At 54.0% G+C, this 60,948-nt stretch overlaps 2 protein-coding genes across 3 annotated transcripts; both read left to right on the top strand.

Moving 5' to 3' along the window:
- Positions 1 to 496: 496 nt before the first annotated feature.
- JUP (junction plakoglobin) lies at positions 497 to 27,656 on the top strand. Of its 2 annotated transcripts, none has more exons than XM_082604944.1 (15): positions 497 to 637; positions 11,664 to 11,879; positions 15,029 to 15,285; positions 15,524 to 15,762; positions 16,868 to 17,069; positions 17,866 to 18,010; positions 18,136 to 18,239; positions 19,967 to 20,305; positions 22,161 to 22,316; positions 22,531 to 22,650; positions 25,140 to 25,290; positions 25,400 to 25,521; positions 26,072 to 26,111; positions 26,375 to 26,540; positions 26,869 to 27,656. In XM_082604944.1, exons 2-14 carry the CDS (start codon positions 11,672 to 11,674, stop codon positions 26,524 to 26,526), a joined length of 2,235 nt encoding a protein of 744 aa, XP_082461070.1. In that variant the 5' UTR covers positions 497 to 637; positions 11,664 to 11,671; the 3' UTR covers positions 26,527 to 26,540; positions 26,869 to 27,656. The 2 variants fall into 2 exon arrangements, with proteins under 2 accessions (XP_082461070.1, XP_082461071.1); XM_082604945.1 differs by having other exon boundaries at positions 498 to 637; positions 11,667 to 11,879.
- A 14,079-nt stretch (positions 27,657 to 41,735) lies between these two features.
- On the top strand, positions 41,736 to 49,629 carry HAP1 (huntingtin associated protein 1; the record flags this gene model as incomplete). Its single annotated transcript, XM_082604375.1, is given in 15 exon segments — positions 41,736 to 42,207; positions 43,241 to 43,320; positions 43,711 to 43,827; positions 43,947 to 44,101; positions 44,459 to 44,555; positions 44,616 to 44,682; positions 45,998 to 46,128; positions 46,509 to 46,554; positions 46,557 to 46,573; positions 46,819 to 47,040; positions 47,163 to 47,237; positions 47,474 to 47,507; positions 47,510 to 47,543; positions 47,807 to 47,842; positions 48,950 to 49,629. Coding segments are annotated over 15 exon segments (2,022 nt in total). The 3' UTR covers positions 49,389 to 49,629.
- Positions 49,630 to 60,948: the final 11,319 nt, after the last annotated feature.

The raw sequence follows: 60,948 nt of genomic DNA, 5'->3' as shown, positions 1-60,948 counted from the left end.
GGCAAGGGTGAATAAGCCCAAAGAAGCATCATGCCTGACGCTCAGTTGGCTGGCCAGTGAAGGCATCTGTCCTTTCCCATAGCCCCTCCTGACTCACCTGTTGGACAGGTAGGGGGAAGGGGAGAGTAATCATTCTTACCTGCTCGGAGGTAGGGTGGGACAAGACACACCCCATCCCTTCCATTGGTTCTTTCCTTAGTCTTACTGACAGTTCCTTGCCCAATCAGGAGGAAGTAACCCTCAATCTGCCAATAGGTGAGGAGTTAGGATGGAACCTCAAGTTGGAAAACGTCCCTAGGGCCGAGTGGCAGTCCCTGGGGCCAATGGCCAGCGGATAAACAGAGGAGGCCGTGAAAGGGGACTGGGCGCGAGGCTCCGCCTCTCCATAGGACAGTCAGGCCAGGCAGCCAGTAAGCCCACATCAGCGGGTGGGCGTCTCCCTCAGGGGCGGAGCTTCGAGGGGCGAGAGGCGTGGCTTGGCTGTCAGGTCCTTTCGCCTTTTGTTCGGTTACTGAGTTGCTGCCTTGGCCAGAGTCCGGAGCAGCCACCGCCCGAGTGCGCTGAGCTCAGTTCGCAGCCCGCGCCGGCTCCTATCCCGCCCCGACCCCTACCCAGCCCGGCCAGGCTCCAAACGCAGGTGAGGACGATCGGGGCAGGTATCGCTGGGGCGAGGGAAGCGGGGCGAGCGGACGAGAGGCCGATCCCCGCCGTCCCCGGGCAGGTGAGGGCGGGAGCCAGGGAGAGCCACCCTGCACCGGCGGCAGGGGGCGCGCTGGGGTCCTGGGCGCGGTGACTAAGTGGGCGCGAGGTTCACGCGGAGCGCGACTGGGGGCTCCGAGAGCCGGTGTCTGAGAAGGGTGGGGAGGGATCAGGGCAGGTGCCTCCGGGTCGCGCCTCCCCCGGGACCCGCGGAGCTCGCTGGGCGCCGCGTCCCTGACTTTGGCCCTGCCTCTTGCGGGGGAGACTTTAACCTGCTCGGCCTGCGTCCCAGCGCTCACTCTGTAATCAGAAATTTACTGTTTGCGAAACTTGCTGCCGCTGGTCTCTTTGGGGCCACCGTCACCCCACCCCACGCGTTATCCTCGCTTTCCCTCCCTCTCTACTCCCCCAGGCCTGGGTGGGGCCCTATTGTCTACGCCCGGCTTGCCCAACTGTGAGGGCTGAGCGCACATTTTCCTAGGGACGCGGGCCCCACCTGCCGAGCAGGTGAGCACACGGAGTCCCGAGGCCCTGCCTTCCAGCTCTGCGAGCCTGGTCGGGACTGTACCTGCGGCGCCTCTCTCCGCTCCGTTCGGGTGGGTGCCGGGCTCTGGCTCCGCCAGCGGAGGCGGGATGGGATGGCAGGGGGATTGGTGCTGGGCCCGGCTCTGCGCTCAGCTGGTGTCTGGCACCCGAGGCTCAAGATAGGGGTCTGGGCGGAGGGGTCGTGCACGGGTGGAGAATTCACCGGCCCAGTTTCCAGTAGCTGCGGCTTCCAGAGTGTTGATATGGGAACAGGACTACCCTTCCTTTCTATCCTCTTCTTGGCGGAAAAATCACCCAGAACAAACTTTCCAGGAAGGAGTATTCACGGCAGCTTTCTCTGGGGGTTTTCCTGCCTCCTTGCCCGGGGCTTCCCGCAGGCTTTAGGGGTCCTTCTCGGAGCAAAGCCCCCTCCCCCAGCCGGCCAGGCTGAACCTGGGCAGTGCCTGCGCTGTGACCCCGTCCTCCCAGCCCCCACCTCCATCCTGTTTGCTGGGCCCCTTGGGGCCTGAGGGGGGGCCGGGGTGGGGGGCCGGGCCAAAGGGGAAGCAGCTTCTTCCTTGTCTTCCTGTCTCCGGGGACCACCACACCCCCTCGCAGGAGGCCTGCCCTACAGGCTCTCTCCCGAGCTCTGCCCCCCTCCCCAGGAATGGGGGTGGGGCAGGACCGGGCCAAACTGACTGAGGGTGGGGGGAGCGATTGTTCTGGGGTTTTTTTGCCCTCTATCCCATCCCCCACGTTATTTAGCTGGCTGGGGATTGAGTCCGAAGAGCGCGGAGCAATGGGGCTGGATTTCCATTTGATTTCTGGATTTTGAAGGTGCATTCCTTCTGGAGGCTTTTGAAGTCCTTTTCCCACCCATCCCCATTCCGGAGAGACTTCGATGGGGAAGGTGGGACTGGAGGAAGGCTTCAGTGCGGAAGGTTTCAGGCAGAGCTGCGTTAGCGGCTGCCCTCCCTATTCCCCCCAACAATTTCCTGAGAGCCCCTTCCCTGGCCTCCTTGGGGAACAGAAAGGGGGAATGTAACAGCCAGGTTCTCCATTCCTGAGATGAAGGGAAGATGGGGGGGATCAGGGTTGCTTGCCCTGACTCACTTGGGAAGACCCTTACCGCTCTACAACTCTACCGTGGGGGGTAGATGGGAGAGTGAGGGCGGAGGTCAGACCCACCCCATGGAGTGCCCTGGGTCAGGGGGAGCCTGGGTCGGGGGAGCTTGGGTCAGGGGGAGTCCCATGCCTCTTCTGCTCCAGTGGGTGTCACAAGGGCAAGGAGTTTGGGCAAAATAACCTGTTTTCCCTTTTCTCTGTGCCAAAGTGGAGGAGGGGAAGGCATTGTTAGTTACACTGGTTAAATGATTAGGTTAGCTAATCTGGTTCGTGGCTTCGATGAAAAGATAATACTGAGGAAGTATTGTTAGGAGGTGCAAACTGGCCACTTACTGGACTGGAGGGAGAGGGGGAAAAAAGTAGGATCCAAGTGGTCATTTCTTGCTAAATCAAGCTTCAGCTTGGGTGACATGAGCCCTCTCCATGCCTCCACCTGGTCCCACCCCACCCCAGTTACAACCCCATTTCCTCTAGAATCTCTGTTTGGGCTGCCAGGGATGAGGCTTTGAGAGTGCATTGCACGGGAAGGAAGGGGTGCTGACTGGGCAGGTACAGGTGACGGGGGTCTCTCCCCGGCCTGGGAGGGCTTGGGGAAAAGAGCCACCTTAGAATGGGGATGGGGCAGTTGACTTCTCTACAGAAGGGCTATTGTTTGGACACATGTTATAGTGGGGCAGTTCTGAGCATAGGGATTTAGGCTTGGACTGAGCTAGGTTTGATTCCCAGCTCTGTCGCTCGTTACCTGCGCGGACTTGGTCAATTCACTTCACCTCTCTGAGCTTCAGTGACCTCCTGGGCAAAATGGAAATAATAGTACCAACTACCGAATAAGTACTTGATAAATGGTCACTTAAAAGGTAAGAGACTACTTACAGATTCCAAGCACTTTCATTAACTGTTCTCACTTAATCCTTATGGCCATCCCTCTAGGCAAGTATCATTACCCCATTCTACAGGTGAGGAAATGGAAAGGAAACTCGGGGAGTTCAGTAACTTGCCCAAGGTTGCACAGTGAGACCCAAGCAGGGCCAAGGCTGGCATTTGGGTCCTTTGGCGCCAAGCCCAGGTCCCATCTTGCTGTATCACCCCACCATGGCTCTGGGAAGAATTTTTCTGCCATCCCTTTTTTGAGAGTCTCTGCTTAGGCGTTTGGGGAGAAGAGAATTCCAAAGGGCCCAGGGTGGTGTGTGTGTTTGGGGAAGGCGGGGGCAGGTTTCCCAGGTAGGGGTGACTCACGTCCCAGCCTCCTGCCCTCTGAAATCCCTGCCCCTCCCATGGCTTGGTTTTTGGTTCCTGGTGGAGGGGGCTGTCTCCCCAAGGCCAGGGGCTGTGGCGGATGTGTGGAGGAGGTTTTGGCAGGGAGAGGAGGGAAGGGGTCAGAGCTGTTGCCGCCTCCTGGCTTGAGCTGGGCCGAGCCATGGACTGTTCTGGGCTTCTCCCTGTATAGGAAGTGGGAGTTGTCTGCTTTGCTGGGGGCTGGAGCTGGGCCAAGATAAAGGGGGGCCTGTCCCCTGGGGAGTGGAGAGAAACGAGTCAGATTTAGGACCGGACCAGTGTCCTGCTGGACTCTACCAGTCAGCACTACCAGGCTGCTCTTGGGCGGGGAGCTGGCTGTCCTCTGGAGCTGGGAGCCCTGGGGGCTGGGAGTAGGTTTTCTGCTGCTGAGGAGGCCTTTCCGGTGATTGAGGTGGGGTCAGCAGGGCCTGGGTCCTGGAGGGAGGGGCTGGTGTCACTGTCCTCAGACCTGCCTGGTTCTGGCACGTCTGCCTACTGGGCACCTGACACCGGAATGGGCCTGGGAAATGGGGCCTCTATCTGTGTCAGTACAGCCTGGGTACTGAGCCTATCAACACGGGGCTTCCAGATTCCTTGAGGTCAGGAGGGGACCCTAGGCATGGGGAGTTATTGATCCTGGAGAAGAGAAGGCCGAGGGGACTTGATGTGACAAAGAAAGAAAGAGAATGAACTCAGTCCCGGGTGATTGCTGTGAAGAGGGTGACAGGCTTGCAGTTTTCCAACAGCCCTGAGGACACAAGAGCAATTGGGACTCTTATGGAAGGAATGGAGGCTAGACGGGAGGAAAGACTTCCTGCCTGTTAGAGATGAGATCTTGAGTTGATGACTAAGAGGGAGATCCTGGTGGAGGCTCAGGGTTGACCCTTCTCTGAAGAGGATGAAACAGGGTCCCATCCGTGTGAGCTGGGGGAGAGCCAGCCTGCCCCAGGAGAGAGGGCAGGTAGGAATCACTACCCTTTGGGGCGAGTCTGAGGTCTGTTGGGGTCCCTGGGGAAACTCTTAGTCTTGTGTCTTTTGGGAGGAGAGACCTGGCCATGTGAGGGGCAGGTAGCCATGAGCCGCTGGCCCAGTGACCCCTATGAAGAGAAGGAGCAGTGTGACTGGGGCGAGTCATCAGGGTTTGTGTCTCTGCAAGCGACACCATGAAGCCTGCCTCCTGGGACATGGTTGAATCTGGTGGAGGTCTGGGGGGCGTGGACTGTCCTGATTTCCAGCAGCTTCCTTGGCTAGGCTGAAGAGAAAACTCACTGACCACTCCCCCTTTGCTCAGGCTCCTGGCCCCTCAGGCTTTGGGGGCCCTCAGGGCCGGAAGCTCAGCTTTCTATGACCTGCAGAGTGTGGGTTAACAGGTCGACTGTCTTTCCTCACTGTGGAGACAGAGGATTCTTGTCTCTGGATTCTTGTCTCTGGTGAGTGGCAGGGACAGGGGAGAATTGGGACGGGGCTGGGCAATCGATACACTGCTTATTTGGGGGTGAGTGGAGGTTGCACTCACTACGCGACTCCCCTCCCACTTGATTGAAAATGTAATATCTGATCATTTTACAAAACAGTTGGAAAGTTTAGGAAAGTTTCCAAGAGAAGAAAAAAGTCACCCGTAATCCTGTTGAGGCATCTAACCATGAACATTTCTTTCCCTTCTCTTTTCTTAGTGTCCTCTTATTTCTCAGCCTCACTCTTGGATGATCTTATGCTCTGTATACAATAACAAATTTTAACCAAATCTTTATCCGAACCCTAGTTTTCTCCAGCAAATGCTGAACAGGGAAGTAAGAGTTGGGTCTTCCCTGCTTTTCCAGGAGAGGGCCAGGCAGCGATCCTTGCAGAATGAAACCCTGGGGAATCTCACCCTGAGGAGTGGACATGAGCTGGGGTCGGACTCCCCAAGCCCCCCTGGGTGGGGGTGGTCAGGTGGGGACAGTAGGCACTTGGGTATTGAGATATGTCACCGACCCAAGTGAGTCCTTAGCTGTTGTTTCCTGAGGCTGGTAAAGGTTTTTCCATTCCCAGGAGTCCCGGTTTAGGGTCATCTGCCGGTTTGGGATTTTTGCCCACCCAGGGTCCCCAGCAGGGAATGGCGCTGCAGCTGGAGCCCTCTCCAGGGGAGCCCGGAGGTTCTCAGGGTCCAGCCACCTGGCCAGGCATTTCCCTCTCCTCCAAGTCCCCTTCATTTTCCCACCCTGGTTTGTTTGCTTTGGGCAGGAGCCCAGAAGGAAGAAAATAAACAGCAGCTGGGTCGGCCTGACCTGAACCTCCACCCGCAGCCAGTGCTGGGCCACAGCTCAGGCTGTCCTCCAGCCTGGAAGTGAGGGGTTTCCTCTGGAAGCTCAGGATGGGCTTCTGTATCTTCTCCCATCCCCAGGACCCTGGCCACACATGGTACCCGCTTCAGTCCCTGCCCGTTTGGAATGACCAGTCTGATGGGGGAGACCACAGTCTCTGCCAAGGAACATCTAGTCTGCGGGTGGCGGACGTTTCTCCTGGAGCCACCCGTCTGAGGGGAGAGGCCTAGATGGGAAGCCCCAGCCTGATGGGGGAGACAGGGCTCTCAAAGGATGCAGTCCTGTCTGTCTCTGTACTTTTCTAGAGTCTGTTTCCGTCTGTGCTTGGGACCGCTCGCCAAATCTCTGCTGGAGCCAGAGACAGAGTGGGGAAGGGTGGTGGCTGGTGACACTGCGGAGCCCAGCCTCTCCCCTGGGGCTGCTATGTGGGGAATGTCCAGGCCTGACTGGCCTGCCGGCCCCCAGCTGCAGAAGGCAGCACGTGTGACCGGGGAGAGAGGCAGCGCCATGTCTCCACCTGGCCTCCCCTCCCAGGACCTGGCATAACGCGTCCTCCCCGGCCACACCTGCCCCGACCCCAGGGGCTCTGGCCTAGGGCCAGGAGGCAGCTCCCCTCCTAGCCTTCATCTGAGGTGTCAGGGAAAGGAAGTCTGGGTCTTGCCCTGAGTACTGGGTCCCACAAAGCAGGCTGGCTACCGGCTACCTTGCTAGGCCCATCTCTGCTGGCTTCCTCCTCTGCCGGCTTCCTCCTCTGCCATTTCTGTGCTTCCCTAGTAGAAGGACGCTTGCCTGGGCCTTTCCTACCAACAGAGGCCTTGCACAGTCATGGCTGTGTACCATCCACACAACACACAGCTGTCTGAAGAAAGGAGTGTCTTGATTGTCTCTACTTTACAGAGGAGGAATAAGGCTTCAGGAAGTTGCGTGATCTGCCCAAGGGCACACGGCCAGTGAGTGCGGGGGGCTGGATGGAGCCTTCCCCTGACCCCCATGCCCTCCCACCCTGCCCATGGCCCCCTTCGTCTGTCATTGTCTGAGCCTGTGATCCATGTCTGCACAGGGTGCTGGCCACTGGCCCAAGGAACTTCTGGAGGGCCCTGACTGCTCTAATGCAATGTTTCTGAGCCGGTTCCCAGCTCACCTCTCAGGCAGCCCATTCCTGTCCTGGTCTCCTGGTGTCTTACTGACACTTGGCTTCCTGCAGCCCAGCCCAGCCCATCACTGCGGCAGGTGCTGGCAGGGGGAAGAAGCCTGATGTAGCTCTGGTGGGGGTTCTTTTCATTTATTTTTAATTTTTAATTATTTTTGGCCGTGACGCATGGCATGCAGGATCTTAGTTCCCCGACCAGGGATCGAACCCGTGCCCTCTGCAGTGGAAGCATGGAGTCCTAACCACTGGACTGCCTGGGAATTCCTGGGAGTTCTTTTTTTTTTTTTTGCGGTACGCGGGCCTCTCACTGCTGTGGCCTCTCCCGTCGCGGAGCACAGGCTCCGGACGCGCAGGCTCAGCGGCCATGGCTCACGGGCCCAGCCGCTCCGCGGCACGTGGGATCCTCCCGGACCGGGGCACAAACTTGTGTCCCCTGCATCGGCAGGCAGACTCTCAACCACTGCGCCACCAGGGAAGCCCCCTGGGAGTCCTTTTTAATGTCAGAGCTGGGCCACACTCTGCCAGGACAGTCTTAGATTTAGGGTGCCTGCTGCCAGACCCCTGGGTCGGCCACGTGGAGGAGGAAGCAGGAGCGACAGGCAAGGTGGGCCCCAAAGCAGCCCCCTTGCTTGCCTGCAGACTCCGGGCCAGTGTGGACCAGTGGGGGAAGGATCCTTCGCACACCCTCTTCAGGGCCCCTGTCTTCTCTCTTCCTGTCCCTTGCGAGGTCCCCCACCCCACCCAGTGATCTCTGAGCTGGCTTCTTCCTCCTGCAATAGAGACTGCTTGCTAAACAAAGTGCCCCCATTCAACTCAGGGCCCCGCCCTGTGTCTGGCTCTGCCCGGCTCCCGCCAGGGTGCAGGGGCAGGGCCCGTGACTGTCTCGCCTCCTTCCACCCTGACTCTGTCCAGGGGCATTGTGGCAGGTCTCACTCCAGGTCCAGGGCGGAGAGGGACAAGACTAAACCGGGTGCGGCCTCCTCCACCCTGCAAACTGCAAAAACAGCACTTTTGTTTCTTGTGAAAGAATTCCCCTGGGGCTTCCCTGGTGGCGCAGTGGTTAAGAATCCGCCTGCCAGTGCAGGGGACACAGGTTCGAGCCCTGGTCCGGGAAGATCCCACATGCCACGGAGCAACTAAGCCCATGTGCCACAACTACTGAAGCCTGTGCGCCTAGAGCCCGTGCTCTGCGACAAAGAGTAGCCCCGGCTTGCCGCAACTAGAGAAAGCCCGCGTGCGTCAACAAAGACCCAACACATCCAAAAACAAATAAATAAATAAATTTATTAAAAAAGAATTCCCCTGGTTCTCCTGGGGAGTAGGTGGGGAGAAAGGCGGGGCTGCTTGACAGCCCTGCCTGAGGTCTGACTTATATCTTGCCTGTGGCGGGAGTAGCTTCCCACCAGCATCCTTTCTTCAGGAAGAGTTCTGGTGCATGTCCTCTCTGGACTGCTTTCTACCTCTGACCCTGCCCACCCTCAGCCTTTTCTGGTCTGTCATGGGAATTCTGACTCTTTATTCCTAGAATCTTAGATATCAACTTTCCTCTGAGATCACCTGGGCTACGCTTTCTGAAGGTGAAGCACAGAGAGGGAAAGCTGTTGCCCAAGGACACCCAGCAAGTTTTGCAGCAGAGGTGGGACTAGAACCTGGGACTCCTGATTGCCGAGCAGCAGGTGCTTGGCTCCACCTGTGCCCCTCCTGCCCCCTGCCCCTCACTCTCTTCTGCAGCAGGGTGTCTGGCATTCTCTCCTTGGTGGGCTGGAGGCTGGTTGGCAGTGAGGCAGATCTGGATTTGAGCAGAGCGCCACTGTTTTTCAGCCGGGAGCTTGTTTCCTCACCTAGAAACTGGGAATAATAAAATGCCGGCCAGGGTTGCTTCTAGGGAAGCATGAGATTCATTTGCTAGTTAAGGCTCTCCCCCCGCCCCCCCTCCCCCGCCTCCCCTCCGCCATGGATCCTTTGACCTCTGAGGGCTCTGTCTTACCCTGGGCAGCTGTCCAGCCCTCAACTTCTCTTGGCTCCAGGCCTGGGCTGGCGGGGGTGGTGAGGGGCCTGCTGAGGAAACGCCCCTCCTACTGCCAGCCTTGACCTCGGTGGTCCCTTTGGATATGGGGCTGGTGAGGGGATTGTCCCTGAGGTTCCGGCCAAGGCCCGTATCCCTCTCACTTGGCTCAGAAGCATCAGGGTAGGCGGTGATCTCTACCGGGGAGCAGCTTTTTCTGGCTCGGGTGGGGTGTTTTTACTGATAGGGCTGGAGATGTCCAGTTTGTCCTAAGCGAATCTGACTGAGGCTCGGCATCCAGGTGTCGGCTCAGCCCTCTGCCCGGCAAAGTGGCCTTTACAGGGTTAATGCAACTGTATTTACTGACACAGTTTCATCTTCCTTCTCCAGTGCTTGGATGTCCAAGGCCTCCTGCCTGAATTTTCTCCCTGGGGCTTCTGCGACAGGCTTTCTCCTCCCAAACTCTCCTGTATTCTCTGTGTCTGTCTGTCCAGGGAAGGCAAGAGTGCCGGGCAGTGTGTGGTTAGGGCGGGGCCGGGGGGAAGGGCGCCCTCTGAAATAGCCACACTTGGCCGGTGCCTGGAAAGCAGCTGGGCACATCTGGAGGCACCGAGCCTGCTTCTGTGTATCAGCCTGAAACTCTGAGTCACTCGGGGTTTGGGAGGAAGAGAAGGAGTCTGCGGGGAGCTGGTCTGGCTCCTGCCTCTGCCGGTTCCAGGTGTGCTCACGGCAGGGGAGGAGCTGGGGTCGCCATAAAAGGCGGGGAGACATGAGGGATCTTTGTCATCCTCCCGGAGGGTGGCACTGGGGCCATCCCAGAAGACACATCATCCTTGGTGATCTTTGTTCCCGGGGTGGGACCAGGCTCACCAGCCACTCCAGCCTCGTCCTTAACTGGTCTCCCAACACAATGGGACAGTGGGTTTGAGGTGCTGGGTGCTGCTGCCCAGCCTCACGGGTGGACCAGCCTGGGGTCTCCTTGCCATCTGAGGCCACAGACTCGGGTGTCACTCACACCTGGGCCTGGGCCTGGCTCTGTCATGTCTCTGCTATGCCTCCTTACTGGGCGGAGCCTCAGTTTCCCCATATGTAAATGCGCGAGCAGAGCATGTGCTTCAAAGCCCACTGGTGAGGACGGTGACCTTTTTTTTTTTTTTAAATTTATTTATTTTATTTGTTTTTAAAATTTTTGGCTGTGTTGGGTCTTCGTTGCTGCGCACAGGCTTTCTCTAGTTCCGGTGAGCGGGGGCTACTCTTTGTTGTGGTGCGTGGGCTTCTCATTGCGGTGGCATCTCTTGTTGTGGAGCACGAGCTCTAGGCACGCGGGCTTCAGTAGTTGCGGCACGCGGGCTCAGTAGTTGTGGCTCGCGGGCTCTAGAGCACAGGCTCAGTAGTTGTGGCACACGGCCTTCGTTGCTCCGCGGCCTGTGGGATCTTCCCAGACCAGGGCTCGAACCCATGGCCCCTGCGTTGGCAGGTGGATTCTTAACCACTGCGCCACCAGGGAAGCCTTCTTGAAGGACACCAGGAAGGCCCTCACTGTGGCACAGCCTCCCTTGCCCGTCCTCCCAGCTGCTGGACTCTGGAGGTCAGCACCAAGACGGGAGCCGGACAGACCAAGTGGGAGTCACCACCTCCCTGGTACAGAGTCAGGCCCAGCTATTCATGGGCCTCAAGTGGCCCCAAGTCTCTGAATAGCAGTGACCACCCCAAGGTCTGCCCCACCCCGAGGGAGAAGCAGTACTGATATCTGGCCATGGTCACCAACATTGAACACCTACTGTGTGCCAGGCACCAGGCTGGGTCCTTTACGAATCTGGTCCTCACAACAGCCTACGAGGGAGGTGGTGCTACCCCATTTTACAGATGAGGACTGAGGCTCAGCAGAGCAGTGAGATGCCGAGTAGTATGTGGCTGAGATTTGAACCGGTTGGTGGGATTCAGAATTCTGGGAAAGGCTTCTAGAAGCTGGAGTGCTGGAGAGATGGGGTTCTTAGGGCCTGAGCCTCTGGGGTCACGCGTGATCCTGCCCCATCTGCAGGAAAGTGAGATCTTGGAGTCTCTGAGGCTTCCCAGAGAAACCTGTCTGGCTGCTTCCCTGCCCCACCCGGTTTCCTGCCCAGTGCCTGGGGTGTAGCTGCCTCACCTCTACAGTGCTTCCCAGGGGGCCCCAGTGGATGGGAGTGGGTCTGCGGGACCCTAGAAGCTGTTGAAGGTCCTGAATGCCTTCTCCTGCTCTGGGGGTTTGGGGCTGGGACAACAAGGTGAGTGAGCTGAGGGCTGGGTTGGGGCATCTGGCTCTTTATGCCCCTCCCGCTATTGGGTTCACCCACCCTGGGCTGGAGGTCAGAGATGCAAGCCCAGGACTCACAGACAGGTGTCCCATCCTGGCAGTCTCTCCCTGGGCTTGGTCTCTCCTGTCTCCCACCCTCCTCCACAGCCTGCTGACGGGCTTGCAGCTGTGGTGCGGGTTAGGGGTGATGGGCAGGGCCTGGGGAGAGGCTGAAGGTGGGGTCTGGGCCTGGTGATGAGATGTCTCACTGTGGCCAGCTAATTTCCTGCCCCTCCTTTGTGTCCCCAGCAGCCACCATGGATGTGATGAACCTGATCGAACAGCCCATCAAGGTGACCGAGTGGCAACAGACGTACACCTACGACTCGGGCATCCACTCGGGGGTCAATACCTGCGTGCCCTCGGTCAGCAGCAAAGGTGTCATGGAGGAGGACGAGGCCTGTGAGCGCCAGTACATGCTCAAGAAGACCACCACCTACACCCAGGCGGTGCCCCAGAGCCAAGGTTGGGATCCCTGGGGACTCTTCCATGGGAATATTCCAGCCGAAAACCAGGCTGGGCTTTGGAGGGAGGTCAGGGTCAGAGGAGGCAGACTTTAGGGGGCTCCCGGTCTGAGGAGGGAGGCACAGCTACTGTTGTTGTTTTTTTTTTTTAATATATAAATTTATTTATTTATCTATTTATTTTTTGCTGCATTGGGTCTTCGTTGCTGCGCGCGGGCTTTCTCTAGTTGTGGTGCTCGGGCTTCTCATTGCGGTGGCTTCTCTTGTTGCGGAGCACGGGCTCTAGGCATGCAGGCTTCAGTAGTTGTGGCACGTGGGCTCAGTAGTTGTGGCACGTGGGCTCTAGAGCACAGGCTCAGTAGTTGTGGCGCACGGGCTTAGTTGCTCCGACGCATGTGGGATCTTCCCAGACTAAGGCTCGAACTCGTGTTCCCTGCACTGGCAGGTGGATTCTCAACCACTGCGCCACCAGGGAAGCGCCACAGCTCCTGTTCTTAGACTCACCAGTCTGAGGGAGGAGGCACGGCAACTTCAGAGCGCCCCCATCTGGGAGGGAGGCAGATTCCTCTTCCGTGAACCTGTAGTACGGAGCGGAAGCATAGACCCTGCCCACCAGTCTGAAAGAAGAGGCACAGTCTTTGCCTTCCATGAACTTACAGTGTGATGAGGAGGCATCATTGCTGCCTTCAGGGAATTCAGGGACTGTAGGGAAGACACAGTCCTCTTGCTCCAGGAGCCTCAAATATGCCGGGGAGCCAGAGCCCAGTTCTGGGGCTTAGTCAGGGGTGGGGATCTCCGCCAGCCCAGGGTGCCCTGCCTCTGGGGGAGAGGAGTATCCAGTCCTGTCTGTAGTCCACAGATGCCTCCAGGGCCCTGAGTGTTGCAGCCCAGAGAGCTACGGGAGCTGGGGAGGGTGCAGGGTAGGCTCTGGCAGCCTGGGCCATGGCAGAGCTCAGCCTCTGCACCCTGGGTAGCTTCTCCCACACAGCAGGCAGAGGCCTCTCAGCTTGGCAGGGCCAGGCATTGTGTAGCCCAAGTACAGCATCCGGGTGGGAAAGTCATGTGGATGGTCCCTCCTTCCCGACTGATTGGAGGGTGGAACCTCTGCCTCCCTCTCTTCGGGGCTTTGGGACACTTGCCAGGGCAGGGCCGCCTGGGAAGCCGGGGCACCTGTTTGTGGGACTCCCAGACCCGCCAGGGGGTGGAGGCTGGACTCTGAGCTGAGAGCCCCCCTCTTGCTTGCTGAAACCCACAGTCTGGACTTTCCCTCTGATCTGCTCTATTCTACTGGGTGGCCCTCTGGGCCTCTATTTGCCTGCCCATATAATGGGAGAGTTGTCTCCTTTGGGGAGGATGAGGGTATAATTAGAACCGTGAGATTTCAGGGTTGAAAAGAGACCGAGGTTGTCTCATCCTACCCCTACCTGGTGGTTAAGGGAGGGGCATAGAGTCGGGGTTGGATTCTGGAGTCAGGCTGTCTGAGTTCAGATCCCAGCTTGGGTTCTTATAACCTCTCTGTGTCTCAGTTTTCCCATCTATAAAGTGGAGATAATAATAGTCCTTACGTTCTAGGATTGTTGTAAGATTAAATGAGAAAAGTATAAGGAAAGCACTTAATTCACTGCTAAGCACATAATAAGTACGGGCACACCTCGTCTTATTGCACTTCCCTTTAGTACACTTCGCAGATCCTGCATTTTTGACAAATTGAAGGTTTGTGGTAACTCTGCATGGAGCAAGTCTATCGGTGCCATTTCTGCAACAGCATTTGCTCACTTCATGTCTCTGTGTCACATTTTAGTAATTCTTGCAATATTTCAAACATTTTCATGATTATTCTGTTTGTCATAGTGATCTATGATCAGTGATCTTTGATATTACTACTGTGACTTGCTGAAGACTCAGATGACGGTTAGCATTTTTTGGCAGTATTTTAAAATTGAGATATGTACATTTTTTAGACATAATGCTATTGCACACTTAATATACTACATACAGTGTAAACATAACTTTTATATGCACTGGGAAACCAAAAAATTCATGACTCACTTTATTGCAATATTCACTTCATTGCAGTGGTCTGGAAATGAAACCGCAGTATCTCCAAGGTGTGCCTGTACTCAAAAAATGTTAGCTATTCCTTTTAATAATAATAATCTCTGAACTTTTTTTAGCAATATGTACCAGGCACATGTATCCTTTCTTCTTCTTTTTTTTAAAAATTAATTAATTTATTTATTTTTGGCTGTCTTGGGTCTTCGTTTCTGTGCGAAGGCTTTCTCTAGTTGCAGCGAGTGGGGTCCACTCTTCATCGAGGTGCACGGGCCTCTCACTGTCGCGGCCTCTCTTGTTGAGGAGCACAAGCTCCAGACGCGCAGGCTCAGTAGTTGTGGCTCACGGGCCCAGTTGCTCCGCGGCATGTGGGATCTTCCCAGACCAGGGCTCGAACCCGAGTCCCCTGCATCAACAGGCAGACTCTCAACAACTGCGCCACCAGGGAAGCCCCCTGCCATCCTTTCTTTTAAGAGCAATTCACAACTTTTAAAAAAAGATTTATTTATTATTTTATTTATTTTTAGCTGCATTGGGTCTTAGTTGCGGCACGTTGGCTCTCCATTGTGGTGCGCGGGCTTCTCTCTAGCTGTGGCGTGTGGATCTTCTATTTTCTAGTTGTGGTGCGCAGGCTCCAGGACGTGTGGGCTCTGTGGTGGCGTGTGGGTTCCAGAGCGCGAGGGCTCTGTGGTTTGTGGCACCTGGGCTCTAGTTGAGGTGTGTGAGCTCAGTAGTTGTGGCACGTGGGCTTCATTGCCCCATGGCATGTGAGATCTTAGTTCCCTGACCAGGGATCAAACCCACGTTCCCTGCATTGTAAGGAGGATTCTTTACCACTGGACCACCAGGGAAGTCCCAATTCACAACTATTATCTCATTTAATTCTCGTAAGAATTCCCTACGACGGACAGAACAGGTGGTGCCCCATTTTATAGATGATGTAACTGAGGCGATGATGCCCTGCTCAAGGTCACTGGTTAAAGGTAGAACTATGAGTGGTGGTCTGGGAGGCAGTCCAGAGGACCCAGATGGGATGCCTGCTCCCCATTGTCCCCCTGCCTGCATCCTGCAGCTCAGTCCCTGCCTGTTGGCCCCCAGGTGACATGGATTACCAGATGTCCACAACAGCTAGAGCCAAGCGGGTGCGGGAGGCCATGTGTCTTGGTGTGACAGGAGAGGACAGCTCCCTGCTGGCCACCCAGGTGGAGGGACAGACCACCAACCTGCAGCGGCTGGCCGAGCCATCCCAGCTCCTGAAGTCGGCCATTGTGCATCTCATTAACTACCAGGACGACGCCGAGCTGGCCACCCGGGCCCTTCCTGAGCTCACCAAACTGCTCAACGATGAGGACCCGGTCTGTGAGGGGTCTGGCCGGGGTGGAGGCAGGGCAGGGAGGGGAGAGGTCAAGTGTCTGCAGGAGACGGCCTTACCTGGGGTGGAGGGAGGTCATTGACCCAAAGCCCCATCGGTGGGAAGAGTCTGACCCGGCTCTGTCTGAGCTTTGTGGAGGGGTCTCCTGGCCCTTCCTTCTCACAGTGCCAACCAACCTGGCCCATCTGCTCAGATCCTCCCATCCTCCCCCTTCCCCCCAGGTGGTGGTGACCAAGGCGGCCATGATCGTGAACCAGCTGTCGAAGAAGGAGGCGTCTCGGCGGGCACTGATGGGCTCACCCCAGCTGGTAGCAGCCGTCGTGCGCGCCATGCAGAACACCAGCGACCTGGATACAGCCCGCTGTACCACCAGCATCCTTCACAACCTCTCCCACCACCGCGAGGGGCTGCTTGCCATCTTCAAGTCGGGGGGCATCCCTGCCCTGGTCCGCATGCTCAGGTACCGACCCCTACTCACTGTGGGAGCCTGGGGCTTCCCCTCCCTTGGACTCCCCACCCTGCCCACGTCCCTGGGCTTCCGTACATTTATTGAGCACCTACTATGTGCCAGGTGCAGAACCACACCCAGTCTTGGTGCTCAGCTTCTCACAGCCTAGCAGGGGAGACAGGCATGTAACTCGCAGGTTAGTTATCAGGATACAGTATAGATGAGGGCAAAGGTGTGTCCAAGATTGGTCAGCGGAGCTCCAAGAAGCTGTTCACTCTAATGGCAGGGGGTTGACGGATGAGTGGAGTTTGGCTGGTGTAGATGAAGGGAAGAGTATTACAGACAGAGGGAACAGCATGTGCAAAGTCCCTTGCCACCTTTATCTTTCCCAGCCTTGCAGTGTTGATTGGCCTTTTTCCTTACATCATATTAGGCTGCGAGTTACCTGAGGGTGGAGATACTGACCTTATTCCCCTCTGAGTCCCTTGCAGGGCCTCTCTAGTACGAGGCCTTCCACATGGCAGTTACTCAGTAAGGACAGGTGTTGAGGGGACCAACCGTACGTTTAGCACCCAGCCGGGAGCACAGAGCAGGAAGAGTCCTGGTCCCAGTGGAGAGAGGAGAGGTGCTGTGTGCTTTGTGCCTAAAAACGGGGCTGGGGGGGGCTTCCCTGGTGGCGCAGTGGTTGAGAGTCCACCTGCCAATGCAGGGGACACGGGTTCGTGCCCCGGTCTGGGAAGATCCCACATGCCATGGAGCGGCTGGGCCCGTGAGCCATGGCCGCTGAGCCTGCGCATCCGGAGCCTGTGCTCCGCAATGGGAGAGGCCACAACAGTGAGAGGCCCTCATACCGCAAAAAAAAACCCCAAAAAACAAAAAAATAAACATGGGGCTGGGGGACTGCCCTGGTGGTCCAGTGGTTAAGACTCCACGCTTCCACTGCAGGGGGCATGGGTTTGATCCCTGGTCAGGGAACCAAGATCCCACATGCCACATGGTGTGGCCAAAAAAAAAAAGTGGGGCTGGACCCAAGGGACAGCATTGGGGTGTCAGTACTGGGAGGTGGCCCACGTTCACCTGGGACCTGACTCACGTGAGCCCCCTGCCCCTCCCCCAGCTCCCCCGTGGAGTCGGTCCTTTTCTACGCCATCACCACGCTGCACAATCTGCTGCTGTACCAGGAGGGCGCCAAGATGGCGGTGCGCCTGGCAGACGGGCTGCAGAAGATGGTGCCCCTGCTCAACAAGAACAACCCCAAGTTCCTGGCCATCACCACCGACTGCCTGCAGCTCCTGGCCTACGGCAACCAGGAGAGCAAGGTGGGCCACACCCCGCCCCCAACCAAGACCTGCAGCCCTCATGGCACCACCCTCCGTCCAGTGGCAGCTTCAGGACGCTGCCTTGTTACCCTTTTTAGGTTAAATACATATGTGTATACAGATGTACATGTTTCACCATATGACTGGATATTTTGAGGACAAGGGAAAGAAAAAATTCATTATCCTCATACAACCATGTGCTTCTCCGGTGCTTTCCTGTGGGCATATTTGTACACAGTTGTAGTTATAGCAATTTACAACTTTGCGTCTGTTTTCTGCATGATATTAATTTTTTTTTTTTTTTTGCTAGACTGTCCTCAAAACCACCCTCTATAACAGCAAATAGCATTTCATTTAAGTGGAGGCCCCAGACTTTATTCTGAGGGAGGGCATCTAGGTTGCGCCCGATTTTCCACCTTTATGAACGAACGATGCTGTAATGAACATATTCAAGTACACAGCCTTTCCCAGAGAGTGGGAGAAGTTTTTCATCAGTGGGGTTGAGGATTTTTAATATCTCTAAGCTTTTACTCAGAGCTCCAGGTACTTTCCAAAAGGACTGCGTTATTTGCAATGCCATCAGTGGCAATGTATGTCAGTAGTTTCACCTCATCCTTTCCAGCATTGTGTATTACCTTTTCTTTTTTCAACATTTTGGCTTATTTAATAGTCACAAAAGCTATTCAGGTTTTAGAGGAAGCACAGTAATAACAGCTCTGTCACCACCCCCCTTCCTTCTTTGTTCCCTGTCATAGTCCCTATCTGTCTCACACTCATTTCCCCTCTCCTTCCACAGCTCATCATCCTGGCCAATGGAGGACCCCAGGCTCTTGTGCATATCATGCGCAACTACAGTTACGAGAAGCTGCTCTGGACCACCAGCCGTGTGCTCAAGGTGCTGTCCGTGTGTCCCAGCAATAAGCCCGCTATTGTGGAGGCTGGTGAGTACTGTGGCCGGTGAGGGTGGCCCATGTGGCCGGGCAGGCGCGGGTGGGGCCCTGACCAGTGACCAGGCTCGGTCAGCCGTGCTCCCCTGTGGCTGACGTGCCCCCATCTCCCACCCCAGGTGGGATGCAGGCCCTGGGCAGACACCTGACGAGCAACAGCCCCCGCCTCGTGCAGAACTGCCTCTGGACCCTGCGCAACCTCTCGGACGTGGCCACCAAGCAGGTGAGGGAGGTCGTGGAGCCCGGGTCTGCCTCTTCAGCCACCTCGTCCTTCCATCTTACCGTGTCCAGCCTCCTGCCTGGGAGTCTGACCTTAGGAGCTGGGGAGGCCTGAGGCCTCTGTATCTTGTTCCACTGTGGCTGGGGATGGAAGTGCCCTGTAGCCCCTCATCCCTTTAGGCTCAAGGCTCTAATCCCTGTTAGGGATTCAGAAAGGGGACTAGATGAAGGAGGCTGATGTTTCTTGGCTGGGGTTCAGGTGGTGTCAGAGGAACAGTTCTGACCTAGACCCTGGGCAGGGAGCAGTAGTGTGCAGGAGACGGCTTGGGGGCCCCTGGTGCCTAAAAAGAGCTTAAGGAAAAATGCAGTTTCAGGACAAGTCTTCTGGTCCCTCCTTCCAACCTGACTGTCATTGCTAAGAATTGCATCAATCGGCTGCTTGTTGAGCACCTGCCATGTGCTGGGCTCCACTAGACACTGGGGACATTGGCTCCTTTACCCCTTGCAGTACTTGGAGGTAGAGTGTGGGGCCCATCATTAGATGAAGAAACAGAGGCTCAGGTGGTACAGATACACAGTGGAATATTACTCAGCCATTAAAAAGAATGAAATAATGCCATTGGCAGTAACACAAATGGACCTGGAGATTATCATACTAAGTGAAGTAAGTCATTCAGAGAAAGACAAATATCATACGATGTCGCTTATATGCGGAATCTAAAAAAAAATGATACAGATGAACTTACTTATAAAACAGAAACAGACTCACAGACTTAAAGAACAAACTTATGGTTACCGGGGGGAAGGGTGGGGGGAAGGACAAACTGGGAGTTTGGTATTACCGTGTACACACTGCTATATTTAAAACAGATAGTCACCAGGGCCTGCTGTATAGCACAGGGAACTCTACTCAGTACTCTGTAATAACCAAATGGGAAAAGAATCTGAAAAAGAATAGATACATGTATATGTATAAGTGACTTTGCTGTACACCTGAAACTAACACAACACTGTAAATCAACTATACTCCAATATAAAATAAAAAATTTAAAGAAAAAGGAAGTTTTCACAGAAAAATAGAAAAAAAAAAGAAACAGAAGCTCAGGGAGTTAAGGAATGGCCCTTGGTCACAGCTAGCAGACAGCAGAGCTGGGATTTGAACTCAGGACTGTCTGTCCCCAGATCCTGGGGTCTTCCTGTTCTATCACAGGGCCCACATGGCTCCCCTTGGGAGAATGAGGCTCCTGGGTTAGGGATGTTTCCTGAAAGCAGATTTGGCCTGAGGACCACTGAATGGGCAGCAGCTAAGGCCCAGAGAGGGGAGAAGCGTGTAAAAGTGGGTCAGCTGGGCCGTGGAAGCATGGACCTCCTTATCAATTTCCTTCTGGCCTAGGGGCCTCCCTCGGCCTGAGTAGAGCTCTGTTGGGTCTGAGGACAGGAGGGGGTGGAGGAAAGAGCGTGGAGCTTGGAGACAGGCCTGAGTTCAGATCCGACTCACTAGCTGTGGGTCTGTGGGCAAGGCCCTCAACCTCTCTGGGCCTCAGCTGCCCCACGACCACCTTCTCACGGGTGTTGGCAGGATCACGGGGATGAACACACACAGGCAGGGCCCATCGAGTATGAGCTGAGTGGGCTGGAGACCTCCGTAGGCCATCCGTTCTCCCGGGTACCCTTGGGAAGACCCTGCGTTTGGGAATCTCCCTCACTCTGCACTGACTTCCCCGACCCCAGGAGGGCCTGGAGGGCGTGCTGAAGATTCTGGTGAACCAGCTGAGCATGGACGATGTCAATGTCCTCACCTGTGCCACGGGCACTCTGTCCAACCTGACCTGCAACAACAGCAAGAACAAGTCGCTGGTGACGCAGAACAGCGGCGTGGAGGCGCTCATCCACGCCATCCTGTGTGCGGGTGACAAGGATGACATCACAGAGCCCGCCATCTGTGCCCTGCGCCACCTCACCAGCCGCCACCCTGAGGCCGAGATGGCTCAGAACTCCGTGCGCCTCAACTACGGCATCCCGGCCATCGTCAAGCTGCTCAACCAGCCCAACCAGTGGCCGCTCGTCAAGGTACCGCCCACTGCGTGATGGGGAGGAGGGGAGGAGCTCTGAAGACAGGATTAGGCGTTGTATGGGTTCAGGCAAAGCTGCGGTAACAAAGAGGCCTAAAATACAGCGGCTCCGATAAGACGAAAGTTCACTCCTCTCTCAGTGTTCCGGTTTAGACCTCCACAGTGGCCCTGCTCCTGAGACCCAGACTCCTTCTATCTCATAGCTCAGCCATCTCCTAGAATAGAGCTTCAAAGTTTAACATGCACAGGACCACCCTGGGCAGTCTCATTCAACTGCGGGCTCTGATTCGGTGGGCCTGGGGTGGGCCTGAGAGTCTGCATTTCTAACAAGCCCCCAGGTGATATTGGTGGTCCATGGAGCACATTCCTTATGCCAGAGGGTCTGGTCATGAGGGTTGTCCTCACACAAACAGTTGGACTACACCATCCCCATAGGTGCCTTTTAACCCTGGAGAAGTAGGGAGGGCTAGCAGCGACCAGAAAGTGGGACACATCACTTCAGCCCATACTCTGGAACTTGGTCATTTGGCCACATCTGGATGCAAGGATGTTAGCACTGTGTTATGTGTCCTGCTCAAACTCAGGAGGGTTGCGAAAAAGACAAAGGGTAGAGAGGATTCCGGGGACACTTGGTGTCTGCTACTGGGAACCAGGGTGGAGCCTTCTTCTCAGGAGGCTGCCTGGGTAGAGCAGAAATGTGTATCAGTTCCCTGTCACAGGCAGGGGAGGTGAGGGTGAGCCAGGGCAGAGCTACCGGTGTGTGTGACACCTGGTGCCAGAGAGTGAGGAAGCTGCCATAGACTGGGGTCTTGTCAAAGGGCACAGGAGCCAGCTGGCAGGGGCTCCTATTGACTACATTTTCAACAATATAACAGTCCAGATAAGAATGACTCTAAGTGATTATATATTTTGTATTTTAAAGAAAGGGCAGGGCTTCCCTGGTGGCGCAGTGGTTGGGAGTCCGCCTGCCGATGCAGGGGACGCGGGTTCGTGCCCCGGTCTGGGAAGATCCCACATGCCACGGAGCGGCTGAGCCCGTGAGCCATGGCCGCTGAGCCTGCGCGTCCGGAGCCCACAGCGGGAGAGGCCACAGCAGTGAGAGGCCCGCGTACTGCAAAAAAAATAAAATAAAAATAAATAAATAAATAAATAAAGGGCAGCACACGGTCCCTCCCCTCCTTGGTCTTGGTCTGCAGCACAAGCTCGAGGTGGGCAGAGGGTTTGCACCCTGACCCAGCAGCTAAGTTGACAAGTGACCTTGGCAGGTCATCCACCCTGTCCTCATCTCCCCCATGATTTTCATCCCTGCCCTCCTGGTTTCTGGTTTTGAGGATCAAATAAGATGATAAATTGCTCCCCAAGGAGCCCTGGGAGGCCAGAATGGCTCCTGGGAGTTGGAGGACCCTGGGGCAGAGACCTCTTCCCAGAGCCGCCTGCTGGGGATTGATTACAGTGTGAGCGTCGCCAAAGCAGGAGGCTTCGGGGTCAACCCTAGTGAGGACTCCCTCTCCCTGATAATCAGGGTCTTGGGAACTATCAGAAAAGCAAGACTATGTTGTCTGTGAGTGGGAGGTAAGAGAGAGGGGACATGGGGCAGTGTCAGGGCCTGGGGGCTGATGGAATATTCTGGAATGGGGTATCATTTTAGCAGGGGCTCTAAGAGTTAGACATGAGGACCCACAGATCGTATGGAATAAGGGGCATGGACTGGGGATGATCTCATTCTCTGGAGATCTTCCAGCATGTCTGTGGCTGGCCTCGGGGACAGAAGAGATGAGAGGGGAAGGAGGAGATGATGCTGGAGAAGTGATGCCCAAGAAATGGCCCTTGATGAGTGTCCCTTTTCTTGCCAGGCGACCATCGGCCTGATCAGGAATCTGGCCCTGTGCCCAGCCAACCATGCCCCACTGCAGGAGGCAGCGGTCATTCCCCGCCTCGTCCAGCTGCTGGTCAAGGCCCACCAGGATGCCCAGCGCCACATGGCTGCAGGCACACAGCAGCCCTGCACGGTAAGTGAGCTGCAGGGGCCTGTGACCCTCTACCCGGGGAGTCAGAGTGTCCCCTGTGTGAACGTGTGCGCATGCGAGTGTGTAAATAGGGAGGCAAGTTGCAATTGATGCCAACTCCAAGGACCAGTGAGGTTTGCCAGTGTCATGGGGGGGGGGTGTGTGACCACTCCCAAGGGCTACCTGTTGCTATGCTCCAACGGCTCCTCTTGTACAGGATGGCGTGAGGATGGAGGAGATCGTGGAAGGCTGCACCGGAGCCCTGCACATCCTCGCCCGGGATCCCATGAACCGCATGGAGATCTTCCGACTCAACACCATCCCCCTGTTTGTGCAGGTGAGTCTGGGGCAGGTGGGCAGGAGAGGTTCCCCCAACCCCTGCTTCTCCCCATGCTGAAAGGGGAAGGTTGACAGCCATGGGTTTGAGGGGGTCTGAGCCAGGCATCAAGAGGTCTTTGGAGGAGTTTGGAGAAAAGTGGCCACACCAGGAGTGACCACTCAGCAAATGCCAGCAAATGGAAACAAAAGCTATGTTTTAATGTCCGAAAAAACCTAAAAGCATTGAAAAGTAAACAGCAAACTGGGAAGATATTTGCAAGCATCACAACAGACAAGAGTTTAATATCTTTCATATAAAAAGAGCTCGTTAATACTAGACCCCAGTGCTAGACCCCAGTAGTTATATAAGAAGAGGCTCATGCAATTCCCAGGTGGCTCATAAACAAACAATGCTCGGGACTTCCGTGGTGGTCCAATGGCTAAGACTCCGCACTCCAAATGCAGGGGGCCCGGGTTCAATCCCACATGCCGCAACTCAGAGTTCACATGCCACAACTAAAGACCCTGCATACCGCAACTAAGACCCGGCGCAGCCAAATAAATAAATAAATATTAAAAAAAAAAAAAAAAAAAAGCAATGCTCAGCCCCAGGAGTTTAAAGAAATGAAGCTTACCCTGCAGTGAGAGCCCATTTTCCATTATCAAATTGGCAAAGAAAAAAATGGGAGTGCTTGGGTTTCCCTGGTGGCGCAGTGGTTGAAGAGTCCGTCTGCCGATGCAGGGGACACGGGTTCGTGCCCCGGTCCGGGAAGATCCCACATGCCGCGGAGCGGCTGGGCCCGTGAGCCATGGCCACTGAGCCTGCGCTTCCGGAGCCTGTGCTCCGCAACGGGAGAGGCCACAGCAGTGAGAGGCCCGCATACCGCAAAAAAAAAAAAAAAAAAAAAAAGGAAGTGCTTTGTGCTGATGAAGATGTGATAAAATGGGCAGTCTTATACCCTGCTGGTGGGAAGATAAGGTGGTAAAACCTTTCCAGAAAGCAGTTTTGAAATATGTATAGACAGCCAAGTAGTACAGGTTTGGGACTCTGCCTTTGTGAAATAGCATAATGTAATTGAAAACATGGCAGAGATGTATGCACAGAGCTGACAATTGCAATGTTACTACTAACAATTGAAAATTAACCGACTGTCCAATGATAAGAGAATGGTTAAAAAAGGAATGGTGCATTATATCATGTGGTCATAGACAATGGTGTTGAAGAAGAACCTTTAGTTTTTGAAATTTTTTTCCTTTAATTATTAATGTTCAGAGTAAGGAATTGGTGCCGGTAGCTACCTTCACTTGCGATTGATGAGGTTTTTTACTTTTTGTTGTTGTTTTGCTTTGTAGCATTCTCTTTCTCTCTCTCTCTTTGTTTTTTAATTTAATTTAATTTTTTATACAGCAGGTTCTTTTCTTTTTTAAATTAATTTATGTATTATTTTTGACTGAGTTGGGTCTTTGTTGCCGCGCACAGGCTTTCTCTAGTTGCGGTGAGCGGGGGCTGCTCTTCGTTGTGGTGCGCATGCTTCTCATTGAGGTGGCTTCTCTTGTTGCGGAGCGCGGGCTCTAGGTGCGCGGGCTTCAGTAGTTGTGGCTGGCGGGCTCTAGAGTGCAGGCTCAGTAGTTTTGGCCATGGGCTTAGTTGCTCCGCGACATGTAGGATCTTCCCGGCCCAGGGCTCGAACCCGTGTCCCCTGCATTGGCAGGCGGATTCTTAACTACTGGCACTGCCAGGGAAACCCCTATACAGCAGGTTCTTATTAGTTATCTACTTTATACACATCAGTGTACACATATCAATCCCAATCTCCCAGTTCATCCCGCCACCACCACCCCCACTCCCCCTGCTTTCCCCCCTTGGTGTCCTTACTTTTATTCTCTATATCTGTGTCTCTGTTTCTGCCTTGCAAACTGATTCATCTGTACCATTTTTCTAGATTCCACAAATATTAATAGTTAATATACGATAATTTGTTTTTCTCTTTCTGACTTACTTCACTCCGTTTGACAGTCTCTAGGTCCATCCAAGTCTCTATCTCTTTCTCTCTTGAGTATCAATATGTACGCATAGATTTTTTTTTTTTTCGGCTGCTCTGTGCTGCTTGTGATTTGTTCTCTGACCAGGGATTGAACTCACACCCTCGGCAGTGAAAGTGCAGAGTCCTAACCACTGGACCGCCAGGGAATTCCCATGAACTCATAGATTTTTAAAGAAAAGTTATTGAATAATGTGGGAAAATGCTTTATGCTACAATGTTTGATAAAAAAACAGGAATCAAATATATGTATATGACTATGATAAAAATCCAATGGAAAGAAGCTGTGTCTGGGTGGGGGATTGTGTCCAGTGTACTTTTCCATTTCTTTATACTTTTCTTAGACTTTTCACGCCTTCTACTATGGGCTTGGGTTAAATCCAAAAAAGGGAGGCAGAGATGGGCAGGGCGGTGAGGTGCCTCATGCCTGCCTGCCTCACGTCCGCCCCACGCCCCCTCTCCCCAGCTCCTGTACTCCTCAGTGGAGAACATCCAGCGTGTGGCCGCCGGGGTGCTGTGCGAGCTGGCCCAGGACAAGGAGGCGGCCGACGCCATTGATGCTGAGGGGGCCTCAGCCCCACTCATGGAGCTACTGCACTCCCGCAATGAGGGCACCGGTGAGGGGCTGGGCTGGGGGCGAGGGGGGCGAGGGGGGAAGCTGGGCCTTGTTCCCCCAGCCTGGGTAGAGGCAGGCCCCTGACTTGGCCTGTCCTTTTCTCTGCTCAGCCACCTACGCTGCTGCTGTCTTGTTCCGCATCTCCGAGGACAAGAACCCAGATTACCGAAAGCGTGTGTCTGTGGAGCTCACCAACTCCCTCTTCAAGCACGACCCTGCAGCCTGGGAGGCTGTGAGTACCCCGGCTTGGGCTGCAGCGTCTGGTTGTGCAAGTTGCGCACTGCACGAGGATTGCACTTTTAGGGAGGCCTCTACCATCCTGTCAGCTTCATAGATTTTTATTCTATAATCGGATCATTTATGACCATCCCCAGCAGATGGAAGTAGTAGGTTGAACCATCTACTGTTTTTGACCTACAAAATGGCAATTTTATTTCGTCCAAACGAATACGAAGTGTTGGGGCAGGGGTGCCTTTCTCTAACTTGCACTAAGGTGCTGTACAGGCTGGAGGCTGCCCTGATCCTGGGTGGGGCAGCTCCTGGCACCCATTCTCTAGTCCCCTCCCCTCCCCTCCCCTCCCCCCTCTAGTTCTGCGGGTGCCTCCAAGCATGAATGGTGGGACCCTCCACCCTGGGGAGGTGCCTGAGGAGAGGAGCTCCTCAGAGCGCTGTGTAACCCTATCTCATCCTCCGCTCCGTCAAGGGGTCTTTGCCCCCAGCCTGGAGCCTGCGTTTTTCCACCCTTCCCCTCCCCCAATGTTTCTCTTTGTCTCCATCCTCAGGCCCAGAGCATGATCCCCCTTAATGAACCCTACGCAGATGGTAAGTGTGTGCACAGCCCAGGGCAGAGGGGGTGCTTGTGTGGGTGTGAGCAAGGGGGCAACTTTGTGACCCCAGGGCCAAAGGACCAGTGACAGCCACTGTCGTGTCCACATGCACTCCTGTCTGGGTCCCTGGTGTGAGAGTCTGGGGAAGGGGGCGGACCCCCTGGGGGTGGGCAGAGATAGAAGGTGCGGCTGAGGGCTGTCCAGACCCCCCCGCAGGGTAACCTGAGACCCTGGATGGAGCTCCCTTCTCCTCCCCAGACATGGATGCCACCTACCGCCCCATGTACTCGAGCGACGTGCCCCTGGACCCCCTGGAGATGCACATGGACATGGATGGGGACTATCCCATTGACAACTACAGCGACGGCCTCAGGCCCCCCTACCCCACTGCGGACCACATGCTGGCCTAGCTGCCTGGACCCTAGTATGGCGAACCCTCCCCGCCCTGCTTTGCCGCTCTCCTTTCCCCCTGTGGGCTGCTGGGGCTCGGGCTTCCCCTTCCCTTCAGAACCTCCTTCTCATGGAGGCCCTCTCAGGTTTCCCCTGAAACTCTGGCTCCTTTCTGGGGGGAACAAGTGTGGGGCCTCTTGGTGCTGGGCTCCCCCAGGGAAGGTGTGCCTCGCCTGCCTCATCCTGTCATCTTCGCTCGAGGCGAGGTGTCCCGCCCCTTCTACCATGGTGGCCGGGTTACGCACGAGCTCCTACGGGCCACGGGGCCGGCCTGACCCCTCTGTGTCTACCCCTCCCTCCAGGTGCGGTTCCCCATCTGAGAGGCTCTCCTCACAGGCGTTGGGGCGAGATAGCCAAGTGCCTGAGCCTGGGCAGGAGGGCTGCAACTTCCTGCTGAACCCCGCGCCTTCAGAGGTCCTCTGTAGGGTCTTTCTCGGGATGGCGATCTGCTCTTGCTTTTCTGTTCTGGGCTGTGGGTCCAGGGCCCGACACCCCCTCCCACCCCCAAGGCCCTGGCACTAAAGCTTTAGACTTGAGGCCCCCACTTTGTCCCCGCCTCCTCCTGGGCTGCCCGTCTCCATAGGGCTGTGGTTCCTTCTCCGGCTGGCTCCGATTTGGTCACTGAACTCCAGCAACTGTACTGAGCCTCGGGGGTCTCCAGGCCCCAGGTTCAAGGCCCAAAGGCCCAGAATCCAAAGCTTATCTTGAAAAGTTCAGGGATCGTCTGACCAGGGGGATGGGGCGGAGATGCGGAGAGTGCCTCCCCTGCTCCAGGACACGGCCTGCTCCCTCCCCAGGATGCGCAGTTGGCTTTGGCCCCTCCCAGGGTTAGCAGCTCCCTTGCACCTGTCCCGCCCACACAACTGCCCTAGCTGACCCCCTGAGAAGTGCTCTTGGCTGACCCCTCTGGTGTGCGGTGAGGGGCTTTCTCTTCCCCTTCCTGTTTCAGACTCCCCCCACCACCTCCTGCACACGGGTGTGGGGGGCTGGGGAAGGTCCCAGTAGAAAATTTTATTATTATCGCTTTATGTTTTTGGTTATTGGTTTTTTTGTATAAACCAAAGCAAAGAAAATAAAACTAAGGCACAGATCTGGTGGAGGCTGTTTGGGGGAGAGGGGTTGGGGGACGGGGCTCCCTTAGCAGCCTGATGCCTCCTCGGCTGGATCCCGAGCGTCCACGGCCGCCTTGTGTGTGGAGAAGGCAAGGGGGGGGGTGGGCGGGGGGAGAAAGGGGACTTCCAGGAGCTGGAGTTGATTTAATTTAATACACACAACTTGGAACCTTAGGAGGCTAGGAGGGGTGAAGAGATGACTGGGGCTGAGTCCCCCCTTTTGGGCACACCAGGCCGTATTTATCTCTTCAGTGGGCAACCTCCTGGCCGGCCTCTCAACTTCCAGCCTGCTCCGCCCCCGTCCAGCCTTAATGAACATTGGCCCATCTCTCCAGGGCAGAACACTCCCCCACTCCGTGGCCTGTGGCTTGGAGTCCAGGCCCCTTATTGGTCGGTCTGTGGTGGGCCCGCCCCTGCCCCTGCACCCCTCCCCTCCATCCTGTCAGCCAACATCCTCCACACTGTTTCTTGCCTCCTGATCTTTGTCCATGCTGTTCCCTCTGCTCTCATTTCACCCATCACGGTGCCACTGTCAGCTTATGTGACGGTCCCACACCCATGTCCCCAAATTCTCCTTCCTGGGGAGGGCTGAGTATAACACACATGCCAAGCCTGGAACATGTGGCTCCTGTGGGCCTGCTCTCACCAGATCCGTTGCCTCATCTCTATACCTGCCTGGAGCTCGGGCAGTGGAGGGAGGTCATGGCCTTGTTCTTGGAGGAGCAGTGGCCCAGGTCTGGTGTTGGGGGCAGGGCAGGGAGCCCAGTTAGGCGGCAGCTGAAGGGTGCAGGGGAGAGGTGATGAGATGCTGAGCCGAGCTCTGCTGAGAGGGGCCGTGGAATGGGAGGGCAGAACAGAATTTTCAGAGATCATGAGAAGGTCTGTTTTTTTTTTCTGGCTGTGCCTCGCGGCTTGTGGGAACTTCGTTCCCCTACCAGGGATTGAACCCGGGCCCTTGGCAGTGAAAGTGCAGAGTCGTAACCACTGGACTGCCAGTGAACTCCCACGAGAAGATCTTTTAACAATGCGCTTTCTGTACTCTGTGTTCAGGGCCTGCCTTAGTCTGCTCGGGTTGCTATAACAAAATACCATAGACTGGTAGCTTAAACCCCGTTTACTTCTCTCAGTTCTGGAGGCAGGAAGTCCAAGATCAAGGTGCCAGTAGATTCCATGTCTGGTGAGAGCCCACTTCTTGGCTTGCAGACAACAAGCTGTGTGCTCACATGACCTTTCTTTGGTGCTGGCTGAGAGAGAGAGAGATTTCTCTCCCTCTTCTTATAAGGGCATTTCTCTCCCTCTTCTTATAAGGGCACAAATCCCATCATGAGAGCCCCACCCTTGTGACCTCATCTAAACCACATTATCTCCCAAAGGCCCTATCTCCAAATACCATCACACTGGGGGCTAGAACTTCAACATAAGAATTCAGAGGGACACAGACATGCAGCCCATAAGAGAGCCCTGATAGGAAACACTCAATGTGGGTAATTTGAGAATTTGCTAAAGGGACAGTTTGACAAAGGTGTGGGCAGGTATAGGAAGCAGGAAGGGAGAGGGTAGTACCCTGGACTAATTATGGTGGCCTGACCTTCTCTACCCTCAGGCTAGAAGGGAAGGAGTGCTTCTTGGGGCCAGGACCCTGTGGATGAGGTTCCTGACAAGGGAAGGCTGTGACCTCACTCCTTCCTACTGGCGCTCCCTATTGGCCAAACCCAAGCAGAAACCAGAGAGCCCATCAATGTGGTCTATCCATGTTGTATCCTGCTGCCCAGAGCAGAGTGGGGAGTAGATCTGGGGAAGCCAGTGGAATATACCTCTCTCCCACCCCCCATCTTTCCAAAAGAGGATTGGAGACGGCTGACAAGAAAGGATTGCTCTTTCGAGTCTCAAAACAGGCAATGAGGACCAGGGAAAGCAAGGGGCAGCAAAGCACCCATGTTAAGGGTTCATACTAGCCATGATTGAGCTTCCTCATTAGACGCTGATGAGCTTCCTGGCAGCCTGGTCAAAAGGGGAAACAATGCAAGTTAAACTCAATGGAGTGAGTTGACTGCTTCTTCAGTTTTCACGCAGGAGCTGTCTGAGCCCCACAACCTTGAGAAAGTCAGTTCACTTCTCTGAACTTCAATATCCTCCTCTGTAAAAAGGGGGTAATGCCTGCTCCGCCTACCGAACATGAGGATGAAATGAGAAAGCACAACGACTTCAGCAAGAAGAAGGGGAAAGGGCGAGAGGCTTTTTTTCTAGAGAGACATTGCCTTTTCATTTTCCAGAAGGGACATCCACTCCAAGGACGTATCTGGACAAGGGCTGGACACTGTCACATGGCCATCCCTTGCTGCAAGGGAATCTGGGAAACAATATTTCAGCTGCACATGTTACCTCCTTGATAAAAATCAGGTTTCTGAGAGTAAGAAAGAGAGGGGACATAGAGGACCAGGGGTAGACCACCAGCCATGTCTACTGCGACTGGGAATGAGTTCTGGGACCAACTGCTGCCTTTTTAGGTAGGTTTGTTGGGGAAGCCAGCAGAAGAGCTGAGTGGGTGTCAGCAAAAGAACTGACAGAGTAGCAGACCAGAAGGGAAATGCAGGCTTAGGTGAGGTGGGCAGACCTGATTGAGCCACATCCAAGGAATAGCAACCTGGCCCTGTCCGTCTAGAGGGTCTGGAGGAAGGTCTCTGCCACCCACATGATCAACATCTCCACCTTGGTATCAACAGTACCAATGCAGACAGACACCCACCTATGACAAGGGAGGGTCACTTGCTAGATGGCCGAACCAAGCCCCCACCTGCCCAGAAATGACGATGGGCCAGAATGAGGGGCAGAATCCAACAAGGTGGGATTAATATCAAGTTACTAAAATACGTCTTTAAAGGACTTCCCTGGCGGTCTGGTTAAGCTTCCGCGCTTCCAGTGCAGGGGCCATGGGTTTGATCCCCGGTCGGGGAACTAAGATCCCACAGGCTGCATGGCGCAGCCAAAAAAAAAAAAAGGTTCTCATCTGTGGACTTAAAATGGCTCTTAAAATAACGTCTGTCAATTAAAAAATAAGTTATTAAAAATAAGTTATTAAAGGGAGTCTTACACTAAACATTTAAAAAACATTTCTGCATGACCTCATCTCCAAAGTATATAAGTTGGCTTAAAAGCTACAATCAATAAGATAAAATAACTAGGTAGGAAATAATTAGATGGAATCCTAAATCCTATACTTTAATCTAAAAGCAGCTATGCACATATAGGAAATATGGGGAAATTCAGCTACACCCAGAACGCGTGGGAAAGATTAGCTGCCCCGCGGCATGTGGGATCTTAGTTCCCCAAGGGAGGAACTGTCTCTGGAGGAACGCAGTAGCCCTGCGTTGGCTAGATTTGTGGATCATTCATTCATTCATTCATTCATTCATCAACTGCTTCCTAAGGGCCTGCTGTTTGCCAGGCTTTGTTCAAGGCACCGTGGGTAGAGAAGTCCATGTTCTTGCTTTCCAGGGGGAAGGTGGATGGACAGTAAACCAAGACCAGCAGGACACCATGGAAGGGAGCATGTGCTTAGGAGTCTGGGTGGGTCCAGGAAGTCCGAGAGGGAGTGGGGGACAATTGAGCCTCATTGTGAATAAGGAGGAGGTATTTGCTGGGCATCACTGGGAGGCACCGGCATTCCTGGCAGTGGGAACAGCAAAGACATGGACATGGGGATCTGGGTGGGGAGTTCAAGAAATAACAGTGGGGTTTCCCTGGTGGCGCAGTGGTTGAGAGTCTGCCTGCCGATCCAGGGCACACGGGTTCGTGCCCCGGTCCGGGAAGATCCCATATGCCGCGGAGTGGCTGGGCCCGTGAGCCATGGCCGCTGAGCCTGCGCGTCCAGAGCCTGTGCTCCACAACGGGAGAGGCCACAACAGTGAGAGGCCCGCGTACCGCAAAAAAAAAAAAAAAAAAAAAAAAAAAAGAGAAGAAATAACAGTGGGTTGGTGTGCCCGGCCCATAAGAGGAGGGGGGCGGTACAGTGAGAAACAGGCTGAAAAATGGGGCAAAAGTCAGATGGCAGAAGGCCTTGTGCATCTGGCCAAAGCGTGTGAACTTGATCCTGGATAAGATGGGGTGTGTGTGTGGGAAAAACCACTGAGGTTTTAACCAGAAGGCAGCAGTGACCCCACGTGGAGGGTGAGGTTCTGTCTTGAGGTCATTCCTGGAGGGCCGGTCGTAGTAACCGTCAGTGATCATAGCCATCATCACCCATTTACCTTCTTCTTAGTACCGGACCCTATGCTAAGTGATTTCCTCACAACTTTGAGGGTGAGGATAATTTCCTCTCATTTCACTTTTGAGGCTAAAGACGTTCCAGTGACCTGCCTATAACTCTATAGTTTTAACTAATATTAACAACAGCAGTTATGAGCCCTCAGGTGCAAAGTACTTTACTGAATAATCTCAGTCCCCACGTCCCTGTGAGGTGTATACAATGAAGGTAAATTATACAAGGTGCAGCCCCCGAGACTCAGAGAGGTTAGGAAACGTGCCGAAGGCAGAACAGCTGTGTGAGCACCAGGGCTGAGGTCTGAATCCAGGCCACCTGACTCTTTTTCTTTCTTTAATTTTGTTCTATTTCTTTCCCTTTTCTTAAATATATATTTATTTATTTTTGGGCTGTGTCGGGTCTTCGTTGCGGCATACAGGATCTTTCTTTGTGGTGCGCGGGCTTCTCTAGTTGTGGTGCGCAGGCTTAGTTGCCCCGCGGCATGTGGGATCTTAGTTCCCCAAGGAAGGAACTGGCATCCCCTGCATTGCAAGATGGATCCTCAACCATTGGATCACCAGGGAAGTCCCCAGGACACCTGACTCTTAATCCCAAGGCACTTTACCCACACCCTGTCCCCAAGGTTGGGACCCTGAGCCTAGGTCTGCGTTGATGCCATGGCCCCACTGGCAACCCCTGGCTGGCCTGGGGCACCCCCATGAGATCAGGAGGAAGGGGGTTCATGCCCGACCAAAGGATGCGGGGCCTGGAGAAGAGCGCACTGGCAAAAGACCTGTCAGATGTGCCAGAGCCCTGGGGGTGGGGGGGGCAGCCTCATTCTGGGGATCCCCAGAGGGCATAAGTGGAACAAGAAGTGGGATTGCGTGTGGGAGTGGGATTACAAAGAAGAAGATCTTTGCTCTAAGCAGAAGTCTTGAGGAAGACTTTTCGAGAATGAGGGCTCTCTGGAAGTGCACAGACTACTTTACTGAGCGCCGCATTACTGGAGATATCCAGGCAAAGGCTGGAGGATGACCTGGTGGGGCGGTGATGGGAGGGGTCCTGCAGCAACTGACAAAGGTCTCCACGGAAGGGCGGGAGTGGCAATGGGGTTGCCTGATAAGGGGACCTCAGGGCATGTTCCTCCACCCGGAATCCTCACTCCTTGGTCAGAGGTGCTAAGCCCCCCTCCTCTGGGGCCAGAACACAGCCCTCTCTCTCCTCCCCACCCCAGCAGCACTGCCCCTCCCCTCTCCCTCCTTCCCTGCCCTCCAACCCCACGAATTCCCCTGGAAGGGCTCAGAGCCTGGACACAGACCCAAGGATCAGAGGGGGCCAGAAGTCAAGGAACGAAGGGCTCTTTCGTATCCTCCCTGAGGCTGAGGGGAGCTCAGAGAGGCCCGAGAGCAGCAGAACATCCTCCCAGGCTCGCCAGCATTGCCTGCCCGGCAGGCTAGACCCGGCTGACAGCACTGCCCTCCTCACAGTGGGTGCTGTGGCTCCCCTCACTCCTCTCCCAGCTGTTCCCCACAGAGCCTCCCAGGGCAGGGCCGGACCTGTGACCTGGCAGCTCCATATCCCACTTAGACCCACAGCTCTGGTCCCTGGATGAAGTGAGTGGGGGCCAGGCTGAGGGGCTCTAAGTGAGAGTTCGGGGGAGGTGACTGAGCTGGGGGTCCCCCACTGAGGGTCTGTGGCTCCCATCCTTGAAGTCCCTCGCTCCCAACAGGCGCTGCCTAGGAGGTTTCCCAGTGGGACTCACCTCTGCTGGGGATTGGGGAGCACTGGTCTGGGAGTCCAGAGTCCTGGGCTCTCACCTTGCCTGGGCAAGTCAGCCCTCTCTGAAGCCTTTGGGGGTCACTGCCCCCGCCAAAAGACAGACTCGCCCAGAGAATCCATCGTGTGTTCATTGAACAAATACAGAGTACCTACTCTAATTAGAGTCCTGAGGATACAGAAGTGAGCAAAACAGACACTGCCCTCATTGTTTCTATTTTAATTAATTAAGTAATTAATTTAGGCTGTTCCACGTGGCATGCAGGATCTTAGTTCCCTGACCAGGGATCGAAGCTGTGCCCCCTGCATTGGAAGCAAGAAGTCCTAACCACTGGACCGCCAGGGAAGTCCCTCATTGTTTTTATTTTATTATTATTTTTCAGTAGACAGCAAACATGGTCTCCTGTACCCTGAGCTGTATTCTCCGCTTCACTCATTCTTTTTTTTTTGCGGTACGCGGGCCTCTCACTGTTGTGGCCTCTCCCGCTGCGGAGCACAGGCTCCGGACGCGCAGGCTCAGCGGCCATGGCTCACGGGCCCAGCCGCTCCGCGGCATGTGGGATCTTCCCGACCGGGGCACGAACCCATGTCCCCTGCATCGGCAGGCGGACTCTCAAACCACTGCGCCACCAGGGAAGCCCCCCTTTTTTTTTAAACATCTTTACTGGAGTATAACTGTCTTACAATGGTGTGTTAGTTTCTGTAACAAAGTGAATCAGTTCCTCATTGTTTTTAAAATAATCAGCTCATGGATAACAATCTTACAGGTGAACAGTGAGAGGCAGGAGGGGATGCCAGGAGAGGGCAGGTCAAGGAGACACCCTGGTCTCGGAGCAGGGAGGGCTTCTCAGAGGAGGAGGGCAACCTCAGAAGGACAGATGAGCAGGAGTGAGCCTGCAGGCTGTATGGGTGGCAGGGGTTCTACGGAACAAGAGCCCTGTGGGAGAGAGCTTGGTGGGGATTGGAGACGAGGAAGTGGCACTCTGCCCAAGGTCCTGGCCATCCTCCCTGGAGCCACTGCGTCCCACCCCGACCATCGCCCCAGGTACTTCCCTCTGTCCTCTCTCCTTGCTTCTCTGTCTTCACTGCCCTGGCCAACAGCGGGGCCTAGAAACCAGAAGACAGTGGGCTGAGGTGCTCAGGCCCCCAGTGCATCCCCACGTCCTCACCCCGGCTCAGGGGAGGGCTTGGAAGGCTCAGTGCCCCAGGAGTCTGGCTGGGATCCTGGGAAGAGGAGTAAGGGAAAGGGGGCACTGAGGGGTGGAGGGACCCGGGGGATCAGGGGTTACACTGTCGTGGCCATTGCCTGGTTCTGCTGGGGAAGTGGGACCAGGGGAGGGAGGAGGGCTCCCCTGAGGCCTGCGGGAGACGAGCAGCAGTGGGGGTGGGGGTGAGAGGTCTGTGCTGTCCCACGTCCAGGGCACCCCTCCGTCCTGCCCCCCAGTCTGATGCAGAAGGTAGGCCTGGTGCCTGGCCCTGCCCAGGTCCCTGCATTCAACCTCAGGGGCTCTTTTCACGGGGGACTGTGTCCAAGGTGGCTTTTTTCAGGTTCTGGCCAGGGGAGGTGGCCTGAGCTGGGTGTGTGTTGCCCGAGGCTGGGGATCAGAGTGTCTGTGCCCCAAGTTCATGGCTGCGGTGAGGAGTATGCCTGGCAGACCTGGGCAGCAAGTGGCAGAAACCCAACAGCCAGACCGAAATGCTTATTGCGGAGGGACTGGGGGTCTGAGACCTGGTTTTTCCATCTGAAAAATGGAGTCACCATCGCTGCACTGCCTCTTCTGTGGGGTGATGACCCTGCACTCGAGGGAGGTGGGGTGGGGTGTGGTGTGGGTGGGGGCATGTGGACTGGCACTGCCCTCTGGTGGCTATAGTGAGAGTTGCCAGGCACTAGTGCCTGGTCCTAGAGGGTGTTGTTACCTGGGAGCCTGATGGGTTCCCTTCAACTCTGTCTTCTCCATCCCACTTCCTTCTTCTTTACCCCACACTTCCCAGGGGTCTCAGGGCTACTTTCTCAAGGACTGGGATAATTCAGTTCAGCAAACATCTATTCAGCAAAAATTGAATGGGCCCCTATTCTATGTCCTGTTCTGTGCTTGGTGTTGGAGCTACAGAGATGTCTCAGTAAGACTGTCCAGGAAGCTAGTGGCTAGTGGGGGAGCCACTCGACAGAGCTGCAGAGCTGCAGCCTCATGAAGTCCGGGCTGTGCTGATGCCCGGTCATGGCCACCTCCTGGTATTCTCCAACCTCCCTGTCTGCAGCAAGCCCTTGGAGTTGGGTTGTGTCTTCTTTTTTTTTTTTTTTTTTGCTGTATGCGGGCCTCTCACTGTTGTGGCCTCTCCCGTTGCAGAGCACAGGCTCCGGACTCACAGGCTCAGCGGCCATGGCTCACGGGCCCAGCCGCTCCACGGCATGTGGGATCCTCCCGGACCGGGGCACGAACCCATGTCCCCTGCATCGGCAGGCGGACTCTCAACCACTGCGCCACCAGGGAAGCCCTGGGTTGTGTCTTCTTAAAACTTCTTGTTGACAGACAGAGAAAGACAGATATCAAATGATATCACTTATATGCACAGCCTTATATGTAAATAAGTCCACAAATGGACTTATTTACAAAACGGAAACAGACTCACAGACATAAAAACAAACTTATGGTTACCAAAGGAAGGGCGGAGGGATAAATTAGGAGTTTGGGATTAGCAGATACCAACTACTATATATAAAACAGATAAACAACAAGGTCCTACTGTATAGCACAGGGAAATATATTCAATATCTTGTAATAACATAATGAAAAAGAATATATATATGTATAACTGAACCACTTTACTGTACACCAGAATCTAACGCAACATTTTAAATCAACTATACTTCAATAAAAAAATAATAAAAAACTTTTTGCTGACAAATAAACCGTAGGAAAAACGTGCACACTTTATGCACCCCTATGTTCATAGCAGCATTATTTACAATAGCCAAGATATGGAAGCAAACTGTCCATCAACAGATGAATGTATAAAGAAGATGTGATATATACATGTGTATATATATATATATATATATATATATATATATATATATAATGAAATATTACTCAGCCATAAAAGAGAACGAAATCTTGCCATTTTCAACAACATGGATGGACCTAGAGGGTATTATCCTAAGTGAAATAAGTCAGACAGAGAGACAAATACCTATGATTTCACCCATATGTGGAATCTAAAGAAAAAAAAAAAGAACAAATATAACAAAACAGAAACAAGGTTATAGACAAGAGATACAAACAGGTGGTTGTCAGAGGGGAGGAAACAGAAAGTTGAGGGAGATTAAGAGGTACAAATTTTCAGTTGCAAAATAAATGAGTCATGGGTATGAAATGTACAGTGAGGGATCTAGTCAACAACTATGTAATATCTTTGTATGGTGACAGATGGTGACTAGACTTATCATGGTGATATATGTAAATATATATATATATATTTTTTGCGGGGGGCTGCCGCATTGTAGGACTTGTGGTATCTCAGTTCCCCGACGAGGGACTGAACCTGGGCCACGGCAGTGAAAACCCGGAATCCTAACCACTATGCCACCAGGGAACTCCCATGGTGATCATTTTGAAATGCATGGAAATATTGAATCACTGTATTGTGCAACAGGAATTAACACAGTGTTGTAGGTCAATTATACTTTAAAAACAAACACATAGAAAAAGAAATCAGATTTGTGGTTAACAGAGATGGGGGGTAGGGGAAGGGGGAAGTAGGGGAAGTCAGTCAAAAGGTACAAACTTCCAGTTACAAGATAAAGAAGTACTAGGGATGTGATGTATAACATGATCAATAGAATTAACACTGTTTTATGTTATCTGTGGAAGTCGTTAAGAGAGTAAAGCCTAAGAGTTCTCATCACAAGAAAGAAAATTTTTTTGTTTCTTTAAAAAAGATCAGTGGGGGACTTCCCTGGTGATGCAGTGGTTGAGAATCCGCCTGCCAATGCAGGGGACACGGGTTCGAGCCCTGGTCTGGGAAGAGCCCACGTGCCATGGGGCAACTAAGCCCGTGCGCCACAACTACTGAGCCTGGGCTCTAGAGCCCACGAGCCACAACTAATGAGCCTGTGTGCTGCAACTACTGAAGCCTGTGCGCCTAGAGCCCATGCTCCGCAACAAGAGAAGCTACCGCAATGAGAAGCCCGTGCACTGCAACGAAGACCCAATGCATTCAAAAATAATAAATAAATAAAATAAATAAATTTATCAAAAAATAATAAAATAAAATACAGCTGCTATAAAAAAATACAGCTGCTAGAACATTTAAAATTACATGTGTGGCAAAACAAAAACAGACGGACATAGAGAACAGACTTGTGGTTGCCAAGGAGAAGGGGGTGGGGGAGGGATGGATTGGGAGTTTGGGATTAGCAAATGCAAACTATTAGATATAGAATGGATAAACAACAAGGTCCTACTGTATAGCACTGTATTCAATATCCTGTGATAAACCACAGTGGAAAAGAATATGAAAAAAATTACATCTGTGACTAGTGTTTGTGACTCCCATTCTATTCTTATTGGACAGAGTTGCTCCAGAATTCATTCTTTACCCAGGAGCCAAAGTGATCTTTTCATAAATGTAAGTTAGACCATGTTGCTCTCCTGCTGCAAAATCCTCGGGGGTGTCCCATCCCACGAGCATCCAAGCAGGCACGCGTCTCCAGGTCTTTGTACTTGCTTTTCCTCTGCCTGAACAGCTCTTCCCTCATATAGTCAGGGCTCACTTGCTTAATTCACTTTGGTCTGTGCCCAAATGTCACCTCCTCAGGGAAGCCTTCCCAGAACATGCCTTCTGAAACAGTAACATCTGTTCCTCCTTGTCCTTACTTGGCTCTCTTTCTCTCCCACAGTGCTTATCACCACAGGATATTATACATGTGTCACTATGTGACATTATAGGTGGTGTTACTGTGTCTTACTTCCCTAGAGTGGAAGCTCCCGGCGGTAGGGACTTGTATTGTTCATTGCTGTATCCCCAGTTTCTAGAACAGTACCAGGCTCTTGGAGGGGCTCATTGAAGACTTGTTTTTTGTTTGTTTGTTTGTTTGTTTTTGCGGTACGCGGGCCTCTCACTGTTGTGGCCTCTCCCATTGTGGAGCACAGGCTCCGGACGTGCAGGCTCAGCGGCCATGGCTCACGGGCCCAGCCGCTCCGCGGCATGTGGGATCTTCCCGGAACGGGGCACGAACCCACGTTCCCTGCATCGGCAGGCGAACTCTCAACCTCTGCGCCACCAGGGAAGCCCCTGGACACTTTTTTTTTTCCTGGACACTTTTAAATGGTGAATTTTATGGCATGTGAGTTATATCTCAAAAAAGCTTTTATTTTTTTTAAGAGTGATAGGGTTGTTACAGACTGTTTTGTCCTCCACCTCCCTCTGCAATTAATAAGCTGAAACTTCAGCCCCAATGTGATAGTATTAAGAGGAGGAGGCTTTGGGGAAGTGATTATGCCATGAGGGTGGAGCCCTCCTGAATGGGAATTGCGGCCCTTATAAAAGAGACCCCAGAGAACTCCCTTACCAGGTGAGGACACAGTGAGAAGGGAAGAGGGCTGTCTATGAACAAGGAATTGGAACTCTCACCAGACAAGGAACATGCCGGCATCTGGATCTTGGACTTTCAGCCTCCAGAACTCTGAGGAATACATTTCTGTTGTTTATAAGCCATCCAGTCTATGATATTTTGTTAGAGCAATCTGAACGGACTAAGACACCCCCTACTGGCTGTCTATTCTCAGCCAAACAGCCAGAGCCTTCCTGTTAAAGCTTAAGTCAGGTCACATCACTCCTCTGATGTAAAGTCCTCCACTGACTCAAATTAGGTCTAGCCCATGGGGCCCTGCTGTTACCTTTCCACCTCCCTCATCTATAGTCCCCTTTGTTCATGTCATTTTAGCCACTGTGGCCTCCTTCTCTGGCCTCGAGTCTTTGCATTTGCTGTTGCTGCTTCTCACCCTCTGTTGGTGAATATTCTCCCCAGCTCCCTCCCTCCTTCAGCTCTGGACTTAAGTGACTCTTCAGTGAGAGCTTCCCTGACCACCCAAATATTTAAACTTGCAACCCACAGCCCACCCACCCCTCCCAGGTCCCCCTGCTGCTTTCTTTTCTTCTCCCAGCACGTTTCACATCATTTATGCTATGTGTTCTACTTCTTTGTTTATTATTTGTAGCTCTGCATTGCATGTGGGCCCTATGAGGGCAAAGGTCTTTGTTTTGTTTCACTGATGTGTCCCCAACACCTGTCACAATGCCTGGCACCGGGTGCTTGATAAATGTTTGTTGAATGCACACCTATGTTCATAGCAGCACTATTCACAATAGCCAAGACATGGAAACAACCTAAATGCCCATCAACAGATGAATGGATAAAGAAGATGTGGTACATATACACAATGGAATACTACTCGGCCATAAAAAAGAACAAAATAATGCCATTTGCAGCAACATGGATGCAACGAGAGATTTTCATACTAAGTGAAGTAAGTCAGAAAGAGAAAGACAAATACCATATGATATCACTTATATGTGGAATCTAAAATATGGCACAAATTAACCTATCCACAAAACAGAAACAGACTCACAGACATAGAGAACAGACTTGTGGTTGCCAAGGGGGAGGGGGAATGGGGGAGGGATGGAGTGGGAGTTTGGGGTTAGTAGATGCAAACTATTTCATATAGAATGGATAAACAGCAAGGTCCCACTGTATAGCACAGGGAACTACATCCAGTATACTGGGATAAAGCCTCTGTCCTGGGCTCCGGCTTTGAGTGGTGGCTGTAGGAAAAGGGCTCCTGGAATTCCTTAGCTAGGATAGGGGTATGAGTGAGAGAGATGGGTTAGAGATGGAGTCATGTGGATGGGGGTCAGGTGGGTGGGAGGATAGACTCACAACAATCTAGAAGAGAGAATGAGGCCTCAACAGCAGAAGGGCTGAAAAGGAGGTGGCACATTTGAGAACTATTTAGGAGGCAAATTAAGCAGGATTTGGTGATTGACGGTATTGAAGAGAAGGAAATTGGGGCACCAAGAATGATCCCAAGGCTTTAAAAGAATCAGTGCCGCAGCCATTTCTTTTGGCCTGTAGGTTCCTCCGGTCCAAAGGCACAGAAATGGCCACTGGACTCCTCTGCCGCTCCACAGTTCATTCAGGACTTACGGCGACCCTCACAGGTATCCCGTCCTGTGCTGCGCTCTGAGGGACACGCTCCCTGTGTTGAAGGGGCGCACGTCTGGTCTCGGAGACAGACACAGTGTGACCACTGAGGCCATCGCATAAAGGATGCTGTGGGGCCGAGAAGGACGGGGTCGGAGGAGTCTTTACGCGGAGACACCTAAGTGGGGTCTCCCGGAAGAACAGGTGTTTGCTAGCGTGGTATGAGGTGGGCAAAGTGAATGAGGGCGGAGGGAAAGCACTAGGAAAGGCAATAAAACGACTTAAGAAATAAGAAAGAGGTCTGTCAAGCGGCTGGAACACCGGGGGTGTGAGCGCCGGGATCATGATGCCTCAGACTGGGCAGCGCGTGGAGGCCGTACTGGAGTTTGGATTTATCTTCCAGCCCACGCGGGAGAGACACAATACGGCCCCAACTTACAGGTCAGATCCAGGGAAGGCAGCCGAAAAGGCTCTGGCTGGAGCGGAGCGAGGGGATGCCCCCAGTTAGGGACTTCCAAGTCCCCGTAACCAAAACCCAGGGAAGCGGCGGCTTTGGGCAAAACCATACTCCGGAGGTGGAGAGGGGAGAGAAGGCCAGCACTCGGAGCCCAAGTCCGCTGAACCAGCTGGAACTCCGCTCGCCTCTTCTCCTCACTCTTCTCTTACTTTTGCGCTCTGCTCCGCCCCATTAGCTCGCCTCCTGCGCGCCCACCAGTGCCGGGCACCACCAGTTGCTCCTCGGCCGCCCCCTCCCGCGCGTGGTACGGCCCGGCGGGCGCGCTTCCAGGCATAGGTTATAAAGGCCCTGCTGGGGCAGCCGACTGCGGACTCAAGATGCGCCCGAAAGAGTTGGGGCAGGGTTCAGCCGGCGACTGGCCGGGACCCGGCGATCCGGCAGCAGTCACCCCAGCTCCTCCGCCCGCAGCCAATCCCGCTCCAGAGCCCTCCGCCGAGCTTGAACCCGCCCCTGCGCAGGTACCCGCGGCAGGACAGGCAGCAGGATCCGGATCCGCAACCGTCTCGGGACCCTCAGCGGGAGCTCGCCCGGCCTCCAGGGCTGGATCGGAGGCAGGAGTCCAGCGCGCGTCTGCATTCTCGGCAGTCCAGGGGAATGCCCAGTCCGTGCCCGACAACTCGGACGCGCCGTGGACTCGCTTCATATTCCAAGGTCCATTTGGCCCCCGGGCCGCTGGCTTGGGGACTGGAAAGGCAGCGGGCATCTGGAAGACGCCGGCTGCCTACGTCGGCCGGCGGCCTGGGGTGTCGGGCCCCGAGCGCGCCGCCTTTATTCGGGAGCTGGAGGAAGGTAAACTGGGTCCCCGGACCCCCGGAGCAGGTGGGACTAGGGCAGCAGCAGGCAGGAGGGGGCCCCGTCGGGTCCGGGCGCCCGGTCCCCTCTGGCACTCAGTCCCACCCCTCCGCCCACCCTTGCGAAGTCATGGTCTGCGGCGCCTCTCCGGTCCCCTTTTCCCCACCTCCTTCTCCCCTTCTCTCGTTCCCTATTTCCGTCGGTGGGTAGGATCCCCGGGGCTCGCGCTCCCCTGCCCCCTCTTCACGCCTGTTGCTGCAGCAGATCTGCGCATTCTCAGTGCCCCCCTCCCTAGGCTACCGCAGTGCCAGGAGAGGGGCGGGGGGGCTGCGGGAGGGCGTTGCCCGGTGCGCTCTGAGCCTGCGCTGGCCCGCCGCGCCAGCGACGGGGAGGTGGGTGGGCAGAGGGGAGGTTTTGCCAACCTCCTGGCTGCTGGAGTCAAGATCGGGCTTCCCCCCCACCCCCAAACAATCTTGGGGGTGGGCGGAGCCTCAGACAGATGCTGCCTCTCCTCTTCCCTCCTACCTGCTCCTGGGTCGCTGGGGCTCTCCTGATTGGGTCTAGAGGCTCAGGTGGCCCCTCCCCCAGTGCTGGAGAAGTCTCCTCCTCTCCTCACGCAACAGGTGCAGGGTGGGTGACTGCGTCTGTTTTTATGACCCGTGAGGCTCCAGTGAGCTGGCCAAGGCTGCCCTCTGGGTAAGGGGTGATGAGTCGGTCGGCGCTGTACTTCCGCTAGCTGCCTCCATTCTCCTAGGTTCCAGGAGCTGTAGGGCTGGGATCTCCTTACCCCTCCCAGGCCCCTCCAGAAAAAACAAACAATCAATCAAACAAACAGACAAGAGTCCAGTTGGCCCTGGGAGCAGGGAAGGGAGTGCTGATTACTGGGGGTATGGAGAGGATATTGGGGGCAGAAAGGGAACTCAGTCTTCTCCCTTGTTGCTGACCCTTGCTGTTGAGGGCAGGAAACAGTAGGGTGGCAGGTAGCATGTGCCCCCTTTTTCCTGATGCGGCTTCCCGCTTTCTCTTGCAGCGCTGTGTCCTGACCTACACCCACCAGTCAAGAAGATCACCCAAGAAGATGTCAAAGTGATGTTAAGTTTGCTAGAGGAGGTGTGTGCTGCCTTTCCTACCCGGGACAACCCCAGCTTTAGCCAAGCTCCCGTTTTAATTATGTCTGTAGGGGTAGGAGTGTTCCTGCCTGGCTACCTCTCTGGGGGCCAAGCTGGAGGTCCCTCTTATGGAAGACAGGTAGATGTGGGATGTCCAGGCTGCAAGAGCTCTTAGCACCATCCGGTCTGATCTCTTTTTCCATAGGGGGAAACTGAGTCAGGTCCCACAGTGGGTTCATGGCAGGCTCTTGTCTAGTACCTTGGAGAACTAGGGGATGAAGAGGGTCTCCAGTAGTGGCCTAGCTTTCCTCTGGACGCTAGCTCCTCCCATCTGTCTGGGAGATCCCAGAAACCAGGAACATATTCCCCATGGATGGGGGTCCCTCTGCAGAGAAAGCGGGACCTGAACACGGCAGCTCTCATTGGCCAGTCCCTGGTGAAACAGAACAGTGCTCTGACGGAGGAGAACAGCAAGCTGGAAGCCATGCTGGGCTCGGCCAGGGAGGAGGTACCTGGGTGGGGAGGGCAGCGGGAGGCGTATCTCAGGCCGGCCTCCATCCCACTGTGCTGGGATCTGTGCCTGCCCCTGCCCATACCCCAACCCAGGGCTTCTCTTCCTCCTGCCAGATTTTACATCTCAGACACCAGGTGAGCCTGCGGGATGACCTCCTTCAGCTTTACTCAGACTCTGATGATGAGGAGGAGGAGGACGAGGAGGATGAAGAAGAGGAGGAGGAAGAAGAAGAGCAGGGGCATGATCATCCCTGCGAAGCCTCAGATCCGTGAGTGTCCTGCCTTTTTTTTTTTTTTTTTTTTAATTTTTTGCTGTGCCACGCAGCTTGCAAGATCTCAGTTCCCCAACCAGGAACTGAACCTGGGCCACGGCAGTGAAAGTGCCAAATCCTAACCACTGGACCACCAGGGAATTCCCCGCAAGTGTCCTGCCTTTGCACCTGGGCGGCCCCTTCTCCGAGCCTCAGTTTCCTTGTTCGCAAACAGGGACACCATGTACCTGCCACTGGGGTTGCTGGAGCTAACTGAGACCACCGCAGTCAGCCTGGGGTGGGGGAGCCCTGGGTGGGCTGGGAACTGCGTCCCCCGAGCCCCTGTACCCTGACTCCCATCACTCCCTCCCCTAGGACTCCTCTGACAGAGTCGCATGACTGCCCGCAGCTGGAGGCCCTGCAGGAGCGGCTGTGGCTGCTGAAGGAGGAGAATGAGCAGCTGCGAGAGGAGGTGAGGACGGGGGAAGAGGGCGTGCCCGTGGGCAGGGGTGTTGACGCCCCTGCCCCTTAGGTCTCTCAACTCGATGACCTTGAGGAGGAGGAGCAGATGTTCATCCTGGATTGTGTGGAGCAGTTTTGTACGTGATCTTGTAACTGGGGGTAGGGGGCTGTCCAGAGGAGCAGAGACAAGAACCTGGGATTTGGAGTCTGGAGACCTGAGTTCATGTCACAGCTCTGACACCTCCTAGCTGTGTTAGCTTGGACAAGTTCCTTAACCTCTCTGAAACTTCATCTTGAGAATGGGGGTTAATAATCTTGGCCCTGCTGACCTCGCTAGGGGTTACAGCTGAGGAAGTGCTTTGTGTAAACTGTAAAGAGCTGTACGGATGCTCTGGGGCTCCGATAAGCCTGTCTCCTCTTGTTATTTGAGAAGGGGGAGGGAGGGGGCTGGGAGCGAGGAATGGAGGGAGCCATGAACTGCCAGAGACCAGGCCCCCCCTCCCTCCTCAGGCACTGCATTATTAGGCAGAGGCTGTGCCTGGCACTGTGTGGTCATGAAGCTGAGTGCGGCACAGAGTTTGTCCCTGAGGAGCTCAGGCCTGGCTGGGGAGATGCATACTCAAGGTGTCAACAGATGTTCAGCTCACCCCAAATCTGGCCTTCCTTCCCCCTGGGTTCCCAGAATGGCCCCCCCTGGTCCCAGGCCCCCGGAGTAGGAGCCAGTCCCCACATTCTGTTGCTTCTACGTCCTAGGAAAGGCTCACGTCTCTTTCCTTTTCCCACCCCAGCTGCCTCTAAGCCCAGGCCAACTCTTAACTGGTCTCTCTGCCTCCACTCCTACCCTTCCAGGCCCTTCTGCACGCAGCGCAAAGGAGTTTTCTAAAGCCAAATCTGTGTCACTCCCCAGCCTAAAACACCCAAATAACTCCCCATTGGCCAAAGGATAAACCCCACCCTCCCTACCCCAGCCCTAGTGATCTGGGCCCTGCCCACTGCCCCAGCCACTCCCTCCTGGTGTCCTCTGGGCCTCTCCACACCCTGCCTGGGCCTTGTCTTCCCTTCTGCTGGGCGAGCCCCATTTCCCCGGGGAGGTCCTAGCATCTCAGACCTTGCCAGGCTGGCCTGGGTGCGGCAGCTACGACCCCCGATGCACCCTTTTCACTTGCTGCATCCTAGTCCATAATATGCACTATTGTGATTTCTTTTTCCCTCAGTCTCCACACTAGTCTTGAGCTCAATGTGGGCTGGGGCCAGGTCTTGCTGACTGCTTGTCCAGCACCCTGCTCTGTGTCAGTCAACAAATGTTTATTGAAAAGAAGACCCGAGTGAGGGATGCTAAGCCCTGTGGAACCTCGGGTACTTGGCGCGAGCTGAGGGGTGCAGGTGGACGGAGGCATCTGGGAGACTGAGGGCCCGGGGAACCAGGGCTGACCTCTCCCCACTCCTCCCCAGCGGAGGCCAGCCAGCAGATGGCCGAGCCGTCGGAGGTGCTGGCACTCAGGATGGAGAGCTATGGACAGCAGCAGAGGGAGGTTGCCCAGCTGCGGGCCCAGGTCATGAAGCCGCAGCAGTGCTGCCAGTCGGTGCGTCGGGGTGCGTGCGGGGCTCCTTGCTCCCGTCATGGCCCCATGGGACCCACACCTCCTTCTCCCTGCCCCCACCCCTGGAGCTCAGAGGCCCAAGGCCCCTCTCTGTGTCAGAGTCAGTGTTGGAGGAGACATCAGAGGGCGCCTCATCCTGTCCCCTCGTCCCAAGTTGGGGACCGAGCCCAAAGAGAGACACAGGGTGTTCCAGGAAACAGGCCGTGTGACTCCCCACGTTCTTTGGCATTATTCCACGTGACTTCTTTTTTTAAAGAGCTGCCAAAGACTCACCGATGAGCCTGGGAAGACTTGCCAGAAGCAGGGTGTGCACGGGAGTGGGGCGGTCTGGGGTGAAGTTCACTGGTCTTGGGTCCTTCCAGTACGGGGTCGAGGCTGAGAAGTTGCAGCATCTGGCTTCGGAGAAGGAAATCAGCTCCAGGATGAGGTGAGGCTCCCCTGGGCTCCTGGCCCAGCGTGGGGGACCTGGGACCCTTGGGCAGCTGCCTGACTCTCCTGAGAGGACGAGCTCCTTGCAGCAGGGACTGGGCCTGCCCTTTCCATACCCTCAGGCTCTGGCACAGGGCCTGGCAGGTGGCAGTTCATTTGGGGTCTGAGTGGAGTGGAGTCCGGGGATCACCCTGCATATCATTATGGGGGTCTAGAGTCTGGGCCTCTTGCCTCTTTGCCCAGGCTTCCCCACCCCCTGGGGAGAGACTGGGCAAGGCGTCTGGGCTGGGTGTGCCTGGGTCCCAGCAGAGCCTGTGGGCAGGGTCCCAGCTGCAGGACCTACGGGAGAAGTACTCCAAGTGTGGGAGCATGCTGACTGAGGCCCAGGAGGAGGTGAAGACCCTCCGCCAGCAAGCCCCGGCGTCCACTGGCTCTGTCGCCCACTACGCGTACACTGTACCTCTGGTGAGGCCCCCTGGCTGCCTGCCTTTTACCTCTGTGTGATCTGGGTCTATCTGCAGTCCTTTCCTGTGCCTGGAGGTACGGGTGGGGGGATCTTCTGGTGATGTTCCCCCTCTCCACCATAGGAGGCGCTTCCTGATTTCCAGGAGACCCTGGCTGAGGAGCTCAGAATGTCTATAAGGAGGATTATCTCAGACCCTGTGTTTTTTTTTTTGTTTTTTTTTTTTTTTTTTTTTTGCGGTATGCGGGCCTCTCACTGTTGTGGCCTCCCCCGTTGCGGAGCACAGGCTCCGGATGCGCAGGCCCAGCGGCCATGGCTCACGGGCCCAGCCGCTCCGCGGCATATGGGATCCTCCCAGACCAGGGCACGAACCCGTATCCCCTGCATCGGCAGGCGGACTCTCAACCACTGCGCCACCAGGGAGGCCCAGACCCTGTGTTTTTTATGGAAAGGTGCACTCTGGGCCCCAGACTTTGCCTGCCCTGCACTCACTCTTGCCTACCTGGTAGGCAGCAGCCTTTCTGGTAGTGGGAGGGGGTTCACCCCCCACCCAGCTCTGACCTCCCTCCCCCCGCCCTTCCCCCCCATGGTGCCCCTCCTCCTGCCTCATTGGTCCTCGGCCCCTTCCACTCAACACCTTTCCTCTGTGCACATGTTCTGGGTGCATCATTTCTCCCTGGGATTTTTCTGCATGATGGGGTCCCAGGGATTTCACACTTTCAGCTTCCCGTTGCCTTGGGACAGTGAAGGCCCTTTTCTATGTTGAAGGAACTATGAAGTGACTCCAGAGACCTCAGATCTGGGGTACGCCAACCAGGGGCTCCCCCTTCACCTGCCCTCACCTTTTTAAAAAAATGTTATTTATTTTTGGCTGCGTTGGGTCTTTGTTGCTGCGCAGGCTTTCTCTCGTTGCGGCAAGTGGGGGCTACTCTTCGTTGCAGTGTGTGGGCTTCTCATTGCAGTGGCTTCTCTTGTTGTGGAGCATGGGCTCTAGGAACGCGGGCTTCAGTAGTTGTGGCACACGGGCTCAGTAGTTGTGGCTTGCGGGCTCAGTAGTTGTGGCTCGCGGGCTCTAGAGCGCAGGCTCAGTTGTTGTGGCACATGGGCTTAGTTGCTCTGCGGCATGTGGGATCTTAGTTCCCCGACCAGGGCTTGAACCCGTGTCCCGTGCATTGGCAAGCGGATTCTTAACCACTGCGCCACCAGGGAAGTCCCCACCTGTCCTCACCTATCAGCAGCCAGACAACCCCCTGCAGCTGGTTCTGTGGCCCTACAACCCTGGAGAAGCCCCTGCTCTCAGGCCGGCTGGGCTAAGAGTTGTTCTGGGAAGGAGCTGCCCCCTTTGCCTTCAAATTTTGCCCCATGGGTGGCTGTCTGATTTGAGGCTTCTCCAAGTGGGGGCTGAAGCCTTCCCTTCACCTGACCAGGGGCTGAGAGGCGAATGGGCACTGGCCTAGGAGCTGGAAACAACTGGGACTGAGTCCCAGCTTGATCCCTTTACTGGCTGTGTATCCTTGGGCAAGTCACTTGACCTGTCTGGGCCTTACTAAAATGGATTTGTTCCTGTGGCAACTCGATGTGGGATGGGTTGTGAACGTTAAATAATGAAGGAGGGGGGCAGAGGGCATGTTATTCCTGCTGGTCTGTTCCGTGCAGCAGGGTGGGGTTACTGGGGGAAGGCGGGGCCTAGGCAGTGTTGGTGACCATTCTTCTGGGTGTTTGAAGCCTTGAGGCTGGTACCCAGCTGCCCTCTCCCCTGGCTGGGAGAGAACTGGGGAGTAACCATCAGGTCTGTGTGCAGACCGGGGCGGAGAGCAGGAGCCCCAGTGGCTGGAGATGCCTTGGGGGAGTGAAGAGGGGCGGCTTTGGCTTTGGGGGGTTAGGGAAAGACTTTCCTGTCTCCCTGCCCAGATATGAGCTGCACTGCCGTGAAGATCGAGAGCAGGAGCAGGGGCTCGAGGCAGAGGAGGGGCTGATGTGGGCTGAGGATTTCGTGCCTGCGGAGGAGTTGGTGCCTGAGGAGGAGCTGGAGGCCACAGAAGAGGCGCTGCCAGCTGACGAGGGCGTGACGGAAGAGGGAGAGCTGGTGTCTGAGGAGGCTGAGGCCTGGGAAGAGGTGGAGCCGGAGCTGGATGAGGCAACGCGGATGAGTGTGGTCACGTCAGCCCTGGAGGCCAGCGGCTTGGGCCCGTCGCACCTGGACATGAAGTATGTCCTCCAGCAACTGGCCAACTGGCAGGATGCCCATTATAGGCAGCAGCTGAGGCAGAAGATGCTCCAGAAAGGTGAGTGCTCCCGTGGGGGCCTCCCTCCGGCCAGCCGGACAAGCTGCAGGTTGTCAAGCCGATGAAAGGTGAGGGTAGGTGAGCCCCCCAAACGCTCACTTACCCCAGCCCGGCCCCACCCAGCGTGCTGATTTGCATGGACTTTGCATATCATTTACATAGGCACCTCAGGTCCCCCCTCAGGGGGAACTGTGGCCCCAATGCTTAGTTACATGGAGTTTGCATAGGATTCCAGATCTTCACCCTTTTTGCTCCTGGGGCTGGGCTGGGGGTCAGGGCGTGGACTGTAGCCCCTCACTGCATCTCAGCTTCCTGTCTCTGTCCGCCCCCTTCCTGTGTCCCCCACCCCCACCTCCCCCATCCCCAAGGCTCCCCAACCCTGCAGCAGGGGCAGCAGCCAAAACAAACATGGGGGGCGGGATCGTGGAGCAGCAGCTGGGGGTGCCAACCCAGGACTTTCGGAGGCTGGAGGAGGAAAGGGCCAATCACCCTCCCAGGGCCTGGGAGGAAGAGGGGCCTTCTGGGGCCACCCAGGCCATTGGGACGAAAGCCTCTGCCAGCAAGGGCCACAGTCGGACCGGTCCCCTGGGTGAGTCTGAAGGTGGGCTAGGGGCTCCTACGGGGTGATGGGGGGCGGTTAAGGTCTCCTCTCCCCAGCTGGAAGCCCCAAAGGTTGGGGAATAACACCTGCTGAGTACAGGCCTTGTGCTAGGCCGTGAGAGCCCTGCCTTGAGGAGTTTATGGAGATATCAAAGATGATTTAGTGATGCGAATTATCTTCTTTAATCCTCACACCCCTGTAGGTACGTATTATCCCCATTTGGAGAGGAAACAGAGGTTCAGAGAGCAAAATAATTTGTTCAAGGCCACTGAACCCGTTTTCTTCACTGCTATGCCATAACAACTTCCCTGACCCATCCCTCCCCTCTAACCCTGTCCTGGTGCCTTCTTGGCCTTCTGGGTGAGCTGTGAAGTTTATAACCTGTTGGCAGCCTCACCATTATATCTGATCTGCCCTGACTCTGATGGCCGTTTGGTCACTGCTGGGTGGCCTCATCAGGGTCGCCATGTAAGGCTGTGCAGGTTGTAAACTGAATGGTGACCTCTATGGCTGGGCAGTGGACAACCTGCATAACTCTCAATGGTGGCTGTCTCCTTCTGATATAGCTGCCCAGGCCTAGCCCCTGCCTGCTGCCCAGGCCAGACCTGTGGTCCTCAGGCCCCCAGTTCACGTCCACCCCCTTCTCTTTCAGGCTTTGCTGTTTCCCAGCAGCCTGCAGAGGCCCCACAGACAGCCTGAGGCCCCTCCTTCCGCTGCCTGGCCAAGCCCCACCCTCCCCAGACCTCCTTCCCTTGCTCAGAAACCGGACCCCCGATCTGTCACCAGCCCACCCGCTGTCCTGATGAACCTGGGCCGGAACTTGAGGGCCCAAGCCTTGACCCTCTTCTGGGACAGGCTGAAGGAACCCCGGCCCTCGTTCTGCAGCTGGTGCAAGAGCTGTGGCTGCTGGGCCTGGATCACTTGGTGGCCCCAGGGGCGTAAGAAGCCCAGGGGGTGTAAGAAGCCCAAGGGGAGGCCCACCAGCTACCAGACTCGGCTCTGAGCTGGGGCAGGGCTCAGGCCCGGGGTGTAGGAAGTTGTTTTGAGCACCTTGCTCACTACATGCCCCTCACCCCTTGACCCCCAAATCAGAGGTGGCTTCCCAGTCCTTGGTGACTTTTAGGGACCTGGTCGTCTTTCCCGGTTCTTGGCTCTTTCTTCTGAGTCCCTAAGTGCTGTGTGTAACCAGAAGCATCTGTCTGTGTGGGCGAGGACTCCCTCTGCCCGGGATGGGGGTGCAGGGCTCCCTCCCCTCCCCTCCCCTCCCCTCCCCACCTCCCCGCCTGTGGCCTGTGAGTGTCCAGGCTCCCTCCCAAGGCCCTGTCACTCCCCACCACGTCCTCTCCTCAGTGCCCCTTGTTTCCTTGTTCTAGATGTTTCGCCCTTTCCCACCCTTTACTCATAAACACCTGGAGTCGGGGGCTCAGGCCCCCATCGGTATCTGCCCACCTCCCCACGGTGCTTCTCACGCTCCTGTTGCTTGCCAGCCCGTGTACGTGCCAGTGAAGGAAATAAAGGACCTGTGTGCTACCTGGCCCAGCCTCTGCTGTCTTTCTCAGGGAGTGCACGTGTGTGTGTGTGCATTGTGTGCGTGTGCATGTGCACTTTGGTGGGGCAAAGCTGTGGAGAGAAGATGGGCTCCAGTAGTGAATTATGTGCCAGGAGCTTGGATTAAACATATAATCATTTCAACAACCCCTGTGGGGGGTGATCTGATAAATAGTCGTCAGGTGATGAAACTGACACCTAGGCAGGTGAAGTGACCCTCCCAAGAGTGGAACAGCTGGTTGTGGAGCTGGGATTTGAACCCAAGCCCTCAGGCCTCCAGAGCCCATGCTTAGGCAGGCCCCCTTCCCTGATCCTTTCTGTTCCTGGGATCCTGACTCAGTGCCTGGCTGCAAAGCGTAAAGCAGGAATGAAGTCACCACTGTCTTAGGCAGAGGTCCCCCAGAACAGCATGTGAAAACAAGTCATTTATTCCATTAAACGAGGCTGTTGGACTGACTCTTGCCAAGGCAGGATTCTCAAACATGCAGGCAGAGAGGGACAGAAAACAGTATGAGATCAGAGGGTCCCAGAACTTTTGTTATGAGTCTGGCTTGATATGTTCAACTTCCAGTTTAGAATTTATCATTTTGGAAAATAAGAGCTCAGTTCTCAGAGCGGTTTAGTCACCTTATAATTCTTGGTGTTTCCAGAGCATTGATAATAAAGATTTCAATCATGAAAAAAAAAAAAACCCAAGTAGTTTATTTAGAAGATGGTCCCAGGAAGCATTCTTGGTGGGGAGTGGGGAATTGAGAACAGAAGGAAGCTAACGAAAGGGAGTTTTAGGCAACAGAGGCTCAGTCCTACTGGGGAACCCTGGGAGGGAGTGTAGCCAGTTGCAACTCAAAGTGTGGTCTGTGGACCAGCATCATTAACATCTCCTGGGAGTTTATCAGAAATGCAGAATCTCAGGTCCCACCCAACACCTATATTGTCGGAATGTGCATGTTGACAAGGTCCCCAGGACCTTGACCTTCAATGCATATTGAAGTCGGAGACGCACCAATCTAGAACCCATTTCAGTTACCCCATCCAAGGGGCAAGGAAGCTGGGGCAGGCATCCTCCAAGTTTCGTTTGTCATTGGCTGAGGTTGGCTCCTGGGGGTATTAACTCACTGGTGCTCTGGCCTCTCCACACATACGCTGGGGAAAAGCCCCCTGGCAGAGACTAACTGTGCTCGTCATGGACCACGGTCAGCGTGTGCTAGAATGGTGAGTGCCGAGGACGCGGGCAGGTCACGGACAGTCTGCTACAGTCCACCCTTTGTGCCACTCAGAGGCACTCAATCCCCATGTGGAGTTCACTCTGGCCTGGCATTGCTTCTTTAGGATGGTGGCTGGTCATAGTATCTTAGAAAGGAGAATTACACCTGGAGGATGAATGGTATAAGCTGTGGTCCTCAGCTGCAATTGGTCCTGAATCCCTAGACGATATTTCTCATCTCCTTCCTCTACCACCCATCCTATATTCCCCTCTTCCTTGGTCAGCACTTCAGCTGGTCCAGGTTGCTTTCCTGGTGAAGTAACCTAGATCTTCATTCCTGAGAGGTCTGAGCACTTGGTCAGGATACTGTTGCTGCCACTGCCTGTTTATGGTTATCGCCAGGCAGGAAGTCCCAAGACGCACCTCAGTGAATCCCCCTGAGTTCCAGACCCTGAATACTCCTTCCTGCCCCCATTATGAGGCAGTGATCCTAGCCCCTCATGTTAATCAGAATCAGTAACCCCTGCTAATAACTGACCTTTCTTTGCCTGATGGTCTAATGACACAAACCAAAAAATGGCCAGGCAGCCCCTATAACTTTCTTTTTTTCTTTTTCTTTTTTTTTTTTTTTTGCTTTTTTTGTTTCTGGCCGCACTGTGTGGCTTGCAAGATCTTAGTTCCCTGACTAGGGATCGAAACTGGGCCCCCTGTAGTGGAAGCGCAGGGTCCTAACCACTGGGCCACCAGGGAATTTGCAAGCCCCTATAACTTTAGATTTAGGAGAACCTTTACTGTTTTCCCTGGTGGAAGTATCTTTCCCCAGGAACCAGGATTTCTAGTCCAGGACTGTCTAGAATCGTGGGGACAGGAAGTACAAATTTCTGAGGTGGGCCACTGGCAGTGGTGGTCATAGGGACCGCTTCCACTCTCCCCCTAGGCTCCCGGACCCACGTGTTCTGGCTGTCAGGGACAAAGCACTGTTTGAGAACCTCTGGCTCAGAGTATATCCTGCACCCCACCCTCCAGGGTGCATCCCCAAGTTAGTGCCTTAGCTGCGCCTTTAATCCCAACATTCTTTTAGGCCTGCGGTCTCTGGGTCACATGGTGTCTGGTAGGACAACTGGATCCCATGGTCATGCGCTCATTGCTGCACCTCCTTCACTGTAAAGCAGGTCCCTTGTCTGAGGGCATGTTTTTTTATTTTTTAATTTTTTTTAACTTAACATCTTTATTGGAGTATAATTGCTTTATAATGTTGTGTTAGTTTCTGCTGTATAACAGTGAATCAGCTATATATATGCATATATCCCCATATCCCCTCCATCTTGCGTCTCCCTCCCACCCTCCCTATCCCAGCCCTCTGGGTGGACACAAAGCACCGAGCTGATCTCCCTGTGCTATGCGGCTGCTTCCCACTAGCTATTTTACATTTGGTAGTGTATATATGTCCACGCCACTCTCTCACTTCATCCCAGGTTCCCCTTCCCCCTCCCCGTGTCCTCAAGTCCATTCTCTACGTCTGCATCTTTATTCTTGTCCTGCCCCTAGGTTCTTCAGAACCACTTTTTTTTTAAGATCCCATATATACGTGTTAGCATACGGTATTTGTTTTTCTCTTTCTGACTTACTTCGCTCTGTATGACAGACTCTAGGTCCATCCGTCTCACTACAAATAACTCAGTTTCATTTCTTTTTATGGCTGAGTAATATTCCATTGTATATATGTACCACATCTTCTTTATCCATTCATCTGTCGATGGACAATTAGGTTGCTTCCATGTCCTGGCTATTGTAAATAGAGCTGCAATGAACATTGTGGTACATGACTCTTTTTGGATTATGGTTTTCTCAGGGTATATGCCCAGTAGTGGGATTGCTGGGTCGTATGGTAGTTCTATTTTTAGTTTTTTAAGGAACCTCCATACTGTTCTCCATAGTGGCTGTATCAGTTTACATTCCCACCAACAGTGCAAGAGGGTTCCCTCTTCTCCACACCCTCTCCAGCATTTCTTATTTGTAGATTTTTGGATGATGGCCATTCTGACCCGTGTGAGGTGATATGAGGTCATGTTTTATGGGACCCTGTGATGGCATGTCACACACTGTACGTCCTTAGATGCTCTGTGGTCCTGTAGTGCTGGAGGAGGCACTGCGGGCAGAAGGGAAAGCCTACATTCAGAACGTGAACCACTCCCCACCAGGATGGTTCAATGCCCCTTCTAGGGTGGAAGGTGTCTGATGAAATCAATTTACCAAGTGGCTTGTTGGTCCCCTAAGGGCATGGTCCCATAGCCAGGGCTCAGAAATGGCCTCTGCTGCTCACAAGTCAGATGTGCAGCAGAGTTAGCAGCTGGATTGACTATCGGTTCCATGTCTGACCTCTGTCTCTGGCACCATGGTCACTTTATTCATGGGCCCATAGTGCAAGTAGGGAGTGGCCAAAGATGGCACCTAGCTGACCTCCATTGGGTGAGACATCCTGACTACCTGGTCATTTCAGTGGATGCTCTTGGGTGGGCACTGATGTGAGACACGAAGGTCCACAGGCCCTGTGCCGCCCTCCGTAGATCTATCTACTTGCTATGTCCCAGATGTCTTTGTCTCGGAATTTCTAGTCTTTCTCTTGCACGTCCCCTGACCGGTCTGCTGCTGCCCAGAGGTCTGTGTGTGTCCTTCCCCCAAACCGCTTCTCCCTCCACGCCAAGTGGATGCCCAGGTCCAGAACGTGAAGCTCTACCCACCTGAAAGACTGTCCTTCACCACCGTCTTCCACGGCCGCCCAGAGTGAGCCGTGGTTCAGCAGCAGTTCATTTTCAGTTTTTACCAGCTTATCAAGTCTACCCCCTCATGAACCAGGCCTGAATTTTTCCTCCTGTATGAGCTGTCCATAGGGAACCTCCAGTGAGGCTATAGGGGTAAGCCGAGGAAGAGGTACTGGTGCAGTAGACGTAGGTGGCCTGGGGGTGTGGGTGACTGACTAACTTGTTTGTGCCCTCTGGCCTTCCTCAGGCCCAATCTCAAGTGTACCATTTCATCCTAAACTGAATCACTACTTGGCCCATCCAACCTTATGACGTGGTGAGTCTGAAAACACCCAGCTCATGATGGGCGACTCTGATTGCATAGTAACTTAATGTCCAGTGGTCAAGTGCTCATTCCCTACTAGGGCCCAGTAGCATGCTGGGAGTGGATTTTTTAACAGTAAATAATTCTCTTCTGTAGATAGCATGCCCTTGACTCTAGAACAGGGGTCAACAAACTATGACCCATGGGCCAAATCTGGCCCGTCACCTGTTTTTGTTTGGCCTGCAAGCTAAGGGTGTTTTTTATAGTTTAAATAGGTACACTTTAAATGGTTATTTGAGTACCTATGCAATGTCCTTGACTTTGCCTCTTGGCCTGCAAAGTCAAAAATATTTTCCATCTGGCCCTTTAAAAAAAAGTTTGCCAGCCGTAGGGGTCTGCACTGCAGTTCTCTTATTGGGACTTCCCAGAGACTTCACATGAAATTCTTGTCCAGCACAGATATTTCTAGCACTGTGGGATCTGTAGCATCACAATTACTGAGATTCCTTTTTTTAAAAAATTTTTTTAAATTAAATTTTTTTTTTTTATTTTTGTGGTACGCAGGCCTCTCACTGTTGTGGCCTCTCCCGTTGCAGAGCACAGGCTCTGGACGCACAGGCTCAGCGGCCATGGCTCACGGGCCCAGCTGCTCCATGGCATGTGGGATCTTCCCGGACCGGGGCACGAACCCATGTCCCCTGCATCGGCAGGCAGACTCTCAACCACTGCGTCACCAGGGAAGCCCACTGAGATACCTTTTTAAAAATTTTTATTTTATATTGGAGTATATTTGATTAACAATGTTGTGTTAGTTTTAGGTATACAGCAAAGTGATTCAGTTATACATGTACATGTATCTATTACTTTTCAAATTCTTTTTCCATTTATTGCAGAGTATTGAGCAGAGTTCCTTGTGCTATACAGTAGGTCTTTCACAATTACTGAGATTCTTATCCGTAGTGAATTAGGATGGGATCCAGGTGGATGAGGGTGCATTGGCTTATCAATTGCTTCAGCACTTGAGAGATAAGAGCAATGATTATTATGAATGTGGAGTTGCTTGGCTATTGTTAATCATCAGAGAATCTCTAAAGGAGGAAAATGTTAGGCTCAGGTCAGCCAACCATTAACTCAGGATATGGTATGAAAATCAAATGGCCTCCACTGCAACAAAAGGAAGGTTGCATTGGAAATCAGGACCAAGACCTGATTGTAAGAGTGCAGAGTAACAAAGGAGGCTGAAAGCAGAACCCCAAAAGTCTCCTCTGCTGAAGTCCTAGAATGAAAGGAATGGGACCATGACACCCATGGGTGGAACATTTGAGGAGATGCCCTTAAGAATCTTGAACTCCCAACCCTCCTACACTGTTGGTGGGAATGTAAATTGGTACAGCCACTATGGAAAGCAGTATGGAGGTTCCTTAAAAAGCTAAAAATAGAGTTGCCATATGACCCAGCAATCCCACTCCTGGACATATATGTGGGCAAAACTCTAATTTGAAAAGATACATGCACCCCTATGTTCATAGCAGCACTATTTACAATAGCCAAGACATGGAAGCAACCTAAATGTCCATCGACAGATGAATGGATAAAGAAGATGTGGTACATATATACAATGGAAGACTACCCAGCCATAGAAAGAATGAAATAATGCCATTTGTAGCAGCATGGATGGACCTAGAGATTATCATAGTAAGTGAAGGACGTCAGAGAAAGACAAGTACCAAAAGATATCACTTACATGTGGAATCTAAAATATGACACAGGGGCTTCCCTGGTGGCACAGTGGTTAAGAATCTGCCTGCCAATGTAGGGGACATGGGTTCGAGCCCTGGTCCAGGAAGATCTCACATGCCACAGAGCAACTAAGCCCATGTGCCACAACTACTGAGCCTGCACTCTAGAGCCTGCAAGCCACAACTACGGAAGCCTGTGTGCCTAGAGCCCGTGCTCCAAAACAAGAGAAGCCACAGCAATGAGAAGCCCGTGCACTGCAACGAAGAGTAGCCCCCGCTCACTGCAACTAGAGAAAGCCCGTGCACAGCAGTGAAGACCCAATGCAGCCAAAAATAAGTTAATTAATTAAGAAAAAAAATGACACGAACCTGTCTACAAAACAGAAACAGACTCACAGACATAGAAAACAAATTTATGGGGAATTCCCAGTGGTTAGGACTCGGCAGTTTCACTGCCGTGACCCAGGTTTGATCTCTGGCGGGGGCGAATTAGGATCCTGCAAGCCGTGTGTCCCAAGGCCAAAACAAACAAACAAACAAACAGATAAATCCCCTACCCCATTTAAAAAAGAAAAGAAAAGAAAAACTTATGGTTATCAAAGGGGAAAGGTGGTGGGATAAATTAGGAGTTTGGGATTAGCAGATACACACTATTACATATAAAATAGATAAACAACAAGAGCCTACTGTACAGCACAGGGAACTATATTCAACATCCTGTAATAAACCATAATGGAAAAGAATATGAAAAAGAATATGTATACATATGTATAACTGAATCACTTTGCTGTACACCAGAAGCTAACACAACGTTGTCAATCCACTACACTTCAATTAAAAAAAAAAAGTAAAAGAATCTTGAACTCCCAGTTTCTGGGAATCCTCTGGGCTGGAAGAAGGCCCTCTACTTTGCCAGAGGGGAGCAGCTTCCGTTTACCTGGAGTCTGCAAAGACCTCCTTGAGGCAGATGCCTCCTGAAATGATGTTTCTCAAGATTTGCCCCTGCCACCCTTAGGCATTTCTAAACCACAAGCTAACGTCAGGTCTTAGCATGCGGAGAAGTACTGTCCCAGATAAGAGAAGAGACGGATTATTCTCTGCCAAATGCTGCAGGAGCTGAATGACCTGGATAATATGTACCAGCGGGGACCAGGACAACAAATATAGGAGTGGATTTTTGAGGTTGGTAGACCCAGGAGGGTGAGCTGGAGAATGGTAGAATGACTGGCTAGGGGAGAGTTTATTTTATTTTATTTTATTTTGGCCACGCCGCCCGGCTTGCGGGATCTTAGCTCCCCGACCAGGGATTGAACCCAGGCTCTCGGCAGTGAAAATGTGGCGTCCTAACCACTGGACAGCCAGGGAATCCCCAGGGGAGAGTTTATTGATATGGGAGACAAGGATGCTTACTCTCCTATGACTCAGGATTTAATTTCCTGGCAAAGACACCTGAAGCCAAATGCCTCGCTGGCAATGACTCCTTGAAGCTCAGACAAAACAACAGTATACAGCAATTGAATCGAAGATGTCTGAACTGCCTCAGCAGAGTATTGAGGAAGGAGACAAAGGCTCAGAGAGGCAGGCTTGCTAGAATGGAATTGTGATGTCAGGTGGGAGAATCCACAGGTGACTGTGATGCTTCAGGTGTTATCAGCACCCCTCTTAGCACAGCACTGGGGTCTGGCTGGTGCAGGACCAAATCTCAGAATCCCATCATGGGGGTCTTACTTCCTATAACCCCTTCTAACACCCACTGTCTTAGGATGAGTTCCCCCAGATGCAGACTTGGAGATAGGGATTTGAATGCGAGTAGTTTATTTGGGTGGTGATCGCAAGAAATATCCATAGCAGCCTAAGGATGTGAGACAGGGAAGGGAAGGGAGCCCATAAAGGATATAATTGAGCAGCTTACTGTTGTGGGTAACTAGGGCTCAATGCTACTGGGGACCTGTGGGAGACAGAGAGGCATACACCTCAGTGTTACCCCACCCCAGGGGTGAGGGAGCTGGGGTAATTATTCTCCAGCTCTAATCTGTCACTGACTGACAGATGCTTCTGGAGGTACTAACTCCCCAGAATTTCCAGCCTGCCTTGCATTCTGAAAGCCCTCAGGTGGAGAGTAGCAGGTGCCTGTGGTAGGATGCTGTGACAGGCACAGGAACAGTAAAGGGATACGAGAGAAACGCCAAGTGTGTGTGCCGGCCACGCGCCTATCCGTTGGATAAATATTTTTTAAATTATTTATTTATTTAATTCATTTTGGGCTGCGTTGGGTCTTAGTTGCAGCACACGGGACCCCTTGCTGCGGCGCTCGGGCCTCTCTCTAGTTGTGGCGTGTGGATTTTCTCTTCTCTGGTTGTGGTGGGTGGATTTTTCTCTTCTCTAGTTGTGGCGCGGGTTCCAGAGCACGTGGCCTCTGTAGTTTGTGACACGCGGGCTCTCTTGTTGAGGCACACGAGCTCAGTAGTTGTGGCACGCGGGCTTAGGTGCCCCGCGGCATGTGGGATCCTAGTTTCCTGACCAGGGATCAAACCTGCATCCCCTGCATTATAAGGCAGGTTCTTTACCACTGGACCACCAGGGAAGTCCCCTGTTTGATAAATATTTACGGGGTATCTCCTGTTCTTGCCACTAGGGATACAGCAGGGAAGAAGGACACGTGGTCCCCACCCATACAGAGTTTCCCTTCTACCTGGGGAGGCAGACAATAAACTGGCAAACAAAACAACGACAGACTGTGAGATGCGCTCTGCAGACGGTACTATGCTGTGATGAAAGACTATTGGGGGCTGCGTGCCTGCGAGGAGCAGAAAGGGCAGGTCTCTCAGGAAGAGGCCTTTCAACCAAGACGCAAGAGAAAAAGAGGAGCCGGCCATGTTTGTGCCCAGGAAATGCATTCCACGCACAGGGAACCGCAAGGACAAAGGTTCAGGGCAGGAAAGAGCCTGGTGCGCTTGAGTAGCAGAAAGGAAGAGGAAGGAGGAAGGAATTTGGCGCCCATGAGGTGGAAGAGGACAGCAGGGCTAGGTCTTAGGGCTATGGCAAGGAGCCCACGTTGGTTTTTTTGTTTGTTTGTTTTGTTTTTCTGGCCGGGCCACGCGGCATGCGGGGATCTTAGTTCCCCAATCAGTGATCCAACCCGTGCTCCCTGCAGTGGAAGCGTGGAGTCTTAACCACTGGACCGCCAGGGAAGTCCCCTGGAGCTTAGGTTTTATTCTAAGTGCAACGGAAAGCACTGGGGGGTTGACTCTGGAGTGGCATGGTTGATTTCTCTTTTAGAAGGCTCACTCTGGTTGCGATAACACCATCCATTCTCCCATCCACACTATAGAGTCTTGTTCAACGTTAAGCTCTGGGGACACCCAGGAGACTTAGCCAGTATCCCTGCTCCTAGGGGCGTGCTCAACCCTCCTCCCTGTCTCAACTCTGCCGCAACCCCCATTCCCTGCCCCGTGACACTTGACACA

This window comes from Mesoplodon mirus (genome assembly GCF_964341445.2).
Source record: "Mesoplodon mirus genome assembly, chromosome: 18".
Lineage (NCBI taxonomy): Eukaryota > Metazoa > Chordata > Mammalia > Artiodactyla > Ziphiidae > Mesoplodon > Mesoplodon mirus.
This window is presented reverse-complemented; position numbering and strand designations above follow the sequence as displayed.

Excerpts from the sequence above, each read along its gene's own strand:
- JUP (XM_082604944.1), top strand. The coding sequence starts at position 11,672 with ATGGATGTGATGAACCTGATCGAACAGCCCATCAAGGTGACCGAGTGG. Across the intron at positions 17,070-17,865 it reads ACGGCAACCAGGAGAGCAAG|CTCATCATCCTGGCCAATGG; the intron begins GTGGGCCACACC and ends CTCCTTCCACAG. Across the intron at positions 22,317-22,530 it reads GCACACAGCAGCCCTGCACG|GATGGCGTGAGGATGGAGGA; the intron begins GTAAGTGAGCTG and ends CCTCTTGTACAG.